The following is a 72,089-nucleotide window of genomic DNA, read 5'->3' as shown; positions in this document are numbered from 1 at the left end:
CATATAATCAGCAAATTTTTAATCTATGCAAAGATTACAGTAATTGTAATAAAACAGGATAAGGCTATGTTCACACAACGTAAGTTCCGCTGTAATCACAGCCGTAGTTACAACGGCCGTGATTTCAACGGTACTTACGTAGTGCTGCAGGCTGAGGGAATCCCGGGTGCAGTGAATACACATGGTATACACTCCGGCCAGGATCCCTAGCGGCGCAGCGAGAAACTGACATGCCAGTTTTCTGCGGCTGCTATTCAATGAATAGTGGCCGCAGAAAGCCCTGTCAGTGCACACCATGGAGCGTGCGGCTCCGGCCACACACTCCATTGTGTGCAGTCGAGATTTCTGATGCTGGCGCACACGGATGCGCCTGCCTCAGAACTTAGTGGCGATAAAGATCATCCGGCCGGTACTGAACATAGCCTAAACGCATTACAGTTATCTTGAGTAGTGAACATATATAGAACAGCACACAGTACATATTGGATACAGCTGAGACACAGAACTCTGGCACTGCAAATAGGACTTCCGTTCACAGGCAACAAAGATGGGCTCCAGAGGCAATCCATTAAGTGGACAGACACTGTGTTGCATATAACAAGCAAAGGCAACAATGTATCGTGAAATAAGAAAAAAGTCCAGCACGCACCCGGTCGGAGTCTTTTTATGCCTTATTGAGACATGATTGCAGGCAGGGATGAAGCTGGAGGTAGTGCAGGTGACCTGGAACAGCTGCTTCGGGATAGCTCCATTCTTCCGACCTTATTTCATGATACATAGTAGATCATTGGGTGTCTGGTAACGCCTCTCTACAGTACAGTGCACTGTTACATGATCTGTACTGCTCTTTACCTGTGCCAGGACGAGCTGCTCCTTTGAGACACCAGGAGCCTACTCTACATGACCCTGAAGAAGCTCCTGTCATCTTAAAAGAAAGGGATTTGAAGCTGCTCTTTCATATATATATATATATATATATATATATATATATATATATACTTGCTTTATCTGTGTTAGTCATCTCTTATGTTTCTTTAACCTTCATTTTATTTTTTTTTATGTTGACATTTTTGGAGCTTCCATACCAATTAATAGTTTTCCATAGAGTTAAATTCTCAAGACAATATTTTCATCCTACAATGGTCATCCTGGAACCAATTAATATTGTAACTTGAGTGATCACTGTATTACTTGTACTCACTGGTGGCTGCTGGGCAATTACACTAGTATCTCACTGGGTGAGGGGCGCAGAATTCATTCCTAGTGCTGGACAGCCAAGTAGTGTCTAATTAGCTCTTAGTTTGTTCATCCGCATGGCCCTTTGGCTTATCATGTGGGCATGAAGGAAGCCCAGTATCTGCTCTGTCTGTGTGATGAAATATAGCCTAGTTTTGAGGTGCTAGGCCTAAGCATGTGTGGTAAAATGCTAAACTGGCATTTTTTTTAAATCAACATGTCAAAAAGTTATATAGATTTGTAATCTATACTGTCCATAGCAGGAATGGTTTTCTTTGGGGATTTACTACTGCTCTGTACAGTTCCTGTCACAAACAGAGGTGGCAGAAGAGAGAACGAATACAACACTTCCTGCAGGACATACAGCAGCTGATAAGTACTGAAAGGCTTGAGATTTTTAAATAGAAGTAAAGTACAAATCTATAAAAATCTCTGACACCAGTTGATTTGAAAGAAAACTATTTTCCACGGAGTACCTCTTTAATCGCCATTGCTATCTAATAAACAGAATATTAAAGAGAACTTAAAAACCAACTCAAGTGAACAGCTTTTTCCCAGTAATTGAAACACATTACAAAGTTATATAACTTTGTAATATGCTTCAATCACCTATCTGCCTCCCTTCCCTATGTTTCCCCCTCAATCTCCCACCAGGAAGTGAGGTAAACTCATTCTTACCTAATGACTGTTGACCCCAGGCTGCTCTGTGGCAGCCATTTTGTGTCAATGACATCATCAAGAGGGAGACGGGTCTAAACCCTGTTAGGCCAGCCTCCCTTTGTCAGATAACTCAGGTTGCTCAGCTCTGATTGGCTGAGCAAGCTGTAAGCCATCTAACAGTTTTACAGAGTCAGTTAGACATCACAGGAGACAAAGTGCATCATGGGAAAGCCCAAACCAGGAAGTGAAGAGAAAATGAAGACACCAACTGGAGCTTCAGTTCAGTTCATTTATTTTTTATCAGTGCCGGAGTTGTCCTTTAACTGTCACACTAAAAATACAATTTGATCATCAGACAGCATGTTATAGAGCAGGGTTTGGGAACCTCAGCTTTCTAGCTGTTGCAAAAGTGTAACTTCCATCATGCCTAGACAGCCAAAGCTAAAGCTTTGGCTGTCCAGGCATGATGGGAGTTGTAGTTTTGCATAAGCTGGAGAGCCAAGGCTCCCTACCCCTGTTATAGGGCATGGAGGGCTCAGTCAATCATATACAGTTTTGGCAATGTTTAAGGGTATCCTGTTATTTATTTATGTAAATCTCTGATAATTCTTGGATAAGTTGTTAAGTGGGTGGTCCTTCTTAGTGATCTCCTAGTGATCTTAGCTATCTATCTGCCAATCACCCACTTGCTATTGTCAGAAACAGTGAGTTCCTTGTTCCTGAGCCGCTCTGTCTTTTTCCTAAATGACGAGTGGGGGTGGTAGTTTTTTGCTATGGTTGGCCTGCTGTCAGTAATGCAGCAGCCCGGCAGCCTTTCTGAGACTATGGAAAACTGCTGAATTCTCTACCCTGATCGACCCTGCACTTAACTGTGAAGAGGCTGTCGCCCAGTTGGGGTCTGTTGCTTAGGGCAATGCATCGAAGTGGGCAAAGACCATGGCCTGGGTTCAGTTTAGGGCTCATTGTTATATGGATGGGACAGCCATTTCGTGATTTTGTTTGATGTGTGCAGGTGCATGAAGATCCTGTTCTGGTAATTGTGCCTAAGTGTGTATATTTTTTTTCTAGATATATGCATTTATGTGAGGTCTGTTGGAAAGTAGCTAGCCATGTAATATGAAAAAATAGAGACATTTATTGACGGTGTAATACAGGAGAGACATTGGTCCAGGTGTACCAATGTGCATTTAAGGGGCCTGGCCTCGGTAAAAGAGGCTGAAGGGGAATTGTGTGGCCCCCTTTGACCCCTTCCCCCCCAAGGTGTGACACAATGTACCAAATATTGTGCCAAAATCTGGCTCAAGAATCTGCCACAATGTAAACAAACTGACACCTGGTCTAAACTTCAGGTCTTCAGTTGAGACAGATTTATCAAATGTCCGTCGAACATGGATAAATATGGCGCATTAGAAAAATGTCTAATGGGCAGTTTACACGGAGCCATAATTCGCCTAATTGATCGTTTAACGATTTTGGAGCAACAATTTTGTTTTGATAATGATTAGCGTTTAGACAAAGAGATAAATCGTTAGAAAAATCGTTATTGCGATTGTTTTTAAGATCGCTTAAGCCTATCTCACACAATGGGTGAATCTTTGAAAGACTGTTTACACAAAGCGATCTGCGAATTTTTAGCGAACGACCAACGATGATTTGAAAGCATGTTGAAATATCACAATAAACGATTTCTCGCTCGTCGCTTGATCGTTCGCTGTGTTTACATGAGCCGATTATCGCTCAAATGCGATCATTATAGTGAAAATTCGAATGAATAATTGTTCCATGTAAACGCACCATAAGTTTTCGAATAGTACATCTTGGCTATTGTACATAGAACACCTTAGTCCAGGGGTGGAGAACCTTTTTTTTATGTCGAGGGCTGGTCGGGCATTAATAAAATCATTCGAGGGCTGCATACTGTGCGCAGCAGTTAGTAGCGGGGGTTGGCAGCACCCAGGGCAAGGCAAAGTATTGTTCCCCTAGTGCCCCTGCTATTGTAGTTAACCCTCTTTGATGCCCCTGATGTGAATCCTTAGTGATGCCCTGTAACCGGAGTTAACCTACAGTGATGCCCCTGGTAGCTGTAGTTAACCCCTTAATGATGTCCCTGGTAGTCTAGTTAACCCCCCTGTGATGCCCCTTGTAGTCTAGCTAACACCCAGTGATGCCCCTTGTAGTCTAGTTAACCCCCAGTGATGCCCCTTGTAGTCTAGATAACCCCCAGTAATGCCCCTTGTAGTCTAGTTAATCCCCAGTGATGCCCCTTGTAGCCTAGTTAACCCCCGTCATGTCCCTGGTAGCCTAATTAACCCCCCAGTCATGTCCCTGGCGGCCTAATTAACCCTCTCAGTCATGTCGCTGGTGGCCTAGTTAACCCCCCCAGTCATGTCCCTGGCAGCCTAGTTAACCCCCCCCAGTCATGTCCCTGGTGGCCTAGTTACCCCCCCCCAGTCATGTCCCTGGTAGCCTAGTTAACCCCCAGTGCCTGCCCCAAATAAAAAAAATAAACATCTCACTTACCTTTCCTCCGCTTCCATGCTGCCCAGGCCCTTTTCTCTCCCCTCTAGCCTGTGCCGGTCTTCTCCTGCAGGCGGCGAGCGATGAAATGCCAGCATCGCGCACGGCCCGCCAGAGAAGGAAGACGTGCTCCGCTCTGAAGGGGAAGGAGCCGACACTAACAGCATCCTTCTGTGTCTGGTATCTGTCACAGACACAGGAGTATGCCCGCTCCTTCCCCTTCAGAGTGGCGCACGTCACAGGGGAGCTGCGGGCCACATCCGGAGGTGTCAGGGGCCCGCGAGCCAGAGGTTCTCCACCGCTGCCTTAGTCAGTCCATTTTTAAAGTAGGCACCTTGGTTCCCTTACACAGCTCTTTAAGCTCTCTTCCATCTTGGACACCGTAGTTTTTGGAATCCCCAGATTAGCTTTTAGTTCTCAGATTTTTGTTGATTGCAGCATACACAGGCTTAACATTTTTAGGTGTTGTTTATCGCTCCATTGACTAGTACAGGGAAATCTTCATTGTTCACGCATGCATATTCCAGTTTACTCTCCAAACTAACCTTAAAGCGACTCTGTACCCACAATCTGCCCCCCCACAGACCACTTGTATCTTTGGATAGCTGCTTTTAATCCAAGATCTGTCCTGGGGTCCGCTCGGCAGGTGATGAAGTTATTGTCCTAACAAACAACTTTTAAACTTGCAGCCCTGTGTCAAATTGGCGTGGCATAGAGAGTCTGTACATTAGACTTGCACCGCCTCTCCATCCCTTCTCCCAGCCCTCTTAACCATTAGGAATGCACCAGGCAGGATTTTTCCTATTCATCACCTGTCTGAGCACTGCACATGTGCTGGATCAGTAAGGTCCCTGTGCAGTCTTCTGATAAGTGATAAATAGAAAAAAACCTGCCATGGGGCATTCCTAATGGTGAAGAGGGTGGCGAGGAAGGACAGAGAGGCGGTGCAATCCTAGGACACAGGTTCTCTAGGCACACCAATTTGACACAGTTTAAGGCTATGTTCACACTACGTATGAGACCGGTCGTTCCGTGACTCCGGCCGGGTCATGGAACGGCCGGTCTCAGCACGGATCATCGCGGCCGGTACTTAAGTACTGGCCGGATGATCTTTCCTCTGTGGAGCTCTGATGCGGGCGCATCAGAGCTTCCCACAGCACAGAGTAAAGCGAGCGGCCAGAGCCGCTCGCTTCACTGTGTGAACTGACAGGTCCTTCTGCGGGCGGAATTCATTGAATTCCGTCTGCAAATAATGGACCTGTCAGTTGTTTGCGGCGCCGTATGGGAACCGGCCGGAGCGTATACGATGTGTGTAATGCTATGTTCCACCCCGCAAATCTACGGCTGTAGTTCTGCGGCGAGAACTACGGCCGTTGATTTACGTATTGTGAACATAGCCTAAAAGTATTTTTTTAGGACAATAACTGCATCACCTGCCGAACGGACCCCAGGACAGATCTTGGATTAAAAGCAGCTATAAAAAGGTACAAGGGGTTAAGAGGGGGCAGATTGTGGGTACAGAGTCGCTCCTAGGTATCCATTTAAATCATTTTCAGGGAAAAATGTTTGTTTCCGTTCACTCCGTAGCTGTGTTGATGGTTAACTGCAGCTCAGATAGCATTTAAGTGAACAGGAGCTGAGCTGCACTTACACATCACCACTGCAGGTGCCGAACAGCTGATCGGTACTGGTGCTTTGAGTCAGCACCCTGACAATAATGACTGAGACTATTATGCCTGCTAACAATAATTCCATTTTTCACTAATAACAAGACATTCCCAAAAAATAAGCCCTAACATGATTTTTCAGGATTTTTATAGTATGATTGAAATATAAGGGGGTCTGGTAAGTAAGATTCTTTTGAGGGTGTCTGCATTTTTTATTGAAAAAAAAAAATAGTTATTCCCTTAGAGCAAAAAGTAATAAAGACCCTGTTTTATTTTCTGGGAAATAAGGTTGTAATAAATTGGTTGTGTGGGGAAGGCTGCACCCCATTCGCACAAACCATGCCCCTCCATGACAAACTCCATCCACCTGGCATGCACAGTGCTCATAGTCCAAAAGTTGCTTAATTATGTGCCAGGCGCAGAGCAGCATGAATTTCCCCATTAGGTCCTGTTTACACTAGGCAATCGGCTCCAAAATTCCATGCGGAAACCCCCCTCCCCCCGCGCATACTCAGCACCGCTTGCGCGCCTCCGCACTCAGCGCCTCTCAGCTCAAAAAATTTACATGTCAGTTCTTTGAGCGGACAGGCGCGGAGAGCAGAGGCGCGAGCTCTTCCATTTAAACTGATAGAAGGCAGGATTCAGTGACAAGTCCGTGTGGGGGGTTTTGCATGGAATTTCGGTGATTCATACATTAGTAGAACTCTTGTACATCCACTATTACAACATACTGTAGCAGATTATCCTATACCTAATTGGCTGTTGTCTTTCCAGAAATGGTTTTGACAAAAGTCCAAAAAATGTAAAGTGAGATTTCATACATTTCTCAATGTCATTTGTAGCCCCCGCATATAAGCTTCTTTGTGTTTAATGTCTGGTGATCCTACAAGTGACAGGTAATAGAATATCATTCTCCTTTCCCACACGTATCAGTTTCCGCACACCCCGTCTACAGTTGTATTATCTTATTGTTTCCATATTTAAATTTCAGCATTTGGAAACATCATTTAAATGTAATTCGGAATGGTTGAACTTTTAATTGTTATGGGAAATAAGTTAGCTTACTCTTTTATCCTGAGGAGAGAGGATATAGCTTATTCTGAAGTCTCCACTACCTAATCGCCATTGAACACCCTTTTAAGCGCAGCTTGTGTATGAACTCAATGCTACGAGACAAATAAATTCTTTGGGAAATGCACATTTTTTATTTGGAAGTAACACCATCTCTTTGTTAGATTTGTGGCAATCCTATCTTCACTCTACTGTTTTTAAGTCGAAAATGAAAAATTGTATAGAAGATGTTTGTGCATCATATTGTGCTGAATGGTATGTAGGTCAGCAGGCTGCACCGTAGCAGATAAGGCGCCGCAAACAAGTGTTCTATGTACTTACAAGCAAATATCTGTCATAATAGAAGTAGACAGATCTACAAGAGCGTTTTGGCTTAGGAAATGTTTCTTGTCATTAGCATTTAAAAAAAGCTCTGAGATTCAGGCCTATCAGCACCGATTCACAGCAAAAGCCTGGCTTGAACAGGTTGTTATCTGTTCAGTACAGAGGTGCAGCTGGTTAGCTAATGGATTTGCAGATTTTTTTTAATTTTTTTTTTTTTTTTGGTAGGGATGAGTAAAAAGGCAAAAGAATCAGGTACTTACATGCCATTCAGAATGTAACAATTTTGTTTGTGTTATAAACCAAACCATTTTATTTGCAAACTGAGTTTTCAGGAACTGAATAAAAAATGACAGATTATATATATAAAAAATGAAATTATGGAGAGAAAAATAGGCGAACAAAAACAAACAAATATAATTCTTTATTCTCAATATTCCCTACAGATTTTATTATGCATGCATTCATTCTGGAATAGGAACTTATTTCTATGCCTGCAAAAGCTATTATTTATTGATAACAATTATTAATATTTTATTATTATTATTTGTTATGCCCCTTCAGCCAAAGTACTTTTCGGGCATAATGTGTACATACTAATACAAAACTATTTTACATTCTAAAAAAAAAAGGAGAAAAACATATTAAATTTAATATCAGGTTGGTTTAAGAAATATTGTAAGTTACCGCAAGGCTCTTCAAGGTGCGTAGGCAACTGACTAAAGTCATTTAGAATTTAATGAGAATTCATAACTTTTTCAAGATTAAGGCTATGTTCACACTACATATGAGTCCGGCCGTAGTTCGTACGCAGCCGTACATGTGCGGCTGAAAGTACGACCGTGGGAAAAATAGACATGCGGGCAGATTGCGAACATGCGGGCGAACCGCGAACATACGCCCGTAGTAGAGTTATGCTTCCCTAGCTTGTTTCGAAGCAATCTGAAACAGGTCATTTACTTGGAAATCTTCGCCCAGCCCAATAAAACACACAGAACCTTTTGGATCTAAAAATCAAGTTCAATTTGGCTGAAATAAGTACTCCGTACGGGACCGCATGGAAATCCACGGCTGTGAGTTGGAACATTTCCGTCCTCAAACAATGGTCTTGTTAATTTTTCACTGCGCTGTATACGATCCGGCTATAAGCTCATACGTAGTGTGCATTGTGCGGGCGTATATATCGTATACTTTCAAGCGAACGCATCAATCTCAAAACTACGTGCGTATATTCGCGGTTGGCACTACGGACGGAAAGATACGTAGTGTGAACATAGCCTAAAAGTGGAATCATGTACAAAAAGTAATGCACTTGTGATAAAGGCGGGCAGTGAAGCCACTATGGGGCTAGAGAGTTGAAGGAGCCAGTGAACTTTGCCTTTCTTAAAGGGGTGCTCCACATTTGTTTGTTAGTGTAATGCTGCCAGACAAGACTCAATGGCAGCGGTGCCATCCTATCTGCTTTTCTGCTGTACTCCATGCTTCTCCTTGGGTTGCTTGTGTCTTCCGGCATCTTCTTCCTCTATCTGCTGCAAGGACACCTCTGGCCACTATGGTGCGGCCAACTACTCTGGATTTATAGAGGCAGCTTGTCTCCATCTACTGTTGCTGTCTGCCAATCTAGAGGCACCTGCACCTATTTTAACTAGCTCCACCCGCCCCTCCCTGCATGAGCATTGTTGCATTGCTACATACCAAGCAAAGGTGCATTTCTGCGATTCTGCTGACTCTCTGCCATTCTGTAATTCTGTTTCCATGTATCCTGACCTGTGCCTGTTCTTTGAATTATCCTTTTTCCCTGACCCTCTGTACTGTGTGCCTTTTGTCAACTCATATTGTCTGACTTGCCTCTGAAGCTGTGTGTCTGAGTACGATACTCATCTCATCGTACTGCGCTGACTCTCCTGCTGATGACCTGATGATCTAGCTTGCTGACCACATATACTCAGCCTGTTCCCAGGTGCTTTTCACTGACTGGTTCTTGGGATCCAGCTGCTCATTACATTGGGATCACACCGGCGCCATCTAGCCGCAGAAGTCCTGCTTCTGCATCCTGAAATGGAATGAAGGGTGAAGAAATAGAGGGCACTTAGACTCTGTTCCCTGGTGTGGCCCGAAGCCAAACCAGTCCACACTTGCTGTCTGTTACAGTGAGCAGATTGCCTCAGACAGTGCAGGGGTGGAATTTAGAAAGTAAGGTCTGATTATCCTTCATAAAAATTTAAAAATCGTTGGTGTGTCGTTGATTGCATTTTTAAGTTGACGATAAAATGATTGTTAATCAGTTTAAGTCAGCCAGTCAGTCAGTGTCTATGTCAGTAATGTGTGTTTGTGTATGTTAGTGGTGTCTCAAGTGATTGTGCATAGTGTATTGATGATAGGTGCATAGTGTATGGATGCAGGGCTGTATTTACCACTAGGCACCCGTGGTCCAGTGGCTAGGGGAGCATCTTGCAGGGGGGGAGGGGTAGCACCAGGGAGCAGGGAAAAGAGAACAACTTTTTATTTTTTTTATTTTTTTGTAGTCTCCCACCTCCTGTTCAGACTTACCAGTAAATCTGGGGTCTTTGGGGGGAGGGGGGGTTAAGGGAGAGTGGGCATAGGCGTGATTACAGGGTAGAGTGAGGGAGACTGGTATGGCAGTGTTATCCAGTCACAGTATGGCAGTGTAATCCAGTCACAGTATGGTGGTATTTGTCAGGTCTGGTGTGGCGGTGTTAAATGTAACCCTGTAGCTAACACCTACCAATCTACCAATCCTGTGGTGGGGCATCTTCGAGTTTAGTGCCTAGAGCAGCAGCAGCTGTTAATACGGCCCTGGATGGATGAGGGGCCGCTGAAGCTCTGTTGCCGAGGGCCCTCAGAAACCTGGAGCTGGCCCTGGGGACAGCTGATGTTCTCAGTTGCAGTGTCTGCACCATTTTGTTCAGGCAGACATTATGGATAATAAATAGCCTTATCGGTCCTGTCCCCAGCTATCACTAAAGCCACCTTCAAATGTCCATGTCAGCTTTTACTGTTAGGAAATCCTGATCAGGAGGCCTCAAGAGGCTTCAAGAGAGATGTAGTTCTGCTGTGCTCTAATGTGTTGCAGAACACTGCTGAGGTTGGGGGGGGGGGCTTTGGTGCTGTCCAGGTGGGGGGCAGGGGTGTCGGCTTGCAGACTGGGCAGCATTTTTTTTTTTTGCAAGGGCAGTTGGGGGCGGGGTTGGGGCGATTATCAGGGGGCACTCTAAACCAATCCGTAATTCTGCTCGCTTTCCTGATATGCCGATAGTTCTATGGGGGCATCTGTGCCAGAATTCCGTATGAAAATAGGTTGGGATCTAAAAAATCCTGACCTTTTTTCTGGAACAGATATTTCCTGAAAGGTGTTCGTCACTAAGGTAACCCTATGGGTCCGGAAATCCATCCAAGTCCGTCCAGTCCAAGAAATCTGGGCGGATTTTGCAGATGCTGGAAGGGGGCCTAAGGTTTCAGGGCTTTTTACAAAATTGCCCATAGGCAGAAAAATTATGGTGACAAAGAAACCCCCCAAAAACTATCCTCCTGTCACTTATAGCCCGATGCTGGCACTATTATGATCAGAAACTGACCTATTGTTTAAAGGGGTTATCCATTGTTAGGAAAATGTGGATACTTTTTTTCAGACACGGCCCGTCTCTTGTCTCCAGGTTAGGTGTGGTTTGCAATTAAGCTTCAGTCACTTCAAAGGAATCAAGTTGCAAAACCTGCACCCAAACTGAGACAAAATTGATGCTTTAAGGCCATGTTTTTCTAAAACAGGATAATCCCTTTAAACTGAGTATATTTTTAAAGAATTTTTGTCATTTTTGTTATTCTCTTTAAATTAAGCTGAATCTTCCTGTTCTGTACAGATCATTTCCCAGCAGAGCACAGATAAATATACATTTTTATTGGGACACTTAGGGAGAGTGAGGTGTGATTATAACAAGCTGTCTTGTGCTGAATGATGCTACCGAAACAGCAGACAGGGACAATTGCTGAATCCTCACTCACCTCACTTGTGCATTAGTCTGCAGTGACATTAGAAATCACTGAATAATTGCTACCAGGCAATAAAAACACCAAGCAAATGACCCAAGAACTGACAGATATAGGGGTATATACTAATTAATCCTTAGCTTTTAACGATAACAAAGATAAAAAAAAACTGTCTTTACAATAACATCTAGAATGAAATACAAGGATGGAGCCAAATGCCCAGTCTTGTTCCACAAACCACCAGGACAAAAGACAAAGAATAAAAAACTTTGACAGTCAATGCAAGCAATATTGTCTCTCACCTATTAGATGTCTTTAATGTATCCTTTCATCCCAGATAACCAAAAAATTGGTCACAAAACTGGCTGGAGAAGAAGAGAAATAGGGGCAGTTTACTCTAGAAATCCCTATTAGGAAGATGTGCGCTACCCCTACTCACACAAGGTATATCAGGGAACCCATCCAAAAAAAGACAACAAAAAACTATCCCTTTGTCTGCCCCTATTAAGCCCCTCAAAAATGTCTCCTAAGTCTTATATGCGTTTCCTCCGGGCTTCTGGAATCGTTAGGGAGATTAGAGAAAAAGTGGAGGGAAGAGGGGAAACGGGGAATATAAAATATGTAATAGATCAGGACACACAAGAAGACTGCAGTGGCTTAGTCACCACTGTGTGGGGGTATGTCATGTAGTAAAGCAGCGTCTATTGATTAAAAGGCTACTCTCTCCATATTTACCGTGAGAGCACTGGAGATCATGCAGTGGCTCCCCTCAGACATCCAGTACTGTGGCGACATAAGCTAGAGTGTAGAGGAACACTGGCTTCCGCATGTGACCTGGATTGCGTACTCTCCACATCACTTCCGGTGCATGCAATGCGATGTGACAGCAGCATCGTCCACTGCCAGGCAGCGCAAATGCACATTGCTGCCTGACAGTAAGTATTAGCACATACAAATAAAAGTCTCAATACTCAGATATGGGCGTATTGTATTTGTTACTTCTCATAAGATGCCGTACAAATAATGCTCTGGGGGTACATGAACTAGCACTTCTACAATGGGCAAGAGAACAAATGTATCGATATACGCTGATCTTGCAAATTGTCATTCTAAAAAGGATCCTTAATGACACTACGGTGATTCCCTATGACAAATGCATGCAGCCCCATGGCAATCAAAATAATGTCACAGGTTCCACATTTTAATGGGACATGGGAAATTGCATGCAGCCGTTTGTATGTGTGAATAGGTATCAATGTGGAAGTGGTTAAAGATCTGCACAAAATCAGGAATGAGGGAGCACGTGGTGTTATAGGAAGCTTGTGAAGTTGAGCTGTTCATTTAAGCCCATAGGTGTTACCATGTATAGGCAGTAGATCCATTCAGTTTTCTTACATAATATCAACTTGTCTCAATCCCTACCATGCTATGTAACCTTTACAGCGATAACGTCCCTGAATTGGCCTGAAGTCTGGGACTCACTTTGTCTATGACACCTGTCTATGACACCTTAGTAAGTCATTCCCTCAGGTTTGCAAGAGAGTCACTACTGTTTTGTCTAACTTGTTGCACAGCTGAAGTACCAAGGGTTAATTGTTTTTGTACCATGGGTTTTATGCTGACCAATCGGAGGTTCTTGTTCTCTTCTAACCTATCTCTTTTCTTCTCTTTCTCACACAAACTCAGCACACTCTCACACACACTCGGCATACTCTCTTTCTCACACACGCTCACAAGAGAGTTTAGTTTTAGCCCTTGTAGAAGTTAGTCTTGGTGGGGGAAGTGAGTTCAGTTCTCAGATAGCATTCAGTGTGAGAGGATGCAAACAAACCTAGTCTCAGCAGAAGTTAAGCCAGGGCCTGGCTTTGGAAATTCCACTCCTCTCTCTCTCTCTACAAAGTACCTTCTACATCTACAAGCACTGGTTAACTCTGTGTCAGCACAAACATTGTGAGTCAAGATTTGCACTACTATTATTGCGTGTACTGTTCTACTTGAATCATACTCTAGTTAAGTATTATATTTTTACTAAATGCAAGGGACTTTGTTCAAATCTGTAAGCACCTGCACCCATACACCACCGTATACTTGGGTTAAATCCTCTTTTCTGTGAGTGGCGGTACCAACAACCCGGGTGGGTCTGCTACCACTCCAGGCTACCGTGAAAAGTGCCCAAGTGACCCGAAACACTCCCGGAGCTTACAAACCATTGGAGCAGCCGAGAACACCAACATCTGGTTCCAAAGGCAGAACAAAGTTGGACACACCGGCTCTCTATATAGTGCAAAAGAGAGCACTCCAACTCCAACCCATCACACCAGTTCTATTCCTCTTTTTGGCTGTGTGATAAGCTTGTCAGAGTACCCTATCTGGGTACCCTGTAACTTGAAACCTCTTTTACAGGTCATCAAACTGATGTCTGAATTTAACCTCGGTGGAGAAATTCCTCCTCATCCTTAGGTACTTAAGTTCATCCTTCGGCCCCAAGTGCTCTGGGGTGGTGACTATGTCAGGATGGCAGAGAGTAAATCACAGTTGCCTTGCAGAAGTCTGTTGTCTCTAGTTCCCCCTCCCCAGTCTTCATAATCATTGTGTCTAAAAAAGTCCAATTTGGATTCATTGACTTCAAAGGTAAATTGTAGTCATATGTCATTGGCATTCAGGTGTCACACAAATTTCAGGAAGTTCCTCTTTGGGCCAATCCCCACAATGAAAATATCATAGATATATGGCACAGTCATAGGCTTACCTGGTCGGTGTATACCATATTTTCATCACTGAACACTAGACACTCCTCCCATCAGCCCAGAAAGAGACTTGTCACTCTCAACTAAATGGTATTGAAACCTCTCCATACTGTTCTTTAGTTGAACTTCTTATGTTCCGTACTCCACTTCTGTAGAGAAGCCTTGTTGTACCTCAATATGTTCTTTCAATTTACTCTCGATACTTGATAGAATAAAACTTTCCTCATCCAACAAGAGTTGCATGAATCTCAATAAGCTCTGAGTTGCTTCCTTTTCCCACTTTTGCATCAATTTGCTCTTGTGCTGAATGATGCTACAGAAACAGCAGACAGGGACCATGGCTGAAACCTTACTCACCTCTATTGTGCATTAGCCTGCAGTGAAATGAAATGTTCTACAACAGCTTTGGGATGGGCTCTGGTAGGAGTGCTGTGGGGATACTGTGGTGAACAGCTGAGGGAGCGAAATGCATTACTGAGCAACTGCTCAACCAGGAAATACAACCACCAAATACAGGACTAAGACCCCAAAATAAATGGAAGGTGTTTGTTGTTTTCATAACCTGGGGTAGACACAGGTTAACAATGATATATGCTTCTGCAACATTTTTATTTTTTTTTAACCTAATGCCAGAGTACCCCTTTAATGCAATTAAATTATTGCAATGTTCCTCCTCGCCTTCTAAGAGCCATAGCGCTTTTATTTTTCCACCTACAGGCTGGTTGGGGAGTAATTTTTTGCACCAGGATCTCTCATTTTTATTGGTATCATATTGATGTAGAAGAAAATTTTGATATTAATTTATGTCTGATATGTAATTTTTTCCCCTTCTTTTCGTCTATGCTGCTCACCGTGCGGGAGCAATATTGTTATATTTTAATAGATCAGACAATTCCGCATGCTACGATACCAAATAGTTTTTTTTTTTTTTTTACATATTTTTATTCGTATAATAGGAAAGGGGATGATTTAAACTTTTATTGGGGAAGGTTTTTTTTGTTTTTTTTTTACACTTTATAAGTCCTCCTAGGGAAGTTATATATGCAATCATTAGATTGCATATACTGATCAAGGCTATGCCATTACATAAAATTGATCAGTATTATTGGCGAACTTCCCATAGAGTTTGCCTGAGGGCAGACTCTATTACAAGATTGCTGATCCGATAGTAAGGAGGTATGTATTTCTCCTCCGCCTGTCAGGAAAGTGGCCAATCACTCAGTGACAGGTACTTATCCTTCCACTGACTCCCTTAAACACTTTGATTGCTATAGATCTTGCTATTTAGGGGTTAATGACAGGCAGCTGCATGATCACAGCTACCTGTCATGATGTATGGCTCCTAGGACACTTATGTGTGGAGTGCTGATCACATTAGAGTTGCCCTGCACACATTAAAAGCACTTCACAGCACAACAGTACATATACGTTCCTATTGCATGGACAGTAGGAACATATCTGTACATTTTGTGGATATGAAGGGGTTAAATATTCTGCAACTTTTTCTGTTGTTGCCCTTTAGGCCTTATTCACACGTTTAGTTATTTTTAAAGTGACACTGTCACCCCCTTTTTGCATTCTGACTCCTCTACAAAGGTGTAATGGGTAAATTTAGCAGATTTTATACCTTATTCTACATCATACGTCATGGTGCTTGTTCAAGTAAAAAGCGTTCTTTTATCATCTGCAGATTGTGCTAAGTGGGCGTCGCTTCACAGCATCTGTGCCACCCAGCCCCGCCCACTGAGCTACTTCCGTCATTGGACCATGGGCCCTGCCCCTCAATGCCCATTGGTATGGGCTGACCTAGAGGGGGTGGGGCCTACACCTTTAGGCCAGCCTGTTCCAATGAGTGCATCTGTATTATAATCCATGGACGTTTTTTTTTTTTTTGCGGATCTGCTAAAATTGTACAGTGTTAGTTATATTAAAATTAAATCACATCACTGACATCACATCTATGTTTTTCACGGATTCACAGATGTAAAATCCATGGGGAATCTGTGCCGCGATCACACTTCACACTAGGACATGTACATTCCTGTAAGGCTGGATTTAACCAGTCTTTGGTCCATTTCCTTTATGTATATTCTGTGCTTTTAAGTGCCACATACTAAACCTTCATGTGTGGGAAATGAATTGGACATAGTCATTAGTTTTCTACATTTGGTCCATTACTGGGGTATTTCCAAGTATAGATCCTGAGAATGAGGATAACATTATGCCCAGAATAAACAGACCACAAAGCACATGCATGACTCATGTAGTATTCTCTATGGAGCCAAACCATTCCGCTTGTTCTAACCTCTCTTGTGAATAGGGAATAACTTTTTCAGATGGGCGTAGCACTTTAAACTTAAATGGCCCAGTGTTGTATGCTGTTATATATTGGCATACAAGGGTGCTGACATATACCTCAAATGCAGTAATGAAATGCTGTGTCAGCCCAATCTAAATTACGCTTTCTATTTATCTTGTTTAAACCCACCGTTCACATATGGGGAACTCTTATCCATCAATTGATGATGTTAGTGGAGATAGAGGTAGGGCATTCTGGAATTTCATTGCCTGGCTCCTTTGTTCTCTGATAGATCAGAGAACATTAATCCAGGGATTATTCTGATTGCCATTGGAGTCGGGAAGGAATTTTCTTCTTGTGATGGGGCAATTGTTTTCTGCCTCATAGGGGTTTTGTCTTCCCCTGGATCAACACAGTAGGGTTTCCCTAGGTTGAACCTGAAGGACTCTTGTCTTCTTCCAACCTTATTAACTATGTAATAAATCAGCCCCAGCCAAAGCAGTTAGATTGCGGCTTACCCCTTCCCATAGAGAACATTTGTGTAACGCCTGGAGTAGTGGATCCACTGGACCGTCACCAGCGATAGCACTGACCTCACCAGGGAGCGGAGTCTAAGGGGCCGCTGGTTTTCACCAGAGCCCGCCGCAAGGCGGGATGGACTTGCTGCGGCAGGCGACCCCCAGGTCGCTACCCCTGGCTTGGTTGCTAGTGACGGCAGGCGAGGCGTGACAGGAGCAGTAGGCAGGAGATAGTGCAGGCGGAGGATAGTATATGCACTAGCAGGTGGCGGACAGGACTCAGGAACAATGGGAAGGCAGCGGGCAAGGACTAGGGACTAGGACTGAGGACCGGAACAAGGGACAAGAACTAAGGTCAGGAACAACAGGGAGCTGGGCCAAACGCTATGGGAAGCATATAGAGGCTCCAACATGAGGGACAGGGCATGCTGGGATTAATAGGGAGTGATTGGGTGCAACTACCAATTAGGGACGGACTGGCCCTTTAAATCTGAGACAGCCGGCGCGCGCGCGCCCTAGGAGGCGGGGACGCGCGCGCCGGCCGGCACAGACGGAGACCGGAGCGGGACGAGGTGAGGCGCCCCCCGGGGCCGAACAGACCGCAGCGCCGGGTCCCTGCACAGGGACTCCGGCAGCTGCGTGGGACAGAGGGAGGTCGCGGCGGCCCGGAGCACGGGACGCCGCTGCGGCCATGACAATTTGACCATGACGAGTTGGGGGGAGGGGCAAATATTGTAGGTGTACGGACACTTTAAAACATGGATGGGCTGAGTTTAGTAGAGCAAAAGCTGCTATTTATTAAGCCTCTATTACACGGGGCGATGTGGAGAACCGCTGACCTGTCAAGTCAGGCTGCTCCTATTACATGGAGCGATGGCAGCAGATCGCTGCCAGACTGATCGTTGCCATTTCAGCCTGTTGAAAAAAAACAATCAGCTGACATTTACACAAAATGATTATTGTCCGTAATAGCCAATATTGTCTGATAATCGCTTCGGCCATTAGTCTGGCTAATGAGGGACGAAGTTTTGTTCATATAGGACATATGGTCAGCAGCTACTGGTATAGTTACATCTGAAAATGTAAAAAAAAACAGTTTTTGTGTTCTGTTTTTTTCTGGCATATATGTGTTAGTAATATGGATTGTACTGATAAGCTTTGTATAGTTACATCTGTAAATTGTAGAGCTCAGAACAGAAATATACCAGTGATAAACTATGTAAGCTGAAGCATACAAAGTATAACTTACAGCTGATGTGTCTCTCACATCCGGGCGCCCAAGTACGTCCTCCTCGCGGTGGCGTCATTCAGCAAAAAACAGCCGATGCCTTATATGTAGAAACCCCCCGCGTCCCGATCCTCTATCTCTTACCTAAAATACACAAGGACTGCAGCAGCCCACCCGGGAGGCCCATTGTTTCGGGCTCCGGGTCGCTGCTGCAGTCCTTGTCTGTATATATGGATTCTTTTTTGCAAAATATTGTGAGAAAATTGGACAGGTGCCTGTTGGATACTGGTCATTTCCTTGATGTGATTGAACAGGTTAACGGTAAAAATGTTACCTATCTCTGCACATTAGATGTGCAAAGTTTATATACGAACATCCCTCAGGATGAAGGTTGGCATGCATTAGAAAACAACTGAATAAGAACAGTAAATTTAGTAACAACATGATTCATTTCCTAATGGGACTGTTAGAGCTTGTCCTAAGTAGAAACTACTTTCGCTTTGATAATGATTTCTTCTTACAGACGCATGGTGTTTCCATGGGGTCGTCAGTAGCCCCAAGTCTGGCTAATATTTTTATGCATGCCTTCGAAGAAAAATCCGTCCTCCCGAGCATCCCCACGTCGTCCACGTGGCTTAGATACGTGGACAACGTGTGCCTGCTCTGGACGTCAGACGAAGAGTCACTGTTGGCATTTGTTGAGACTCTTAACAAGTGTCATGAATCTATCAAATTCACGTTGGAATATAACAGTAAGAATATTCACTTCCTGGACATAGAAATTATGAAACATGAGACTGGGTTTGAAACAACAATGTTTTCTAAAATTACTGATTGGAACAATTTACTACATCGGGAGAGCCAACATGCACCACACGTTTTTAAAAGCCTACCTAAATCACAATTCTTGAGAGCTAGACGAATAGCCAGTACAGAAAACGAGTATAGAAAAAATGCAGATAAGATTAAGACTAAGTTCGAAGAGAGAGGCTATAATAAAAGAGAGGTAGAAAGGACAGAAAAGGAGGTTAGTATGATGAAAAGAGATGATGTAAGGAAAAAACATGTAAAAACAGATAAGAAAGAGAAATTAATATTTTGTACTACCTATGATAGACATGCGAATATAATTAGAAAAAGTGTATTGAAACATTGGAACCTGTTAAAAAGTGACCCTAAGTACAGTAATGTTTTCAGAGAGAATCCTATCTTCTGTTACAGAAAGAATAAGTCATTGGGCAACAAATTGATCAAAGGAGATGTAGCTAAGAAGAAAATTTCCAAACAGACATGTCCCTGTAGATTAGGGTATGTCGGACAGACTAGTCGCCTGATAAAAATTTGCCTGAACGAACATAAAGCAGCCATACGCAAATTTGACACCAAACAGGAGAGTAGAACAAAAGAAGAGCAGAAATCATTTGGTGAGACTACGGTAGCGAGACATTTTGCTGAAAATCGCCATAATGTATGTAATTTACGATGGCAAATAGTGGAGCAGGTTGAGATGTGTGCGGACAGAGAGGAGAACCGTAAAAGGTGAGACGTATTGGATTTCCAAATTAGAAACATTGAGTACTAATGGACTCAATGAAGTGTGTAGTTTAAGTGCATTTTTGTGAGTTTAAGCCCGGTATGTTTATATCTTATATCTCACCCAACATCATGCGTATTATAATGAATGTATAGCATAGTGGTTATTGATATGTATACTGCTAACACAGTGACACATAAATAGTTAAATGCTGATTCTTTATAATCCCGCCCAGTCCCTTACGTCCTCGCGCATGAGGAAGGAGGAGTCTGTATCCTCCGAAACGTCCGCGAGGAGGACGTACTTGGGCGTCTGGATGTGAGAGACACATCAGCTGTGAGCAAGTTATACTTTGTATGCTGCATCTAACTAATAAAAAAGAAACGTGAAGTCAAGTCGACTCTGTGAGTATATTGCTCTCCACATCGTTGGAGTGCGCTGGGTTTCATTACCCGAAGATTGCAGATACCTGGTGAGAAAACCATTTTCCTTCACATTTACTGTGTATACATTGGATTGCTATACCGGACTGGTGGAGTTCGGGAGTGTGGAGGGTGTTTAATAGTAAAGAAGTGCGTAACCCATCTTGTTAAACTATGTAAGCTGAATGCATTAACTTTTGCAAAGTCTGGTGCCTGATATTTGAGTATCCACAGTCCCTGATAGAATCCATGGCCAGAATGGTGTCTTTTGTTGTAGTGTCCAATGCTTTTTTCTACTTTCTAGCAAGAAAGGAGGATACTTTAAAAGCCCAGATATAGTCTCTCTCTCCTCTCTCTTTCTATTCTCTCTCTCAATGTATGTATTAAAAGAAAATGAAAGGTCCCGTATAACATGGCCTTATATGTAATTGCTAGATTGTTAAATATTTTTATGTAGATTTTTCATGCTAATATATGCAGGCTCTTGTCTTGCATCTTAAATCTGTATCTATTGTTAAGGAATCCACAGCTATTTAAAGTAATTCAGTGGACTTGAAGTGTCAAATATTTTCAATTATAATACAGTTTTGGTGTAATTAGGCTTATGTCACTTAAATAATAATGACTTATTAGTATAAAAGGAGCTGGAATATTGATTAATTATAACACACATATGCATATTAGAAATGACAGTACCTTTAGAGTCTCTTAATTTGAAAGACAAATTTAATAAAATGTGCTGAAAGGGGGCAGTCACGTAGTTAATTGAAAATATCAAGTATTTGGTGGTAAACTGCATAGAATCTAAATGTGTGAAGAAGTATCACAGTTCAGTTACAGAACTGACATGTAAAAGGAAGTTACACAAAATATGCAAAACCCAGTTTTTGTGTGTGTTTTTTCTGGCATATATGTGTTAGTTATATGGGTTGTAATGATAAGCTCAATGACTTTATATGTTACCCCGTCACATGATGCGCTCTTAGCCACCGGTCAGTTTTTAAAATTACTGCCTTGATCTGCCCTGGGCAATTGTAATTGGAATCCTTGAAAAATAAAAGTGCCTAAAATCAGCCTTAGTACCAACCAAATGTAATTTGAGGAAAGACAAGTGGTGTAGCAATACAGTTATGGACATCCCAATGCGCATTTATGTGCATGAGGTGTAAAGGCTTGTCAGAGTTTTCATACTGACCCTTGACCAATGCCAAAAGCCTCTACAGTAGACATGTGAGCATCAGAATCTGACCAATGAGCAATGGAAGAAGGTGGCCTAGTCTAATTTATTATGTTCCCTTTTGAATTGTGATGATGGCTGAGCAAATGTATATTGGTTTCCCTTAAAAGAGATGGCACTAAGGAAGAATGGGAAGAAGACAAGCCAATAGATATAGTCTAGGGTTCTTGGTAACCTTGAGTGTGGAAAATCCTGAAAAAAGCACCACCGACATAAACATTGTTGCAAACCAAGTACCCTTCTTTATGATAATGGTATGGTATTCTGTAATAGTAGTTGCCCTTTTTATCACATTATGAGCCCAGCTACACAAGTTTTGTTTAGGAATGCGCTAAAGAAGACGGCAAAGAGGTCAAGTGGCCACAAAATTTATAGGATCTCAATCCCAACCAAAATCTGTGCTGGAGAAACAAGTCTGGTCAATGTGAAACCCAATTTTTGGCTTACAGGATTTTATCTGCTGCTAATGTCTTGGTGCCAGTGTATGCATATCAGACTTGCATACAGCCCTGGTCTAAGCAGCAATTTACTGATAATGATTATAAATAAACTGCTGGAGAGAGGTCTAAGAAACAAAGTAAAATCACTAAAGGGAGGGAAAGGCATTGTGTCACGGCCGCGGCGGCGTCCCGTGTTCCGGGCCACCGCCGCGACCTCCTCCTGCCCCATGCAGCCGCCGGGGTCCTTGTGCAGGGACCCGGCGCTGCTGCTAGTTCGGCCCCTGGGGGCGCCTCACCTCTCCTCCGCTCCTGTCCCCGTCTGTGCCGGCCGGCGCGCGCGTCCCCGCCTCCTAGGGCGCGCGCGCGCCGGCTGTCTCAGATTTAAAGGGCCAGTCCGCCCTTAATTGGTTAATTGCACCTATCACTCCCTATAAATCCTAGCATGCCCTGTCCCTTGTGTTGGAGCCTCTACATGCTTCCCATAGCGTTTGGCCCAGCCCCCTGTTGTTCCTGATTCCTATCCGCTACCTGGTCCCTAGTCCTTGTTCCTGGTTCCTGCTCCCCTGTCACTCCATTGCTCCTGTGTTCATCCTGTCACCTGCGGTTACGTCTACAGACCTCTGCCAGCACCTTCTCCTGCCTACTGCTCCTGCCACGCCTCGCCTGCCGTCACTAGCAACCAAGCCAGGGGTAGCGACCTGGGGGTCGCCTGCCGCAGCAAGTCCATCCCGCCTTGCGGCGGGCTCTGGTGAAAACCAGCGGCCCCTTAGACTCCGCTCCCTGGTGAGGTTAGTGCCATCGCTGGTGACGGTCCAGTGGATCCACTACTCCAGGCGTTACACATTGCATTCAGGAGGCAGCACTGTATACATAGTAACAGTAAAAGAGTTTAAACAAGGGACAGTTGCCAAGAACTTTATAGGTAATCTGAGATGGAGAGGAAAGCCTTGATTAACCTTTCTGGCTTAGTCTGGACTCTCTGGAGCACAGCCTGATTTACCTTTCTGGCTCAGTGTGGATGCCCTGGAACACAACTGAATTTACTTTTCGGGCTCAGTGTGGACCCCCTGGAGCACATCATAGACCTTCTGGCAGTAGGAAGATGGGCTCAGTTTGTAAACACACAGTCCAGGCTTTATTCCCTGCATAACACTAGCTCTGCCATACTTTCACTTCTTGCTTATATCTTGGTTTCTCTACCGCTGGAGGTAGATTTCTCCTAACAACAGGCAGTGAATGGCAGATTGGTGGTCAGTATATTAGATTTTCTAGTCTAAGGGTGCCTTTACACCCTTTAGAGCTTTATCTGACAAAGCCAAAGCCACCAATGGATTTGGAAAGAGGAGAATATCAGTCTTTCCAAGATGACCTGTTCTCTGTTTATAGTCTGTTCCTGGCTTTGCCCTCAAAAATCTGTCAGATAAATTTCTCTGTGTAAAGGCACCCTAAGGTGTCATTTTTTAGTAAGTTAAAAAATGTATTAATATGTTAGAGATCACATGAACTATAAGTTAGAGGGACGTTGCTTGATACGACAGTGGCCATTTAAGTACTCGACTTTTAAGAGGTATGCTGTAGAAAAATATTTTAAAGTTTAAGACACCTTTGAATTTTAGATGAAACTCCCAAAACCTGTCAAGTGATTTCAGAGACATTTTTTTCGTCACAATTTTCTTAATATTTTCCCCAAGGCTTTTTTTTTTCAGTACATCTGCGTTACTGAGTACTTTTCTCAAAGATTTTTTTTCACAGTATGTTGATTTATGAATGTTTATCAATTATGAATGAATGTTTAATTCTGAATAGGGAACCTTCTTCATCAACTTTACTGGTGTATAGTCTAAAATGGCACACTGCAGTGTTTTAGGCCTTCGAAAATATGTCTACATGCTCTTGTTTTACGAGTTTTTAAAATGTTAAGCTCTTTTATTTATTTTCTTTTAAGTTGATACCAAGATTATGTCCACCAGCCACCAATGCATAATACATTAGCTTTTTTATTGTACAACACATTTTACTTCAGAAGACATATCTGCATTGTAGATGATCTCTTGAAGGAAGGTTGGAGAAAATGATGTGACACTACAAGGAGAGGTGTAAAGGATAGGGTCCAGATTTTTAACGGTTCTTTTCATGCTTACAGTGCACAACAAAATAAAATTATTTAGACAAATACAGCAACAATAGCAATATTTTGAATACAACATGAAGTGGCCTGGATTGCCTTGCGTTGATGGTCTGGTGGAAGAATTGACTCTCTGCAATCTCCAAACCGTTCTCATTACACACAGGTGAGAGAGAGAACCGGCACTACCCACTTGTCGCCATGTGTAGTATTCACACTAGGAGAGGTCATTTCTTGTACAGACACACAGGGTGCTACTCTCAAGAAGGTTACAGTGCATACATAATCCAAGAAAGAAGAATGACCAGAGGCACTCACCATCTAGTGTTGTTTATTTATCTTCAGCATAAAAACCATAGTCCATGTAGCTGACCACACAGATGCCAACCACCTCATCGAATATTGTGACAGCTGTTTCGCATGTGTTCACATGCTTCTCCAGGTCTGGAGAAACATGTGAATAGATACAAAACAGCTGTCACACCATTCGGTGAGGTAGTTGGCGTCCTTGTGGTCTGCTACATGGACTATGGTTTTTATGCTGAGGGAGCAACTTCTCACAAACCATACATACCGGATCCGCAGCGGTTTTCTTGCAGCAAATTTGCAGAAAATTCCTCTGCAGATCCCTTCCTGTTGGTTTCTTTGAAAGGATTGGGGCAGTGCACTGATTGGCTAAGCAGGACATCCAGCTGGGAACCCCAGAAGCAAGCCGGAGCATGGAGCAGGTACAGTATACTCTGGCCGACAGGGGGGTTAATGAGGCTGTCAGTTACATACTTGCAGTGGGATGTCCTCTCATAAAGGAAGGGATCCGCAGCAAATTTTGCTGCCAATATGCAGTGAGAAATCAGCTGCAGATCCGGTACATATGTTTGTACCCTCAGTATGATTGCAAATGCTAGGCGTAGTAGTACTTACCAAATGATTCATGCACACCACTAACAGGCATAAATGACATATGCTAGCCAACACAAAAGTAAAAACACTCAAAAAAACTAAGACAAGTACAAGCTAGCAGCAGACCAATGATAAACTGGCAACATCAGACAAAGAGCACAGACACACAGAAACACTAATATCACCACCTGGTTGCATCATATGTCCACGTCAGGTGAGTTTCGTGCACAAGCCCTATTCTGCTTTAATAGGGCTCATGCACAGAACTCACTTGGCAAGCAGACAAACAGCGGAATAAATCGATAGGATACTGGCGGAACCGTAGGAGTCAGGGAGGTAAGTGCACTTTATTTTCAAACGACCTATCCCTGGTCATATATTAAAAAAAGGCTCCCGTCCGGGGACATATAATAGTCCTCTATAGATATTTACTGGGTTCAGAATAACGTGATCCTACATTGTATACTGTATGTCTTATATAATAAACAATATGACATTTTATTTTTTAAGACCTCATAGGATTTATTGTGCTTGATTGGGATAAGGATTTTGGTGTTCTCATAATTCAGCAAAATTATTCTGCAAACGAGAGGGGCTGTACAAGCCAAACAACCCTGTTAAATACAATCATGTAATCCCTATCAGAGCTTTTTACTGGTGAAGAGAATTCTGTGAGAACACTGTGTACTTAGTATACAGCAGATAATATAACCAATCATGATTAGCTTTAACTTAGGGTTGTACGTGACCAAAAATGGTGCAAAACTTTTGGGGCTATGCTTTGTGCTAGATATTTTTACGTAAATGGACTAAATGACAGACTTTCCTGCCAAAGAATTATATGCTAATTCCTATTAGTCCATAATTTTATTTAAATGGCTTATACAGTTTAGAAAATTAGCAAAAATTATATTAAAATAAGAAAACAAACAATACAGTCCTATAAAATCCCCTTCAACTCTGAAGCAGATGTTTTCGTAGTCCTCTGCCAGTGTCTGTATACATTGCAGCAGTCATAAATAGGCAAAGTGGCATGTGGCTGCCACATCGAGTCTAAAACAGCCGAGTGGCTGGTTCACTGACTAATATGGAGAAGAAATAGAGGGTGAAAGGGCACATACTTGTTACATCACAACAATAACTGGGTCTTTTATAAAGGGCCGCTCAGCGATAACTCATATGAGGACAGTTCTAACCGTACAGGAAGTAGTAAGACGAAGGGAAAATCCAAACCATTCACCAGGACTGCTTGCCTTAGACGCTGAAAAGACATTTGATAATCTTAACTGGGAATGGATGGATATGACCCTCTCTCGATATGGCATTACAGGACCTTTTAAAGATCTTATCTCTACCATATACAATAACCCAATAGCTCGCATTCATACACCTGGATTCTTGTCTGACACTTTCCCAATCCTTAAAGGAACCAGACAAGGTTGCCCAATGTCCCCCCTTCTTTTTGATTTAGCATTAGAGCCCTTAATTAGATTTCTTCTCCTCACACCTGAATTTAAAGGCATTCAAGTAGGCAATGAAGAAGTACGTATAGCTTACTTCGCTGATGGACACCTTATTATTCCTAGAAAATCCCACATCACACATCCCTGGTGTTTTAAAAATCTTGAAAAACTTTGGCTCATTTTCTGGTTTTAAAATTAATATTACTAAAAGTCAATTGTTACCCTTAATACCACACTTGGCTCCCCATATTTACCCTGAAGGTATAGGTATAGCAAAACAACACCTTTTATATTTAGGAATTAAAATTCGACATACCCCTTCTTCTCTCTACTCATTAAAGGGGTTGTCCGGCGATAAAAAATTATTCACAGAATAACACACATTACAAAGTTGTATAACTTTGTAATGTATGTTATGTCTGTGAATGGCCCCCTTCCCCGTGTCCCACCACCCCCACCCGTGTACCCGGAAGTGTGGTGCGCTATACATTACCTGTCACGTGCCGACCACGGTCTCCGATCCTCAGCAGTGACGTCTTCTTCGGGAGGCCGGCGGATCTTCCCGAGTGCCAGCCGCCCTCTGCAGCGTCATCCGAAGCTCAGCCGCGATTGGCTGAGCATAACTGTGCTCAGCCAATCGCGGCTGATGACGCGGCCACGTCATCAGCTGCTCAGCCGCGATTGGCTGAGCACAGTTATGCTCAGCCAATCGCGGCTGAGCTTCGGATGACGCTGCAGAGGGTGGCCGGCACTCGGGAAGATCCGCCGGCCTCCCGAAGAAGACGTCACTGCTGAGGATCGGAGACCGTGGACGACACGAGATGCGGTGAGTATAATGCACCACACTTCCGGGTCTAGCGTGGGTGGGGGGAAACACGGGGAAGGGGGCCATTCACAGACATAACATACATTACAAAGTTGTATAACTTTGTAATGTGTGTTATTCTGTGAATAATTTTTTATCGCCGGACAACCCCTTTAAATTATATCCCAATCTTCCAAAAAATAGAACAAGAACTTGATAGGTGGAAAAATTTACCCCTTTCAATCTTAGGCCGTATTCATCTTATTAAGATGATGTAATTTGCTAAATTATTGTATCCCTTACAAATGATCCCATTACTACTAAAACATAAGGATATTTCTCGACTCAGATCAGCCTTGACCAAATAGCATCCGATATGTTACTGCAGCCACTCCCAGTGTGAAATTGAGGGAAATCCACTTCCGGCTACTCCATAAGGCAATTTACGCTTTTAACTTTTCTTACTCCACCATCCAAGATGATTTCTTGACATATTGTCCAAAATGTAAAGAACCTAGCGCAGATTTATTACATTGTGTTTGGTCTTGTTCTCAAATTCAGACATACTGGCAATTAGTACAAACTTTTATTCAGAATACATGGAATGAATTCATACCTCTAACTCTACTCAGTTATGTTTTTCATGTTGTGGTGGCCGGGGATGGAGATCCCTCTGAAAAACCTATAGCCTCAAAATGTATTCATCTTACTCTGTTATTAGCCTTAAAAGGCTTACTAAACCACTGGATCTCTGACACACTTCCCACTATTTCTGAGCTAACAACCAACAAAGAAACTCTTCATTGGGAAATGCTTGATGCAATCCGCAACAAAGATGTTTCCACAAAAAATTTCATGAAAAAATGGAATTTTTTTCTCATAAAGGTTATGTCGCAGGAGGAGAGGGAAGCTGTTATGAAACACTTTTGTAATACTGTTTGGTATCAGACGGCGGAGGCAAGGGGCACCCTAGGAGTACACAGAGTTCCTTAATTATATTAAAGATAGAGATTCTTTATTTACATTTCTTTCGATCCTGTAGAGCATTAATTTTTGTTCTTTAGATTCTATTGTTTTTTTTATAGCAAAATAGTTTTCAAACTTACCATATTGTATCCTATTTATGTCTTCCTTTGATATGTAACTGTATTGTTATAGATAAAATTTGAAAAATGTAATAAAAATATTTGGGAAAAAAAATAAATAAAATAACTGGGTCTTAACTTCCAAGCATTCAACATGAATTACAGTCCAATTCTTCTCCAGTGGGGAAGCACAGTTTTTAACCCCTTAACAACCCACAATATATATTTTCCCAGTGAGACTATTAAGGCTGGGTTCACACTACGTATATTTCAGTCAGTATTGTGGTCCTCATATTGCTACCAAAACCAGGAGTGGATTAAAAACACAGAAAGGCTCTGTTCACACAATGTTGAAATTGAGTGGATGGCTGCCAAATATAACAGTAAATAACTGCCATTATTTTACTATAACTGACTGAAATATACGTAGTGTGAACCCAGCCCCAGGGTGTATGGAGCAGTCTCGGGAGCTGTCAGTAGTCAGCACATAATCAATGTACAATGCGGAATTTTAAATTGTTTATCTGCCGCTATCAAACCTGACACTCACAATGTAAATAGGTATAGGCCAAGGTTGTTGGTGGTTCTGGGGCCGAGCAGCTGATTTGCTAGGCCTCTGCCCTTGCCATTATCAATCTTCTATTACAACCTGCCATGAGCAATGCAATACATATTTTTTACCCATACACTAAAAGATAAAAAATCCACCATTAATAAAAATCCAATCACACCCATTTTTCATATAAAAAGTGTAAACACACGCACACACACCCACACACAAACTGTAAAAAATAAAAAACTGCAAAAAATAAAATAGTTATAGTGATCATAACGTAGTAATTTAAAATTTCAAGTTTTACATTTTTAGGCTATGTTCCCACACAGTATTTTTGGTCAGTATTTTTTAATCAAATCCAGGAGTAGATTGAAAACACAGAAAGGCTATTTTCACACACTGTTGAAATTTAGTGGATGGTCGTTATTTAATGGCAAATAAATGCTGTTATTTTAAAACAATGGCCGTTGTTTTGAAATTACAGTCGTTATTTGCCATTAAAGGAGAAGTCCAGTAAAAATGTTTATGAAAGTATTGTATTGCCCCCCAAAAGTTATACAAATTGCCAATATACACTTATTACGGGATGTGCACATAAAGTGCTTTTTTCCCTGCACTTACTACTGCATCAAGGCTTTACTTCCTGAATAAAATGGTGATGTCACGACCCGACTCCCAGAGCTGTAGAGGCTGTGGCTGCTGGAGAGGATGATGGCAGAGGCATGCTCAGTGTCCCTCCAGTGCCCTGTGTCCTTCAGTGTCCCCCTGCCATCATCCTCTCCAGCAGCCACAGCCTACACAGCTCTGGGAGTCGGGTCGTGACATCACCATTTTATCCAGGAAGTGAAGCCTTGATGCAGTAGTAAGTGCAGGAAAAAAAGCACTTTATAAGCATTTCCCGTAATAAGTGTATATTGGGGATTTGTATAACTTTTGGGGGCCAATACAATACTTTAATGAAAATTCTCTCCAGACTTCTCCTTTAAATGGCGGCCTTCCACTCAATTTCAACAGTGTGGGAAAATAGCCTTTCTGTGTTTGCAATTCACTCCTGGTTTAATTGAAAAATACTGATCAATATTCTGAGCAAAAATACTGTGTAGGAGGTGTGGCCTCCTCTTGCACCTGATTACCATGATTTACTCAGGAGCAGGTACATTTCTGCAGTCACTGTACAGCAGGCGCAGGTCAGGACAGTTTCACTAAGAGTCAATCAAGCAGGGCAATTGGGGATGGGGTTTAATTTAGGACTGGCATACGAGTACGCTGGTCTTCGTGAATGTCCTCCATAGTGTTTCACTTTTCGAAAGTAATGGCCATTGAGGATTGAGGTAGTATAGTCTAACTACTACATACAGACACAGGTCAAGAATAAAACAGAAATGGTAAGAGGAGCAACTTGTCAGTCCCCTTACAAAGCACCAGCTTCAATGTTCATGTGCATACTGGCATGACCACTGTGGTCAATGATTGGCTGTAGCCATTAAGGCAAGTACGACAGTACTAACAAACAGATATGGGCAAGGTAGTACAGAAGCATCCTTATAATCGGATAGCACTGGATGTTTAAAAAAAAATAATCAGCAGGGAACAGCAGGGAAAGTCCTTCAGCGGCACTGCCACACCTTTAACCCCTCCCAGGGGGAGTTACCACTCAACATGGCACAGAGCATGCCCACAACACTCCCATAGTTTTCTAAATAAGTTTTGCAATAAGCTTTTCACATGCTAAATTACTGTTCTTGTTATTATGTAACAGAAAGAATACAGATGAGAGATAAATAATATGTTTAAGTGTGCAGTTTTACTAAGAAAAATATAAAGAAGTGGAACGTTCCCTTTAAATAGGGAAATAGCCTGATGACTGGAACATTTATTCTGCTGAATTTCTCAAGGTCATTTCAATGTATGTGGCATTGCATTATCCTGGCCATGCACATAAGTGGCATGTTAATAAGGAAAAATGACCATGAATTGTGCACAGTCATGAAAATGAATTATTGTGAGAAATGTATAGTTTGCCTCCAGTTTTAATTGACAGCAATGGAAAACAGCCAAATACCTTGAGGAGAGATAGTGTTAATACATTACAAATATATTAGCAGTGCCAGATTTATGTCAAAAGAGATGCATACTTTACTTAGAAAGTTTGATATTTGTGACTCTGCACATATGAAATATTTATGAGATCACTTTTGCAATACATTTAAATAAGTTTTCAAGAGAAGTCTCTTCAGACAACTCTCGTCTTCGGGATTGAAAACTAATGACTTTTTGTTGTTTAAGAAAAATAGAGAAAAAGTTTAAGTTACTAGAGAATAGTGTTTAAGGGTAACTCTGTGGTGGGTATGCACAACCTCCTACTGTACATGATAAACATATTATTGCCATAAGTTGAAGCAGCCTACAGTATGTGGTTTGGGCATCCATTGACACTGTCTCCACAACATTTACTTATTTGGTCCTGGAGCCATTGGCAGTTTTACCTACAGTATTTCATGACAGTTTTTTAATTTTGTTTTTGTGTGCCAAATGAGTGATATAAGGGGCAATTTACTAAGATCGGCATATCTAAGGGTAGTTTTAAAGTGTTACTGTCATTTGTCACCCCCCTCTGACTGTATTTCACAGGGGCTCTCAGGAGTAAGGCCTGATGTGATCATTAATTTTTGACATGTTTGAGGACATGTGGCGCAGATGTTAGCATGGGCTCCGAGACTATACTCTGGCTGTATAGTCCCCATATGTAGTCAAGGTTAAAGGGGTTCTCCAGCCCCAGCAAAAATGATACATTTCACTCAGGATGACATAAAAATACTAAAAAAAACCCTCAATCCTAGCTCAATCCCCTGCAGCTGCCATTCTAATGTCCCTAGTCCCTGCTGCTCACTGCTGCCTTCTGGATCTTGTGATGCATTGCTCCCATAGGAAGTGCCTGCTTAGCCAATCACTGGTTGCAGCTATGAACTGTCTAAGGGTATGTGCACACTATGGAACCCGGGCAAATCACCCTCCGCGGATTCTGCATCTCCGCCTGTACCATAGACTCCATTCTATTGTGAGGCAGATTCCTCCGTCCGCTCGAAGAATGAACTGGTTAATTCTTAGAGCGGATGGCCGAATCTGCCTGTGCATAGAATGTAGTCTATGGCACTGGTGGAGATGCACGCGGTTGCAAGCGGGGGTGAGCTGTGGAAACCGTGGCGGGTGATCTGCCCAGGTTCCCTAGTGTGCACAAACCCTCAGTCAGTGATTGGCTGTGGGGGCATTTCCTGTGGGGTCCACACGTCACAAGAATCAATAAGCTGTAAGCAATAAAGATGAAAAGCATCAGAACTGCAGCTGCAGGAATCTGGGTAGGTGAGTATGACTTTCTTTTTTATTTTTATATCTCATTAAACCAATAGTGACATTTTTGTTTGACCCCTTTAACTTTTTCAGCAATTTGTACATCAGTGACATTTCTGTAGCCAAACAGGCTAAACTTCCCTCCATGTATGAATAAAGCTGAAGCATCCATGACTGGTAAATGACTGAGATCCTGACATTTACCCATTTTCTAGCTTCCAACAACAATTCCAAGACATGACTATTCATTTCATATATCCAACCTCTGGCAGGTGCCAATGTCGCGACTGAATATTGTTCACTTCACCAGTCAATGGTTTAAATGTTACGGCTTATGATTTATATACATTACGTCTTATTGCTCTTTCATATCTCTTATTAAAAACAACAGATGAATAGCTCTGTATATTATGACTTCCTGCTATGGTTCTAGGAATCTGTGACGTCCACAGTTCATGTCTAGGGACTAATGCCAGCATGGCAAACAAGACAAGTAGGTTTCCCTGCACTCTATTAAAGCCATAGTAAGATATACAAATAGAAAAAGAAAAGCTAATTGTTTCAAGTGCCTTCTCCTCATATATATAGAATGTTAAACTCAAAAGTATTTTTGCACTTGAGGCCAAATGTCTAAATGAACTGACACTGTAAAATGTAAGCTTTGCTTGACTGAAGCTGTGAATAGTCCGTAGTTAATCCATTTTTTGTCGGATTAGCTCTTCAAGACCCACTTGTGAATGCTCTGCAGTTAACAGGCATAAGGAGAGTTTATGAAAAATGCTTCATGAGAAATACTGTTATAAATACAAACCTGACACCTTTCCTCCTGTTCCATATCATATTTATTAACATTGCAATGAAGACCAGATAGGCACAGATGGACTGTAACCTAAAATGTAGGAGCAACTGTATTTTTAAAACAGATTTCAATAATGCTTTGGTCGAAAAAAGTAATTCATAGCGGCAGCCAGGTCCAAGATATTTACAGCATGTTAGCTTTTTATGAGAGCACTACATTATTTTTGGTTAATTCATTTGACACAAATGAATAGCCAACTTTGTAATTTGCAGCAGTTCGGATGAGCCAGAGGAAGTGTGTATGTATAGAACAGTTTTTACTATAGTTTTAATGAAGGACAAAAAAAAAAAAAAAAAAAGATGAAGTACAGTAGGGACAAATGTTGTGCTGTGGCTTCCCTGTGTAAGGATGTTTTCATTTGTTTAAAAATAAAAATCCAGTTCCAAAGCAGATTGGCACATTCCTGTAACTGCAATGCTGCTTTGGCTCTACCCGAACCTATTCCTGGCAGTGTAGAACACAGAACCCTTTGTCCTCTCACTGCTGGTTCCAGTGGAGGAGCCAACCATTGTGGCTACTTATGAGGCAAGCTTGGCAGATGAGCTACCCAGATGCCAGGCTCTGGATTGTGCTTCTGTTCCATCTATGGCTGGTCTGATCTTTGGCATCTGCCCTGGCTTTGAAGCAGGCTGTCTAACCGTCTGCAAAGCAGGGTGCAGGTTCAGACTTCTGGTGGATTTTCAGGTCCTGAGGTCAGTTCTTTTTAATTTTTTTTTCATCTTTTACATTTCACACTGTGCTGGAGATTAAAGTGATTACAATAAAACCAGGATTAATATTTAGCTGATTTCAGACAAAAACAAATACTATATATACAAATATAATATACGGTATCTTTTAAATTATTAATGTTCCATATTTATAACTCATTTAGTCATTTCTAGGTAATATCCAACTACCTATAATCTTGACTCATCAGAGCCATCTAAACAAGAGGTAATCTTCTATTAGCAGTTCTGTCAGTTTGAACAGCAAGTATAGTGCAGAATTACATGATGGCTGTTGGTAAATGGCCATCTAATACAAGGCTGGTCCAAGGCTGCCTAGGTGGGACTACTTGAGACTTAAAGGGGTTATCCAGGTTCAGAAAAACAGAGCAGGTTTCATCCAAAACAGCACCACCCCTGTCTTTTGGTTAGAATGGAACCAAGTTGTAATACAACACACAACCTGAAGACAGTGGTGGTGCTGTTTCTATTCCTTGATAACCCCTTTAATGGCTCTCTGGTCTGAACGCCCTGGGCATGTAACAACCTTCTATGGTGTTACTATGCCCTAAGTGTATGGATAATATTTTCTTTAGTGGCACAAACTCAATATTGAAGATACATAAGTGATATATCTTCCTATTTATGGCATCTTACATTTAATCTTACTTATAGTAGTCAGTAGAGACTGTTTTCTGCTTGCAGTTTCATGAATATACCCAGACACTGTGAAGGGGATAGAAGTAATAAATAATTTTGATGCTTTTTTTAAAACCTTTTTTCAACAGTGAAATAAGTATTTTGGTAAATTATATCTCCCTGTGATGGGGCAATTGTATTCTGCCTCATAAGGGTTTTTGACTTCCTCTTGATCAACACAGTAGGGTTCCTCTAGGTTGAACCTTCTTTCAACCTTGTTAACTATGTTAGTTTACTACCTTCTTAAATGCTTCCCTAGTTTGTTACTAATGCGAACTGTCTGCCCAACTCCATGTCTACCATGCTAGACTTCCTGGTTATATTGTACACTCTAGCTGGGAATTTAGCCAGCTCTTATCTCCCTTCCACCACACCTTTTGACTATAACCCTGCCCATTACACCTATACACCTACATGAGCTTCCCATATGGTGGGAGGAAGATAGATGGAGATAGAAGAAGCTAGTACAGCAGAAATATGAAGTCCATTACATGATGTACACTAAATAGCAAGTGAAGTAATGAAGACAGCAGAGCAGACAGTTTGCATCAAAAGCAAATCATGAAAGACTACAGAAAGCTGGTAAAATAACTTTATATATCAATTTGTGTTAATTTATTAGACAGTTGAAAATAAATGTTATCGTTGTCAAAAAGTCCATTCAAGGTTAATGTCAAAGTTAATATATTTCCAAGATTTTCTTTTACTGATCAGAGATAGCTACTGCAACTTTTAGTGACATGCTTTATAGCAAGACTCATGGACATAGACGACAATAGACAGGACCTGCCCTATTCAGATGAATGTGAATCATTACTGAGCAAAACTTTTCCCACTTTTTGTGCATGAATTACTTTATTTGATTGTGCACCTCAGTGGCTTATGAGATTCGTCAAGTTGACCAGTCTGAACCGCATACATCCTAGTGCCAGCCCAGTGCTCTCTACAGCTGTTATTACTGAACATAATCTGTGACCCATGAAGAATTCATTCCATATTGTCCTATACTGGTGCTATCTATGTACTAGTGTCACTTTTCACTGTATTGCTGTGCATCTTTTTACAGCATCCTCCTCTTATCACCACCGACAGAACAGGAAGTCTCAGATTAGTTTTAGGCCTAGTGGTGAGAATAAAAACTGCAAGATTTCAGGATTATTCTATAATATAGATAGTAAAATGGATAATTATTTAGAAAAAAATATTTAGAAAAATTACCTTTTTTTTTTAAAATATGTTTAACATAAAAACGTGATTAAAACAATAGGTCATTGACTGATGACACATTCTATTTAAGGTTGGGTGCCACAATCAGCTGGCTGAGGGGGAGAAGAAACCTTAATTTCAATCTAAAACAGGGATGGGGAGCCTTTGGCCCTCCAGCTGTTACAAAACTACAATTCCCATCATGCCTGGACAGCCAAAGCTAAAGCTTTGGCTGTCCAGGCACGATGGGAATTGTAGTTTTGCAACAGCTGGATGGCCGAAAGTTTCCCGTCCCCGATCTAAAACATAGAAGCAGCGTTTTACAAAGAAGGATGTAGCTTTTTCTTGACCCTGTTGTAGAACCCCATGCACATATTTACATGTACACAACTTCTATATACCAATGTATAGGCATGCTCTAAGGAATGCAAGAAGCTTACACATTCATTTTTATTCAGATAGTTGATGCAGGGGTTTTTGTCTTTAATGATGTATAGTCTGGCTGAGAAATCCCAGGCATAGAAGCTTGGTATTTTATTTCAATAATAATCATTTTGATACATGTACATATCTGTGGCTGTTATAGTTTTATGCAGCTGGTTTCTTTCAGCTTCAGTATTAGCTTTGGAAATCAAATATGTAAAACTAAATGTATTTAAAGCAGTTTTGATTGCTTATTTTACTAATAATTAAAAGGTATTACCGCCTTGAATTCATCTTAGCACGTTCCCAGTACTAGGCATTATTCACAATGTTGAGCATCACATCATGTATTCTAATCTTTGCCAAATGTAGAGATTCCGCCGCCGCCGCTGCGTGTGCCGGTTGGAGTGTGCATGTAGTGCAGTTTGGGAGAATTATCTTTAAAATGTTAACTATGAAGGTAAAGTATGCTTTTGATATGCAAAGGCACTTGCTCTTGAAGGTGTAGAGATGAAAGGTTCTTATGAGGCATCTGTTTTATCCTGGGAGTTACACATCATTGAAAGGTCTTTATTCCATTACTGCCCTCTCAATATGGACTTTATTACTTAAATCATCAACGTTTTGCAAATGTGATTGATTTCGCTCATGCTGAGTGCAGAGGGCAATGCCTGCGAAATGCAGAAATGCCTTCAACTGAAAGATATACATTTTTGTACAAAGACGAAAGAAATTGTTTTTTGTAAGCTTTTTTTTAATGGAAACTCCCATATAATGAAAAAATCATATCTAATCTCCTATGTTGATATTTTCGTAGATTTTCATTGCTACTAAACCATGTAATCTTAGTGCGGTTTAGTATCACAGAGACCCCAGCATTTACAACCAACCTCATAAATCTCCTTCGTTTTTCTAATAAGACACGAAAGTCCTTAATTGGCCTTAATGAAATGCACTTAAAGGGCAATAAACGTGTTTAAGACCCGCTTTCAGGGTGAGCTACGGTACTCTCACTCTGCACTGTGTTAGCCTTTGTGGTAATTAATCACTTATTCATATGAGGCACATCAGTAACAAGATCAAGCTACTGCTGCACTACTGCATGATAATAAGCTTATTCCTAAATAGGAGGTAAAGCGCAGCTAGTTTTTTCAGATACACTGTAAAAAAAATCCCAAAATGAATTGAGAATTAGAGAGAAAATAGTTTAACTTTGATTTATGTTTTACACAAGACGAAACAATAAAGAAGAACAAATCAGTTACTAGCTCTACTATAGAATTTATGTTGGAAATATTTCATTGCTTCAGTGGGAATTTGGCCAAAAATTTTTAGGTCAGTGAAACTGGTGCTGAAAACAGTGCTCTAGTTCTACCATCTGCTGAGATGTGATTTAGACATGTTTAAGGGTGCGTTTACACGTACAGGATCTGCAGCAGATCGGCAGCAGAATTGATGGCCCAGATTTGAAGCTGCAACAAATCTGCGCTATCAAATCTGCTGCTGATCTGCTTTGGATCCTGTACGTGTGAACGCATCCTTAGGCCGGGTTCACACGCTGTAAGACACAGGCCGTTCTGTGACCCCGCTGTGTCAGAGAACGGCCAATTTCAGTGAAGATCATCCTTTCATTTGTGCTGAATTGGGATGCGGACGCATCCGCGTGAGCCCGCATCCCAATTTACCATAGCACACAATGGAGAGTGCGGCCAGAGCTGCACTTTCCATTGTGTGAACTGACAGTTCTGTGCTACCGCTATTCAATGAATAGTCTCCGCACAAAGCTGACATGTCAGTTTCTCCTGCAGCCACTAGGGATCCTGACCGGAGTGTATACTATGTGTATACACTCTGGCCGGGATTCCATTGACTGCAGTGCAACATACATTTTCTATTAATCACGTCCGATGTTGCAAATCGTTAACAACGGCCGTGATTGATAGAAAATTTAGGTTGTTTGAACATAGCCTTAAAGTGGCATTTCTTTTGGGTAAATAGTTTTAAGTTTTTTTTGTTTTTTTTTTAACAATATTTGGATATTTTACTATTCATTTTAACTTACTATGGGGTATTAGAATGAGGAGTTGGGGATTTAACATGTCAGACAGTGGCGTAGCTACCATAGAGGCAGGGAAGGCGGTTGCTATGGGGCCCGTGGAGGGAGGGGGCCCAGGGAAGATAAGAGCCTCCTGTGTCCTTTTGCTTAACCCCTTATTTACTGCAGTGTGTAAGTGACCCAGTGTTCTCTAACATGCTGCAAAACAAAAAAAAAAACCCTGGGTTAATACAGAAGACAATTAGCTCTCTGCCTGACTACTCTGATAACCTCTGACCTCTGTTCTCTGAGTTCCTGCAGAGGGCAGGGGTTATCAGTGCAGGAGTAGCCAAGGAGAGAGCTAATTGTCTTCTGTATTAACCCTTTTTTGTGTTGCAGCATGTAAGAAAACACTGGGTCACTTACACACTGCAGTACATAAGGGGTTAAGCAAAAAGTAGTCTGCTCCTGCACCTATGTATATAAACATAGGATCCTGCCTCTGGCCACAAGAGAATTTTTTTTTGGGCCACATCACCGTATATATATATATATATATATATATATATATATATATACATATTGTAGGGATCTTCCCGGGGATGGTGTGTTTGGACACAGTTCACATCAGGCTTGGACTTATAAAAAATCAACTTGACGTTTATTTGCAGCATAAACAGTCCAGTAAACAGAAATACAGCAACACCGTGCTTTTAAGAACAAAACAAACAACAAGGTCTTGCCCGTCTAGGCACTTACTAACAGGTTTCTTCACCTATCTAACACTTGAAACAGGACGTCTTTCACCTGAATACCGCAAGGTGTGTATTAGCTCCAGCAGAGGCTATGTTCACAGGTTGCTCCCAAACAGACACCCAGGCTGTTCACTCCTGGCTGAGAGCAACCATCTGCACACTGTGTGAGCTTTTACCTTCTCAGGCTGATTAGGGTCAGAGCTCACCTGATCCCAACACCTGAACTGGATCGAGGGGAGGGAATGGCAAGTCCCACTACCAAAACCTACCTGCCATTCCATGTAAATCCAGGCCCGGCAACAGTAAATAATAGCTCAGCAGCATAACACTGCTGAGCAACAGATCCCTCCTGGACTCACCATCTCACACTAAGCAGTAACCTAGGTGAGATGTACACTCCCTCGAACACTTCTCCCGTGACATGTCCACAATATATATATATATATATATATATATATATATATATATATATATATATATACTACCGTTCAAAAGTTTGGGGTCACATTGAAATGTCTTTATTTTTGAAACTAGTGCTAACTTTAAAGAAATACACTCTATACATTGCTAACATTGCTAATGTGGTAAATGACTATTCTAGCTGCAAATGTCTGTTTTTTGATGCAAACAGATGTATAGAGGCCCATTTCCAGCAACTATCACTCCAGTGTTCTAATGGTACAATGTGTTTGCTCATTGGCTCAGAAGGCTAATTGATGATTAGAAAACCCTTGTGCAATCATGTTCACACATCTGAAAACAGTCTAGCTGGTTACAGAAGCTACAAAACTGACCTTCCGTTGAGCAGATTGAGTTTCTGGAGCATCACATTTGTGGGGTCAATTAAAAAAAGGGGACCTTTATCTGAAACTCAACAGTCTATTCTTGTTCTTAGAAATGAAGGCTATTCCATGCAAGAAATTGAAGATTTCCTACAATGGTGTGTACTACTCCCTTCAGAGGACAGCACAAACAGGCTCTAACCAGAGTAGAAAAAGAAGTGGGAGGCCTTGTTGCACAACTAAGCAAGAAGATAAGCACATTAGAGTCTCTAGTTTGAGAAACAGACGCCTCACAGGTCCCCAACTGGCATCTTCATTAAATAGTACCCGCAAAACACCAGTGTCAACATCTACAGTGAAGAGGCGGCTGCTGGATTTTGGGCTTCAGGGCAGAGTGGCAAAGAAAAAGCCATATGTGAGACTGGCCAATAAAAGAAAAAGATTAAGATGGGCAAAAGAACACAGACATTGGACAGAGGAAGAATGGAAAAAAGTGTTGTGAACGGATATAATCCAAGTTTGAGGTGTTTGGATCACAAAGAAGAACGTTTGTGAGACGCAGAACAAATGAAAAGATGCTGGAAGAATGCCTGATGCCATCTGTTAAGCATGGTGGAGGTAATGTGATGGTCTGGGGTTGCTTTGGTGCTGGTAAGGTGGGAGATTTGTACAGGGTAAAAGGGATTCTGAATAAGAAAGGCTATCACTCAATTTTACCCAGACACCATGCCATACCCAGTCGACAGCGCTTGATTGGAGCCAATTTCATCCTACAACAGGACAATGACCCTAAACACACCTCCAAATTGTGCAAGAACTATTTACAGCAGAAGCAGGCAGCTGGTATTCTATCGGTAATGGAGTGGCCAGCGCAGTCACCAGATCTGAACCCCATTGAGCTGTTGTGGGAGCAGCTTGACCGTATGGTACGCCAGAAGTGCCCATCCAACCAATCCAACTTGTGGGAGCTGCTTCTAGAAGCGTGGGGTGCAATTTCTCCAGCTTACCTCAACAGATTAATAGCTAGAATGCCAAAGGTGTGCAATGCTGGAATTGCTGCAAAAGGAGGATTCTTTGACGAAAGCAAAGTTTGATGTAAAAACAATGTTATTTCAAATACAAATCATTATTTCTAACCTTGTCAATGTCTTGACTCTATTTTCTATTCATTTCACAACGTATGGTGGGGAAGAAGTGTGACTTTTCATGGAAAACACAAAATTGTTTGGGTGACCCCAAACTTTTGAACGGTAGTGTATGTATGTGTATGTATATATATATATATATATATACATATATTAGTGTGTAGGAGAGGGGGGCCCCATACAGTTTTTTTCCATGGGGCCCCATGAATCCTAGCTACGCCCCTGATGTTAGATCTCCGGGTTGTGGTTCTGGGAATGGTCACTAAATAGCAGCAAGATATGCAAGATAAGGTGGCAGCTGTGGGTCAGAAATGGGAGGTCAACAACAAATCCAAAGGGCACAAAAGAGGTAGGGACAAGTTGAAAGGACACAATGAAAGATGAAAGAGACAAAATCCATAGAAGCATTACAGGGTCAAAGACAAACAGGCATAAGTGTAGAGTCAGAGGCTAGAAGCAGTATCCAAAGAGATGACCGATACTTAGGCACCAGTCAAAAAGTCCTTGCCTGATTTAATTGGATGTATGAGGATGGTGAAAGGTTGTCCTTTGGCACTTTAGCATGATATACTAAGATTAGGCAAAGAGGGACAATTGATCTCCTTACCTGTGAAGGGTGTTTGAGTAGCTACCAGAGTAAGGCTTGCAGTGCTTTCATACCCATTCTATTATCCCTTTTAATGCCATGGGAGGAAATGATATACTCAATAAAGGGATATGTAAATCACATAGCAAGGAGGGGTGGGCCCAGTGCTGGAAACCAAATCTGTACATCAGTAAGGCAGAGTAGGGAAGTATGCTGGGGGAAGGCATGCACACTGCAGCTCAGCACTAAATCTTTGACACTTGAGATTAGAAGGAAAGCTTGATTTTTATATCTTTGCAAACAGCTAAAAGAGAATTATTATTAGTTTTATCTCTCTATGTCAGCTATGTGCCTTCATCTGCAGCGCAGGCTCTTGCCCTCTAAACAGAAAGACAATTACAGATTGGGCATGAGTCTTCTCACACTTAGTTTACACTCTTTCCATCACCATGTCCATCTCAGATAAACTAAATGCGGAAATTCATCCATAAATCCCTTCATAAAGAAGAAGGAATAGTCTACTACATAGACCATACATACATGTCTAAAAAAACAAATAAGCATTGTTATTAGAGAAGAGTGAATTTACAATGATAATGAAGTGAAGCACTTCGTTAGCCCGGCAGTCTGTTTATAAGCCTGCTGCCTTTAAAAATCCATGCTGCTCCGCGTCACTCTGCTTCGGGTGTCAGGAAAAGCTGGATCTAGTCCTGGGAAGCTGGTAGGTTTCCCAAGACTGGATCCAGCTTTTCCAGGCACCTGGGAAGCAGCACGGAGGGGCATGGACTTAATAATTAAAATACAAAGAGTAAGGGACCTGCACAAAGAGCTTACAGACTAGGAGGACTGGGGGTGACACAAGAGGCAGTAAGTGCTTTATTTACAAATGGGCCAGCCACTGTACATAGAATCGGAAAATGCCTATGAGGGCCCGGGTAAGCCAGTCACCTGCCAATCTCTGAGTACAGGTACGAAGTGTCAGAGATATAGAGTATAAGCAGAAGGGGAGATAAATTTAGGGAATGGTATAAGTGTGCCTGAGGAGATGAGTTTTTAGGGTACAACTGTGAGTGTTGGGATTGAGTCTAATGTCTTTGGGTAAAGTGTTCCAGAGAGCTGGTGCAGCAAAAGCAAAGTCTTGGAGATGGGAGTGAGAGGTTCTGATTATAGAAGATGTTAGTGTAAGATCATTAGCAGAACATAGAGCATAAGTAGGATGGTAGAAGGGAGGAGTTGTATGAGTTGAGTTTGTCAGTATCTCTGTGCTTCAGGGAGAGAGACAAGGGACTAGGGGCAGCACCGGTTACAGTAAATACTAGAGAAAATACTACTATGGCCTCCAGCATCTCATTACTCTGAACACTATACACTGTAACTCCCCAGCTGCCCCTTAAATTTTGGCATCATGAACAACATCATATTTGTGTGCCCTCAAGAATTTATTTTGTAATGCCCCAAGTGGTGTGGACGCATTGTTTTACTTTACTAGTTGGACTTAGAGCATTTTAGTTATTGATGTACTATATGTAATAAGTAAAAGACACAGGGTGAAAAACCCCTTTAAGAGATGGGATGGCATAAGATATAATTTTTTTTCTATGCATACCATATTAACAGGGTTCTGGTTTGGATAAATCTTTTTTAGTTGCAGGTCCACCCTCCAAAATTTATTCTTAGGGGGAGGTCGAATTTCTTTAAAGTGATATTATCACTCCCCTTACTCTATACGGGGTTCTATAGGTTGTCGTGACTCTAGTGTCGGTTGGGCACACAGGTGTGGGAGCACACCTGCTTTTATTTTAGGAAGGCTGGCTATACCCTTTCCCCTATGGTCGGGGACCTGCCAGGCTGTGAGGGGGTCCCTTGGGTAGTTATCACAGTGGTCCGGAGTGGAGAGTGGAGATGCCACCCACAGAAAAGGGAGATGACCAAAGGATGGTGTAATGACTGTGTAGGTGCCGGAACAATAATCACTGAGTCCTGTTACTATAAATAAAATCTTCTTTACTTCAAGAATACTTAGTACAGTAGCAGATAATAGACTTCTGACTTGACTAGACTCAATCTGCGCTAAGAGCTTTTGGAGAAGGAGAGCTGCGCTGAATTGGTTGCGTGCTGAGAAGTAGAATGAGTTTAGAGCAGTAGAGAGGCGCTTGTGCGGAGAGTTCAGAGTAGTAGAGAGGAGTTTGTCTGAAAGTTCAGAGTAGTAGAAGGGAGTTTGTGCTGAGGTTTCAAAGTAGTAGAGAGGAGTTTGTCTTGAGAATCCCAACCCAGGGTAGAAGTGTTCTCTGCTGGAACTTTAGAAGAAGAAGAAGTAGTAGAAGACTACTTGTGCCTGTGTTTCGGCCTTTGTTGTCGCTGTACCACCTGTTGCCCTACAGTGTCAGGTGACCTGTCCTCTTAGGGTGACACAAGCCTCATACCTTGTTACCAAAATTACCTAGTTTCACCTGCACTGCGTAATAGAATACGTAGGCGTATAGCAACTTTGTTCTATTGGGATCAGTTCCTCTTGTTTCAGGATACTGTCTTGCTCTGTTAAGAGACATTCAATGGCGTGGGTTGGGTAATCTCTTACTTGTCCTCTCCTGAGTGGTTTAGCACTGCATAATAAGAATAAGTGCAGCTTTGAAAAAGAAAAGAGTCTCTGTGTTTCCCATACGTCTATCCACTACAACACTCCCGACTGGACTGGTGGGGGGACCTGGCAGAGCCAGGACCCAGCTGAACTACAGCAAGGACCGTCATGTTTTGTGTCTTCTCTCTACCAAGACTTGGATAAGACTCCCTAAGTGTGGACGTGTACTTCCTCTCCCCATGTGACATTTTTTTTCCTTTTTTTTAAAGTTACCTCCCTCAACTGTCTGTGCTAGGCCCCTCAGGGTCAAAGAGTGTCCGAGTGATACAGCTGCCACCTCCCAGTGTCTGTGCTAGGCCCCTCAGGGTTGAAGAGCATCAGAGTGCTGCCGCTGTCATTTCCTGGTGTCTGTCCTAGGCCCCTCCATATCGAAGAGAGTCAGAGTGCTGCCCCTTCCACCTCCCAGTGTCTGTCCTAGGCCCCTCAGGGTTAATGAGCATTAGAGCGCTGAAGCTGCCACATCCAGGTGTCTGTGCTAGAACTACTAGGACTAGTACTTTGCCCCTGAAGGGGGTGGCACTTTAGAATGTCTACTGCTGTACTGGGAAAAAGTGTCATTCTATGCCACTGATCCACCAGTGTTCAATGGTGTCTATGGAGAAAAGGTAAGTATACACTGCGGATTCACCATCGTCCATTGTTGTCCTAGGAGAAAACTTGATGATGCTGTCCTGGTCATTTTATGATGCTCATTTACCAATATCCACTGCTGTCTTGGGAGAAAATTGATACTACACTGCTGATCCTGACAGGCAGCTTAATAAAATGAGTACACCTTTATGTTCACACTACGTAAGTCCCTTTAAGAGCAACCTGGGTCCCTTTAAGAGTGACCTGGGTCCCTTTAAGAGCAATCTGGGTCCCTTGTGTATAATGGAAAGTATACGATGTACGGCTGCACAGTTCACACTACGTACGAAGTTACGCCAGGATTGTACGTGGCGCCGTAAAAAATGAACCAGACCATTGTTTGAGGACGAAAATGCCGTAACTTACGCCCGTAGCATAACATGCGGTCCCGTACGTAGTGGTGATTTCTTCATTTTTCCACTTTTCTTTGCCGATCCAAAAGGTTCTGTGGGGTGTCCGGGGCTAGGCGAAGATTTCCAAGTAAAAGACCCCTGTCAGATCGCTACGTAGGGCACTCGGGAAGCGTAAGTACACTGCGGGCGTAAGTTCGCGGTCCGTACGTAGCCGGCCGCAACTTACTTAAATCCCCGGCCGGAGTTTAACACGTATATGTCCGGCCGCGAAAATATGCGGCCGGACATATACGTAGTGTGAACATAGCCTTAAAAATGCAGCCTCTACTACATATAGGCACTAGTAAGTTTCTGCCACAACATTAACAAGCTTGAGCCATTTGTAATTTATCCCAATCCAAGAATAAAGTGCATACCCGCATCACCTCCAATTGTTTTACTCTAAGCAGTTATACATACTTGTCATAATGCCTATATTTTCCTTCTGACTTTTATTATCACGTTTACATGGAATGGGCCTTGTATCATGTGCCTAATATAATAGCTTTTTATTATGTAATATGCCATAATCTGCTTTTTATTACATATTCATTAATTATAGCATACATTACACCCTCACCTATGCAGCACCACAGCAAGTTCCCATCCGAGCAAATTCTTCAAACATGTATGGTATGTAAACGAAACATTTTTATAGCAATAAAATAAACAATATTGCTGAGTTCTGACCTAGTTTGAACAGTTGCAGAGCTTTTTTTCGCTACTTGCTGTTCATTTACCCTGGGCAGCTGGACAATAGAATTTTGCCAGGGCCACAAACAATGAAATAAAACAGCAAGATGCACTATATTTTACGGAAACATTCTGTAAAGAGCACCAAGGGACTAGTCAATGCCCAGTATTCCGAGACAGTCATTTTTTTATCACTATTTTTTTGTAAACCAAATGTTTTTGAGAATAAATACTAGATGGAAGCAAAGCTGCTTCTCATTTGCTATATTTAATTTAAAGGTACACACAAAGCATCTCACTAGGATAACATGGATATGATGCACATAGATTTCCATGGCTAGGTTATTATTAGTCTTATTTATTCCACAATAATAACGGCTTCACATTTACCAGTTCCTTGTGTCCTTTTTGGTTTTACTACTAATAAAATGTAATAGGTATAATAACTCAGGGAGTGTTTGCATATAAATGCAGTTTTGCTCTGGTATGTTGTTTACTCTCAGAAGGAGACATTCCAAAATATAAAACATAAGGAACATTTATGCAAATTGCAGGAGCAGCCTTTTTCCTTAGCGAGAGAAGGAGATATTTGCATATTTGAATAGGAATGACAAACCCTACATGTCGTTGGTACATACAGCATGTAATCTGTCTATCATTTTTATGATCCTAAAAAAACATGATCATAAAAGCTATCGAGGTGTATCATTAGCTTATTATTATTTTCATTAATGGGGGTGTTTACGTAGAAGGATCCTGTATCCGTAACCAGCTATGTATATTTGGCTAATGCAAGCAGCACAGGTGAAAATTATTTGCCTCTGTGCTTTTTCCTTATATATAAATATATGTATCTATATATATAATTTTTTTTTTACATTTTTAGGTTTTCTATGGAAAGATCTTATTTTTATATAATTCAAATGCAAATTGTATTTTTTAAAATAAACCAGGGAGAAGGATGACTATGGAAAAAAAGAGGGGCAATGAGGGGAGGGTAGAGGGAGTATACATGAATAATAAAAATTCCCAGCTTGGTACAAATCTTAGGAAACGCATGGTACGCATGATCAGTTACAAAGTATGAGCATACAATATTGTACCAAGTGAGTAAAGCAGTAAAAAAAATTGTCAAGGGAACTTTTTTTTGACAATGAAAGGTCGGTCAGTTCCTAACTACAAAGTCCTTCACACGTAGCAATGTCCATAATGATGTCTCGTTAGGCGTTGAAACAGGGACCAAACAGAACAGTTACAGAACTAAATAAAACATAAAGAGCAGGCTCTCACTTCCCATAGAGGGCTGAGAGGGATTCCTCCTAAAAGGAGGATGTAAAAGGGGGGGGGGGGGTTCTTGATCACGTCTGCATATACTGGGTATTACAGACCTAGAATTGCATAAACCCTTTGGACAAAACCGTCAGTCTACCTGCTATCATAGGTAGTAAACGGGCTGGATTATTATCCACAAGAACCCCTGTGGTAGAGTGGATGAGTGTTTTCACCTCTTTCCAGAAATCCCCACCAGATATGGACCATCGTAGCCCTTGCCTCCCTATTAGAGATGAGTGAATACGATTCGATCGAGTAGGTATTCGATCGAATATTGCAGTATTCAAAAGATTCGAATTCAATCGAGTAGTGAGGCGAATACGCGGGAAACATTCGAAAGCCCTCCCATTGCAGTTGGAGCTTTTTTTAATCCAATGACCATGCAGGGAGGCTGTGAGGAACCCCGGGAGTACGCACGCAGCGTGAAAACGGCGTCTACCCTCATTGGATAGCTGAACCACATGACCTTGAATCTTAAATACTTGGCTCCCGCCTCTCGACCGCAGATTAGCTTTCAACCTAGTCAGGGAAAGATCTTGCAGCAGGGAGAGAGAGGTTTTAGTAGCGTTTTGGTTAGGCAGGCTTACTACAGAACCCAAAAGTCCCTTTCAGGACTAAGATCAAGTGAAAAAGTCATCTCTGAATCAAAAGCACTTCTCAGTGCTAAGAAATAGATAATATAACAGCAGCATCAGCATCAGCAGCAGGTGTATTCATTCCAGTACCCTGTGTGTTCAAGTGACTTATAGTGTCCCTGTTTAACACCACTAAGGGCATGTTATACATACTGTTCCAGTAGCGCACTAAGGGCACCTGATATATACCGTTTCAGTAGCCCAGTAAAAGGCATGTGATACATATTGTTCCAGTAGCCCAGAAAAAGGCACGTCATACATACTGTCCCAGTAACATTCGTACAGCATTACGCGTGATACGCGCGAATAACATGACGCTCTATGGACGCACATTGGAATCATGTATGTAACACTGCGCAAGAAATACAAACGAAATGTGTAAACATTGCCATAAATGTTCGTAAAGCGTTCGCAAATATTTTTCCTTCGCAACTGCGGAGAGTGGCATTATACTGCGATTTTGGGTTGTTAGGTGCTTCCAGGCATGCTCACCTCTAATGTCCTAGTGTCATTCCGAAGGTGTTTGCATCATTAAGGGAGGTTTTATGAGGGACTTGGTAACCTCCAAGTGGTCGAATATTGATTTCCAAGTGCCGCAAATTTTTTCCCCATAGACTATAATGGATCGAATACTCATTTGAATAGTCGATTATCGGTGCCTATTCGATTCGAATTCTCAAAAGTCAAATATTTCACTACTCGCTTATCTCTACTACCTATACTTACAGCATAAGTGTGGCATGGAAGGGTATAGTTTCTGCAAAAGATAAGTTTGCTTCCTGTGTATGGCTGGAGGTTGAGAATTTATGATATAGTACAAAGTACAAAATATTACAGTTCTGATGTCAGAGTAGCAACTCTTCTGCTGTCGCTGTGATATCAGAGTATTTATTCTAGTTCCTGAGGGACCTGCAGCAGAAGTAGATGTGGCATTGCTTTGTCACTGTGGTGCTCTGGGATCTTTGAGAAACACGGCCCATCCGGAGAGATCTGGGGTAGGCAAGTTGAACATTTTGAAAAAGTCTGCAAGGTCATCTGGGCATCTCAGGGTTGCTGCCTTGGTTCTATCCCTGGCAATAAGTGTGAAAGGAAAATGCCACCTGCAGGGTATGTTTCTCACTTGTAATAGTGAGAGCAAGGGTTTAAGTCTCACCTATGCTTACATTACCACTGAAGAAGTCCAGGTGTATGACAGAATGCATGGGGCTCCTGTAGATGGCACCCCAGCCTATCCCTTTCCTACTCCTAACCTGGTGATACTTGTCAGCCTTGGTTTATGCTCACTACATGCTGGGTTATATTTTTTTGCACAATTTGCTATGTATGCAATGTTTGCACTACTACTTATATATTTGGTGACCATTTGTTGCACTACATATTTATTTAGTTGGTTATTGCACAGCTTATACATTGCTTGCTGAATTACATAGGGATAACTAGTTACAACTTCTTACAAATATTTTGGGATGCAGTCCTGAATGACATCACATCCTTTGCCTCCTAGAGTTTGGTATATTTAATTGATTAGTGTGTTCTGTACCTGCATAATAAAGTTCTTTTATTATACATACTCTTGGTGTTGCCTATATAGAATATTCTCTTGTCTTTTGTGAGTTATATGTTCCATATATATGCTGGTACTGTGCACCCACTTTTCACTGATCAGTATTGTAAGGTAGTGCATGTGTATACCCCAGAGTTTGTAAGCAAGGGTTTAAGGGCAGCTCTTTGTCATTGGGTTCTTCGGAAAGAGCTGAAGCCTTTAGCCATCAAAATCTGTTGTCGACTTCAATCTCGCCTTTCACATTATTTCCTCTTTTGCTGCGAAATAGTGGGTCTGGCAGATTACATCTCGCAAAGACTTAGGATCATGCTCTGTGTGCTCTGTCTATTTCCAGTGGACTTTCAGGTTGGTTTAACAGAGTATTGAATTTGCCCATAAGCGTTGGCAGCCGATTGTGTGGGCGGCGAGCCTTCATCAGGCCTCTTGGTTTTATATTGTTGCAATGATTTTCTAGGTCGTCAAGGTGTTGTTAGAAGATGTTGAGAAGCAGTATGAGACAAGAAAGGCATCTTGGAGCCCTTGACTGCATGTCATGACTGATGATTTAAGTGATTACAATTTTTCCACTCTGGTTTTCAGTAAGTTTAAGTCGAAGTGGACAGTAGTAAAACCTTTATGCCATGTACGTTTCTGATTAGCAGCCAGAGAGTCCATGTCTGTCTTTGTAGGTAGTAAAGCAAGGTGTCAATACCTGTGGTTATTACGCTTGCTGATCAGCCAGAGCTGGAGTGGAGGTCGATGCGGCCAGTGCCAAGTGTTCCAGTGCTGTAACTGGGTCCTGCTGCTGGGACTGATGCTGGATCTTGACACAGCTGGAAAAATACTGAGATGACCTGCACATCTTCCAGAGGGTCCACTATAGCATGTGAGGGCTTTCTGGCTTTTATCCTCATGGAAAAAGGTAATTACCCCCTTTAAGCAGGGATTGTGCTGGAGCACTAGAACTTACCGTCCTCCTGCCAGCATGCCAGGCCATGCACCAATGGAAAGAATTATTGTTTAATAAATACAAATTAAAGGGGTTATCCATCAGGCTAATTTGATTTTTCAAGGGGGAGGATTGGGTGAAAAAATAAAATAACCATTGCTCACCTTCCATATCCATTCCTGCTGCTGTTCCCATATCCACTGTTTTGTCGGTTAACTGTTTTTGGGGGATGAGTAGAGAGTATAGCTCTATAAATTATCTACGCTGCTACAATAATAAGCATCAGTGACTCTCTGGCTGCAGCCTACCTCTCCCCAATGAGAACACTGGAACAGTCGGCCATCTCAAATGTTCCTCTGTATGGGAAAAATGGGCAAAGACAGAAGAGGAAACTAATGATCGCTTAGCTGTCAGTAATTAAGGGTATATGGCCACCAAAACAAACCAACAGGCAGATAAAACCTATTACCCAACAAGGGAATAGTTTAGCTCAGCCAATACATGTGCTTGGCTTACTATTTAAAGCAGTGTGCCTCAAATAGCAGTGTGATGAGAGCCCAGAGCTGAAGCCGGGGAGGTAAGTGGATGTCATTGTCTTCATCCACCCCTCCCCCAGAAATACTGAAAAAATGTCTTCCACCCAGAGTACTTTTTTAAGTTTTCTGTCTAAATCAATGTTATACATATGGCTACTAGGTGTCTTCTTTCTGCACCATACATGCTCTCTCCGTGGTGATATTTGGTCTTTTCTTTGTTCAAAAAAAGAGACCAAACACAGAAAGTCCCATGGCTTGATATTGATGTGGGACAAGTCTTCCCTGCGCATGTGTATACCTGCTGTGCATTCACATTCAGTAGCAGAGAATCTTGGGGGTGCTTGTATGGTCAGCTCTCCTGTCACACAACACCAAAACCTCTGTAACCACACAGTGACATTATACTAACTGAATTGTTGCATAACAAAGAGCATTGTCTCCTGGTAACAATGCATAGTTGATAATATAATTAGCATATGTTATTAATATAATTAGCCTAAGTTAATTGCCCTCAGTTAATATACAACCTGCAAGATGAACACATGTCTTTTGTTGCATTAGCACACAAAAGACTGGGACATTTTAACATAAAAAAAACCCCAGTATTGTCAGAGAGTGTGCATGGACCTCAGATTTTTTAATTTTTTTTTAATGTATATGACAGGTTAAATGAATCTAAAATGCTGATAGCTCCCTAGGGTAGGGGGCGCTGATGATATAAGGTTTGGTGCTTGGAGGGGCGGTATCCCCGCCCCCAGTGCTCCAATGGCCTTACCGAGCAGAGGACTTCACATCTAACAGCACAGGAATACGCCACCCTGAAGCATGATAAAGGGTGAAGACCTTCATTTGTTCACACATTGTTTTATTTTCAACTTTATTGTAATTGGTCTGCTTCACCAGCAGAACTAGGGCTTGCATCATGGCTGCTGGCCTATGCTCTGCTGTTCTGTGCTGGGCTCAGCTGTTCTGTACTTGGCTCCACCACACCAGCTGCTGGGAGCTGTCAGTGTGATGGATTATTGCAGAGATAAGGTGGATGACAGGGGAGCTTGTACACTGATGATGCTCCTGAGAGCCGACTAGGTAGTCATCAGCTTGGCCACCACTGAAAACACAGAGAGGTGGTCGGGAACCCAGGAAATGAGCTGTCAACACATGAAAAACCCTAAAAGGGAGATACGGCTACAAAGGTACTAAGAACCTATTGCAAACTTTAAAAAAAATGTAATGTTTTAGATATAGTTATGGAGAATACCCCTGTAATTAATGCTTCTATATCTGCATGTAAACATCCACACTGTAAACTATGCTGGGATTTTGCAGCCCTGTTGAATACCCTGTAGGCTTTAGATTTCAATTTGCGAACTCCTGAAGCTATCTCAGCATCGGAGTGGCTTACTAAAATAAGACTTATATCTTCTGATTCAGGGTAAGAATCCCTATTACGCACTGCTTTTGCTTTGGTAAGAAAAAAGCTGCTAACAGGTCTACACACATACCTACCATTGCTGTTGGTTCGTCTGCTGGTGTATAGTAGCTCTCCTGACCGACAGATGATGTTGGCGTAGATAGGGTTTCGGCATGATGGAATTCTTTGTTCTGGGAGAGATAAGTTGCAGCCAGAGCTCTTGGGCTGCGGCTTAACCTTCCCCTTTCCATAGAGGACACAGGAATGATTAGCTTTGCTGAATGAACTTGTGTATGGGGAGAGCGGGAGCCGGACAGGAGAGATATCTAAAGGCTGTCAGCAATCATCAGCTAGTTATTGAAGGTGTGTGGCGCCTTAACATCTAGAGTTAAGAGAGAAAGAGAGAGAGAGAGAATTACAGGAATGTTTTCTATGAATATTTTTTTTAAGTAAGGCACAGTCAGGCTGGTAGCAGAAGGCTGCATTAGCAGTAAAAAAGCATTTACTGATAATAAAAACATGATTGAGAATTAATCAACTCAACTATTCTCTATTGAGAGTGTATGGAAATATGTATCAAGCACCAAGGAATTATCTCGTAAGGATACTAAGTATGTAAAATTAGTTATTAGTGAAATTAAGTTGATTGATAGGATCAAATGTTTTGTAGGAAAATGAGTGTAAAGGTGCCATAAAGTTTAACACTATTTAGCAAATGTCAATTGAAATGTTGCTGTGATTTTAAAATTGTAATGCTCCATCTTGATGTATTCAAATGACAGGTATAACATGCATCTTAATATTTCCCATAATCACCATCCCGGCATCACATTGTTCTTCTGACCATAATCAACTTTAATGGTAATTATACACTAAAATGATACAATAAAACAAACCCAACATATTTAAAGGGGTTGTATAGTATTAGTAAAACATGATAGCTTTCTTTCCCAAAAAGCAGTTCCATTGCAGTGCATTGTGATGAACTGCAAATGTACCTGTGGACACGTGTGGGGGAGTTTTTGCAGAGTTTTTGTAATTGTGTACAGCCCCTTTAAGAGATTTTCTTATAAAACATTTATCTACAATATATGAGGAAAACTGAATTTTAAATTCCAATGTCTATAAGTCCTTGGACCTTTGAACATGTAGTATCTGGTTAGAGTAACCCTTAAAGGGTTGTCCCATAAGAAATGCCTTTTCTATATACTGTGTTAGGGGATATAAACATCACAGTAGGTTTATTTAACCTTTTATTGACTATGTTTGACACATATTTATGTCATGTGGGCATTAAGGAAATAAGGAGAATGCTCAGGAGACATTACCCCAATCCCGGATGTTCGAAAACCTATTTATCATTGTCAATAGCAACTGCAGCATTTAGTTGGCTACTGGGTGTTAGTTATGTTATGCATAGGATTGCATTTTCTTCCTATGTGTAACATCAGTTAACATGGCAACCAGGGGTCTCAGGTAGGGTGAAATACGAAAACAGCTACAGTATACTACAAGGCTATGTTCACACTACGTAAAACTACGGCCGTAGTTCTCGCCGCAGAACTACGGCCATAGTTTTCAGGGGTGGAACATAGCCTTATTTTGAATGAGATCCCAGCCGGAGCGTACACACATCGTATGTGCTCCGGCCGGGATCCTGTGCGGCGCTGGAGAAAACTGACATGTCAGTTTTCTGCAGCCGGAATTCAGTGAATTCTGGCCGCAGAAAGACCTGTCAGTTAACACAGTAAAGCAAGCGGCTCTGGCCGCTTGCTTCACTGTGCTCTATGGGAAGCTCTGATGCGGGCGGGCGCTGATGCACCCACATTAGGGCTCTGCGGCCGGACGGATCATCCAGCCAGTACTTAAGTACCAGCCGCGATGATCCAGGCACAGACCGGCCGTTCCGTGACCCAGCTGGGGTCACAGAATGGCTGGTCTGATACGTAGTGTGAACATAGCCCATTACTAAAAACATATTAAAACTGATTTTTTTTCCCTAAATGTAAAACGGTGTCCTCAAACAATCCCTTTTACCATTTCAAAAATAATAAAAAAAAATAATAAATAAATAAAAATAACAAACATAATTATTATCAATGGTAAAATGTGGAAGTCTGTTAATTTTGCATATACACCATAAATAATATTGCATTTAATTCCACCATTGTAGATTTTGGCTACCTGGCATCCCCCAAAAATGCATTTAAAAGGTTTGGTCACTTTATAGTAAAATTGTTCAGTGTACAGTATTAGAAAGTGTACTCACTGCACATCAGCTCTCTGGGTACCACATAGAGCTAAAATCAGACTCCCCTCCCCGCTATGTCCTATCCTGTGGTGATTCTGACCCTAAGACGTCTAAAATGGAGGAGCATGTGACCATGCCCCCCCAGTGTCCTTCACTGAGCCTGTGTATGCCTATGGAGCACACAGCGGGCAAGGCATGGCCCCATGCTCCTTCATATCAGACATAGTATAGACCAGTGCTTCTCAATTCCAGTCCTCAGGCCTCACCAACAGGTCATGGTTTAAGGATATCCCATACAAAGACACCTGTGATAAGACCTGATGCACTGAGTTCAATTACATCACCTGGGAAATCCTAAGGAATCCCCAAAACCTGACCTGTTGGTGAGGCCTGAGGACTGGAATTGAGAAGCACTGGTATAGACAAAATCACCACAGAAGAGAAAAGCACCCCTAAAGGAGTCTGATTTTAGCATTGAGTTAGTTTTTTTTAAATTGGAATTTAATGGTCTGTCAGCTGTGTATCATGCTTAGAGCAGCAGACATGGGCAGATAACTGACAGGGAGATAAAACAAATGATACCTGTTCCTTAGCTGACTGATTCCCTTTAAAAAAAAACACCCAACCAGTCCTGTTCCTGCATAAATAGTGGAAAAATAAAGAAATTATTTTAAAATTTTGCTTTCTCTTCTACAGATTGTACAGTTTGTAGTGAGCTCAGCTTTATTTCTTTACTAGTGCAAAGCCCATGAGGTTCTCCACTGAAAACTGCCTTTTGTGTCTTCTTCTTGTGTCATTTTCTCTCTATAGTTTGTGTGAGCTGTCATCCAAGAATTATCTCCACCCTGTTTACAATCCGAGCTGGTGTGTAACACCTATCTCTTACACTAAGAGAGCAGAAAGCACATCTTATAGATTTATCCTATCCATCTCTGCATAGCAGCCAAATGGTGCCACTTTTTTTGAAGGTCTGTTTAGTAATTAGCTCAATTTTTTGTGTCTCTTTAAGGGGTTAAATAGGCAATCCACTGTCTGCTGAGGGGGAAGAAACATGTTGATATAAAGATTCTAAACTAACATGACATTTGCTTTTTGACTATTAACACAGGTTTAAATAGGAAACATCATAAATATATTGCAAAATATATTGACAAGTCTATGGGACATATGGAAACAGCTGAGTGGGCTCATTGATTCAGTGGCTACTGTCCAAGTGACGAGAAGCCGGGTATGTCTAGCTAAATGGGATCATTTGAATAGTTTCATGAAATGAAATTAATCCATTCATCCAACTTGTGATACACAGGACATCTTCTTCTAAACTGTCTCGTAAGAACTCATAGAGTAGCAGATTTAGCTGATCAACATATATTACTACAACACGGCTTGAGCTTTAAGATGTCCCTAGTTAATGTCCAACACTCTTGTAGGTTTTTTTCCCCGTATTTAGTAGAAGTACTTTAAAAGTTAGAGAAAACAATGCGAACTGGAAGAAATGTCTTGACACTGACACAAATGACAATGGGCACATTTCAGACATGATTTACACTGGTGCTGATTCAGAGATATATTTGTGCCAAAATACTACAGTCAACACAAAATATTCTTACGGCCTGGGGTTGTTTCCCCATGTTAATGAGGCCATAATGAGATGCAGACGATGTCTGCAGAGAATCCTGTCTGCACAATTCCCTTCAGAAATTCCCCTGTGGGGATGTAGTTGTTGTGAGTGACACCAATAAAAGGGGCCAGCTCAATTTTTGACACATCAAAGTTAATATTATTTGCAGTCTAGTGACCATTTACAACTTGGTAGGTATCACAGTGAAGAAAATAGATACAGAATGAAACTGAGCAGAATAAGGTATGGAAAGCCATGAAGCCACCAAAAAATTGCTGACTATTATGATATTGAATTCTAGGAAAAGTCTTATTAGAGTAGACAATAGGTAGTATTAAAAATTATTTTGTGATGAAAACTTTTTCAATGAAATAAAAGCCAAAACATTCAATATAAAAGTATGTTAAAAAAACAATATGTATCTCATAACTAGAACAAGTTAACTAGTGATGAGCAAATTGCCCGTTTAACCCCTTAAGGACAGAGCCTGAAATGGCCTTAATGACAGAGACAAATTTTATGAATATGACCAGTGTCACTTTAGTCATTAATAACTTTAATGCTTTTACCTATCCGGCTGATTCTGAGATTGTTTTCTCGTGACATATTGTACTTTACATTTCTGGTAAATTGGAGTCGATACTCATAACAAATCTTTATGAAAAAAACCCAAATAAGGTGAAAAAATGTGAAAAAATGCATTTTTCCAACTTTGAAACTTCTTTGCGTATACAGAAAGTGGTTATACCACATAAATTATATATTAAATAGCATTAGCAACATGTCTACTTTATGTTGGCGGCATTTATTAAACTATCTTTCATTTTTTTTAGACGATAGGAAGCTTAAAACATTAGCAGCAAATTTCCAAATTTTCAGTAAAATTTCAAAATCAGATATTTTTAGGGACCTGTTCAGGTTTAAAGTGTATTTGAGGGGCCTGTATGTTAGAAAGCCCCACAAAGCACCCCATTTCAGAAACTGCACCCCCCAAACTCTGCAAAAGCATATCCAGAAAGTGTTTAAACCCTTTAGGGGAGTCACAGAAATAAAAGCCAAGTGTGTAAGGAATTTGAAAATTTTAATTTTCTGTGCAGAGATTTTATTGTAATCCAATATTTTTCATAATTATAAACCAATTACCAGAGAAATGCACCCCAATAATTATTGCCCCGTTTCTGCAGTTTATAGAAATACCCCATATGTGGCCCTATTGCGCTATTTGACGCAACCACAAGCCTCAGATATAAGGGAGCGCCTAGTGAATTTCAACGCCTCCGTTATATTTGGTCATTTTTGACTGTACCACTTCAGGTTGGCAGAGGCTCTGGGGTGTCAAAACCTAAAAAACACCCCTAAAGGGACACCATTTAGAAAACTACACCCCTCAAGGAATGTAACAAGGGGTGCGGTGAGCATCTGGACCCCACAGGTGCTTCACAGATTTTCCGAACAATATGGCGTGAAAAAAGAAAAATTTATTTTTTACACTAAAACGTTGTTCTAGCCTTCAATTTTTCATTTTCTTAAAGGGATAAGAGGCAAAAAAAGACAAAAAATGTGTAGCGCAGTTTCTCCCGAGTACAGAAATACCCCACATGTGGCGATAGAGTGCCAAGGGGGCGCAGGACGAGCCTCCAAAGGGAAGGAGCGCCAATTGGCTTTTGGAAGCTGAATTTCACTGAAAAGGATTTCAAGGGCCATGTCGCATTTACAGAGCCCTCGTGCTGCCAAAACACTGGAAACCCCCCACAAGTGATTCCATTCTGGAAACTACACCCCTCAAGGAATCTAACAAGGGGTGCAGTGAGCATATGGACCCCACTGGTGACGGGCACAAATGTGGAACAATGTGACGTGAAAGGGAAAAATTTCATTTTTTCACTTTCATGGCACAAATGTGCCCGTCATCAAGGGGTCCATATCCTCACTGCACCCCTTGTTAGATTCCTTGAGGGGTGCAGTTTCCAGAATGGGGTCACTTGTGGGGGGTTTCCAGTGTTTTGGCAGCAGGAGGGCTCTGTAAATGTGACATGGCGTTCATCATCCATTCTAGCCAAATCCAACCTCCAAAATCCAAATGGCGCTCCTTCCCTTCGGAGGCTTGCTCTGCGCCCACATGGCGCTTTATGTCCACATGTGGGGTATTTACGGACTCGGGGGAAATTGCTCTACACATATTGTGTGTTTTTTTCTCTTTTAACCCCTTGTGAAAATGATAAATTCAAGGCTAAACCAACATTATAGTGTAAAAAATGTAATATTTCATTTTCACGCCACATTGTTCCACATTTGTGCCCGTCACCAGTGGGGTCAATATGCTCACTACACCCCTTGTTACATTCCCTGAGGGGTGTAGTTTCCATAATGGGGTCACTTGTGGGGGGTTTCAACTGTCTTGGCAACACAGAGGCCTTTTGAATGCAACATGGCCCCTCGAAATCCATTCCATCCAAATCCAGCCTTCAAAAACCAAATGGCGCTTCTTCCCTTCGGAGGCTTACCCTGCACCCGCATGGCGCTTTATGTCCACATGTGGGGTATTTCCAAACTCAGGGGAAATTGCTCTACACATTAAATGTTTTTTTTATCTTTTAACCCCTTGTGAAAATGAAAAAACATGACAAGATTAATGATTTAGAGTAAAAATTTTACAAAAATTACACTAAATGTTGGTCTAGCCTTGATTTTTTTCCATTTCCACAAGGGGTTAAAAAAGAAAATGAACACAAAACGTGTAGGGTAATTTCCCCTGAGTACGAAAATACCCCACATGTGGACATAATGTGCCATATGGGCACAGGGCAAGTCACCAAAGGGACAGAGCGCCATTTAGAGGCTGGAATGGAGGATGGAGGCCATGTCGCAATTACAAAGCTCCTGTGCTGCCAGGACAGTAGAAACCCCCGACAAGTGACCCCATTCTGGAAACTACACCCCATAAGGAATCCAACAAGGGGTGCAGTGAGCATATGGACCCCACTGGTGACGGGCACTTACGTAGAACATGTGCCGAGAAAATAAAAAATACAATTTTTTTCATTTTCACGTCCCAAATGTGGCCGTCACCAGGGGGCCATATCCCCGCTGCCCCCCTTCTTAGATTCCTTATGGGGTGTAGTTTCCAGAATGGGGTCACTTGTGGGGGGTTTCTACTGTCCTGGCCGCACAGAGGCTTTGTAATTGCATCATGGCATCCTCTAATGGGAATGGCGGCCATACCTACTTAGCTGGGGAAAAGGGACAATTCTAATTTATTTGGGGGTATTAGGCCAATTATTAGTTTATAAGGTTGAAAATGACAGGTGTCCATCAAATTCAACCTGTGTTGATCCAGAGGAAGGCAAAAAAAAACCCTCGTAAGACAGACGACAGTAGCCTCATCACAGGGGAAAAATTCCTTCCCGACTCCATAATGGCGATCAGAATAATCCCTGGATCAACGTGACCCCTGAAATAGGAATAAGGGACAGAATTTAGATAATGTAGAACCCCAGTGACGTGTGGTGCACCTTGGAGCGATCCAGTATGCAGAGGCCGGGGGGATCAGGACAGGTGTCACACTGGAAAATGTTGTCCTTCCTGATCCCCCTGTTACACCACACTCTGCACTTCTTCTGGGGTCTCCCTTTCTCCAGTGTGGGGGACGTCACCTGGAAAATGTTGCCCTGGTGCGATACGGGGTCCTTCATATCCAGAAGTGCTGGGTCCGCTCCATGGCTGCTAAATATTAGGGCGCTATTACTACTTCTGATATGTTCGGATCGTGCCGCAAGCTACAGGGCAGCGAGAGACCAGAGGAGGGGGCGCTGGTATAAAAGTTATCCCCGTACAGATGGTGACCTTTATCCAGCAGTGGGAAGATCAGTTCCCGGACGATCTTCCCACTAACTCCGAGGATGGGGGGGGAGGGGGCATCTGGGGGCTGGATTCGGGTGTCCCTTCCTACATACACTCTAAGGGTATGTGCACACTGCGGAATCGCGACAGATAACCCTTCGTGCATTCCACAGCTGGCACCCACCGGCGGACTGATGCAGGCGCGCGTCTCCACACGTGTCATAGACTCCATTCTATGCACGGGCGGATTCCGCTCTCCGTCCAACGTGTTCATTCTTTGGATGGACGATGGAATCCGCCCGTGCATAGAATGGATTCTATGACACGGGTGGAGACACATGCCTGCATCAGTCCGCCGGCGGGTGCCAGCTGTGGAATGCACGAAGGGTTATCCTTCGCCATTCCGCAGTGTGCACGTACCCGAAATCTGTAAGTGTACCCTAAGGTACGCTCACAGAGTTTGTAGAATTTCACTCCATACCGTCATCTCTTATTGGGACGGTACTGGCGGAAAAGATGTGTCTGGGGGGCAGCGTACGCTACACTACCCCCAGACACGTCACTGGAGGATGAGGATGATGAGGATGAATGGAGGAACGAAGGACCCCCCATTCATCCTCACTGGCTGTTTCGGTGTCGGAGGTAATAATAACGTATCCCTCTGACGCCGAAAACACCCTGGGGGCCATCTTTATACGGGGATTAGTATATGGGGTATGTAGTGGTGTAGTGTCAAACTTTATTCAATGTAGTGTGGTGTAATGTAGTGTTTTTTACGTGTTTTTTTACAGTAAGTATAAAAAAAAAACCTACGCCAACAAAGGAGTTGCTGATAAATGCCGCAGTTATGTGCGGCACTTATAAGCAGACCGTGGCAGTAGAATATAGAAAAAAAACACCCTACGCCAAAAAGGAGGAGTTGCTGATTAGCAGCGCACTTTCGTGCGATGCTGATCAACACTCAGCGGCGATTGGGTGCGGAAAATAGAAAAAAAAAAATTTGAAAAAAAAAAAAAAAATAAATTCTGAACATCCCTGTAGCTGCTGATAAGTGTATTACACATATCAGCCGCTAGAGGGCAGCAGAGCGCAAAATACGGAAAGAGCCGACGCTGGAGCCGAAAATAGCCGAGAGAAGCCGAACGTGACGTCACGGAAGAAGCCGAAGACCCGAACGAAGACGAGGATGCCGCGAACCCGGAAGACGCCGATCAGGAGCCCGGGACAGGTGAGTAATGTACAAATACCTGCTCTGGACCCCTCGGCTGCCTAGCTGAGGGGTCCAGGGCAGGTATTTACTATATTGTGGGACTCTGATCGCCGTGCCACCGGCCCGATCGCCGTGAATGGCCGGCCGGTACCGGCCGGCCGTTCACGGCGATCGGGCCGGTGGCACGGCGATCACCATTACTTTTTACAGTAATGGCGGTCGGTGCCGTCCTCGGACAGCACCGACCGCCATTTTTTTCCGGGTCATCGGGTCGCCGATGACCCGGAAAGGTTCCGATCGCCGCTATTGGCTGATCTGAATTGATCAGCCTATAGCGGCGATCGTAAGCACGGGGGGTGTTAACCACCCCCCGTGCCGTGAAGCTAAGATGGCCTGCTATGATTTATAGCAGGCCATCTTCCCCGACCGCTGTGTGTGAACACGCAGCGATCGGGGAAACATCGGGCGTAAATTTACGCCCTGATGCGCCAAGTACCAGGGCGCGAGGGCGTAAGTTTACGCCCGATGTCGTTAAGGGGTTAAAGAAGCAAAACGCTTTGTTTGATTGGCAAGCAGCTTATCAGCTGGCTGCCCTTCAACTGGCTGCTCCACTCCCTGCTGCTTCACGCCAGGTGTTGCGAAAATCTGATTCCAGTCCTGGGAAACTTCTCGCAGTTTCCCAGGGCTGGATCCAGCTATTCCCGAAACCTGGGGTGGAGCGCTAGGGAGTGGAGCAGAGTTGAAAGACAGGTGGTTGATAAGCCGCTTGCCAATCAAACAAAGCGTTTCGCTTCATTTAGATGGGCGATTTGCTCATCTCCAGTTATAACAAATAATGTATAAACACATTTACTGATATCAAACAGTTATACAAATTTGTAATTTACTTCTATTAAAAAATACCATGTCTTCCCATACTTATTAGCTGCTGTAAGTCATGCATTAAGTCCTGTTTTATTTTCAGTCAGACACGCTCTGCTGACATCTCTGGCCTAGACAGGTCTCGGTTTTCTATGAATCCCCATAGAAAACCTCTCCTGCTCTGGACAGTTCCTGTCTCGGCCAGAGATGTCAGCAGAGAGCACTGTGTCTGACTGAAAATAAAACAAAACTTCCTGCATGACATACAGCAGCCGATAAGTATGGGAGGACTTGAGATTTTTTTTTATAGAAGTAAATTACAAATCTGTATAACTTTCTGATACCAGTTAATATGAAAGAAAAAGATTTACACTGGACAACCCATTTAAGTATGTAAGTCCCTCCAGTTGGCAGAAATGTAATTTTCCCCATTAACCAGGTTTCCCATGTAGTTTCCCCAGTTCTGTAGTAGCTAAATCTCCTCTCACCAAAATAATTTTTTTTTTTCATAAATTCCACCATACTCACCTAATCTCCCAGCTATCGCAAAGCACTCCAGTGTCTTCTATTCCTTTCCTGCTTTGATTAAAAGCACAAAGGTGATGTTATCGTCTGCAGCTCTGTGTAAGTGAAGAGGAGACTTCCCTGGCTTCTTGTGGCCGCAGGCATAAAGCGGTCTAAAAAAGAAAAAGTCGTGGAACGGCTCCGGATAGCTTATTAACACACAATACAAAGTTGTATAACTTTGTGATGTGTGTTAATTAAGGGAGGAACGCTGGAGTTGTCCTTTAACATTTCTTCTGGCAGGGCCCATCTGCCTACTCACCTGATGGCATGTGTACCCCTGCTATACCCCCTGCATTAGGTTGATGCCCTGGTCTTATTTTCCTCTCTCTATGAAAAAAAGCTTACATGCAGTTTATGAATTACTTTGTTTTCTGGTTATATACTTACTGTAGGTACTGTAAATATACTTCAGCTTACCAGCAGATGACTGGCTATTGCCCTTAGAAATATTCTGTTACACTGTAGTATTCATTGTTCCTTCAGGTAGGGGTAATGGGGGAGATTTATCAAACATGGTGTAAAGTGAAACTGGCTCAGTTGCCCCTAGCAACCAATCAGATTCCACCTTTCATTTTTTAAAGAATCCTGTGAGGAATGAAAGGTGGAATCTGATTGGTTGCTAGGGGCAACTGAGCCAGTTTCACTTTACACCATGTTTGATAAATCTCCCCCAATATTTTTATTTTGGTTCTGTCAGGAACTTACCCAACCGGGATTCAGCGCCACTCTTAGCCTCTGGGCCTTGGCGCCGTCTTCCTGGCCTGGGCCACATGACATCACAGAGACCTGATGCCGTCCCTGGTTACCAGGGGTGCCCTGGGCTCCAGTCACGTGCGGCCGCTCAGCTGAGCAAAGTAGTGCTCAGCTAAGCAGAGTTTTGCTCAGGCTGAGTGGCAGGTGCTCCAATGTGTCCAATGTGGTTGGGATCAGGACTCAGGAGTCCGGACCAATCACGTTCTGGTCCGGGCTCATGGTCCTGTATTTAGAGAGCCAGCGGTCAGTTCCTGATTGCTGGCTATTAGGTTAAATCCCCGGATCCCAGCTCCCCTGTCTATTTCTGTGATTCCTGTTCCTAATCCCTCTCCCTTGCTTGACTTTGTTATCTGACCTCCCACCTGACCTTTCGACTATCCGATTGTTTAATGACTTTGTACTGCGTTGCCCATGTGGTTCTGACTTGGCTTGTTCACTATCCGATATTGTGTTTGTCCGTCTGTCTTGTTCTGTGTCTCACATACTCAGTATAGGGAACGTTTTTGTGGTTGTCCGCGGCTGCCTAGGGCTGATTGAGGCAAGTAGGTAGGGACAGTGGGTGGGTTCAGACCTAGAGCCAACTGTCTTGTCTTGTACGTACCTCCCAGTCCTGACAGGTTCAGTTGATGTTACTCTTTCCTATTTGTAAAAATAGTATATTCTAATAGCAGATTTATTCAACAACTATGAATGAAATGCATGATCCTTATAAAATTTAACTCTTAAAAATAATAAAATAACAACAACTATTTATTGCGGCTGCAACACAGATAGAATAATCCTGATATGGCAGGCTGCACAGTTTCCCGTTTTCTGAAATGGTCCTCAAGGATCCCTGCAATCTACCAGCAATCTTTAAGCAAATTAGGAGTTAATGCTGTTACTTTTTTCTTGTTTGTGGATACATTCCCACGTTACTGCCAATAATTGGAGTATACCTATTTTACAAACTTGCAAAACATGAAACCCTTAGAGTGGTGACAAGGTGATTATAGTTCTCTCACCGTTTTTATTCAGTTCCTGTGAGTCCACTTTATGATGCGTAGTGGCTACTTCCTTTCCCTTACTTCTCTGGCCAGGCACAACACAGAACCTACTCCTCTTTGCTATGCCAATATCATAGTTCTGAAGAAATTAAACTGGAGTGAACAGTCTGGCACTGTGCTTGGGGTGACTCAGATGACATGTGAGGGGAAAAGGGGCATTTGTAATGCACTAGCTTTTCAAGGTGCTATATAAGTAAAAAGGGAAACAGCAACAGCAGCACAGCAGAAAGCGGCTACATCACAAAAGCAGTCCTGGCCTAAGTTTTGAAGTTCTGCTGCTGTTGCTGATAATGTCCACAAGGGACAATTGGCCAAAACTTTATGGGTGGGTAAAATAATAGAAAAGCCTTAATTTACTTTTTAAATGCAGAGTGGGACCTCTGGAGTATAGCATAGGCCCTCTAGAGGGGTAATACACGCTCAGATTGCCGGAGCCGCACTTTCCATTGTGTGAGCTGTCAGTATTGTGCGGCCGCTTTTCAATGAATAGCGGCCGTACAAAACATGTCAGTTTTTCCTGCGGCCGCTAAGGATCCCAGCTGGAGTGTATACTATGTGTATACGCTCCAGCCAGGATTCCATTGTCTGCAGTGCAATGTAAATTTTCTATTAATCACGGCTGTTGTTGGCAATGGCCCTGATTAATGGAAAATTTACGTTGTGTGAACGTGGCCTAATTAAGTGTTTGCATCTGTAAAACCTGCATGTAATGTCCTTAATTTATGTGTAGACCCTATAAGGTGTCCAGATTAGAAAAATACTTTAATCTGCTGTTATGGTCTTACAGGGCAGGGGACGCTAGTAATAGCTTTATTAATTTGATGTGCTCGGCGATTTTTGTAAAATCCTTATTGCAATGATAATGATAGTGTTTGGTGCACTGTGTACTTTACCCCTCAGTGCATGATCTGCCTGCCCACCCACCCACTGCGGCACTCTGCAGTGATGAGTGGCCTGGAGTTATGGCACTGCACAGTGACACAAGAAAGCCCACTGGAGAACTATGAAATACAATATGATTTTGGTCTATTGAAATCAAAACCAAGATTTTTAGCCTCAGTACTAAGTGTCCTGCCTGAAGGAAACAAAACACTGCTCATCACCTGCTCAATACCATCCCTACAGGGATTCATGGTGGCAGCTACCTACTGTGGGAGTGTTTTTCAGTGGTCTGTTAAGGAAAGCTGAATGAAGCAAAATACAGAGATATTTGGCATTGCTGTAATTATAGAGACCCTCCCTCTGTCTGTCTGTGCTGATAACGTCCACAGATGAGAGGGGCATGTTCCAATCAATGACCAATAGCTGCCAAATGTTACCATTATTGCTGTGAAACTGAGTAGCTATTAAGCGTTGTATGCAGGTTTGGTTTCAACCTCATTTAATGCCAAAAGACAGCCGCAAATCATGATCATGGTCAATATGAAAAGACGACCGTCCATAAAAACGGCCTGTATTTCGGTGTGTAAACACAGCCTTTTATCTGTTTTCCATCCACTCCTGGTTTCAGTTACTGTAAGAATACTGACCAAAATACCATGCGTGGACATAACCTTAAGACAAAACTCATATCATGATCCATCACATGGCAAACTACAGAGCTTTTCAACCCAAGTAGCATTCCTTCTAGTCATTATAACAGCACTTTTCTTTAAAAAATAATGCATCCCTAAAAATAGAGTAATTGAGAAATTACTGGTTTGCATTCATCTCCCTTTTTATATGTATGCATGCAAGTTAATAGAGAGCCACATTTTCCTGTTCGCTTCAGTAGTGCTCGTTTTATACAGTTTAACTTCACAATTCAAGAGTCATTGATGTCAGGTCCTAAGGGCATGCTTTGGCTAGTATGACTGCCTAAATGAAGTATGGCACCCTTATTAACTTGTCAGGGGAGGATGCAGCTGCATCATTTGCTCACCCATTTGCTTAACTTAAATAAAGGTTGGTGGTGAGGCTTCTGTGGCATTGTGCTCTCTAGCTAATTATCAGCGTATTTGTTTTACAGACAATTAGCCACCTGGTTCTTTCTCCTACTAAACTCAGGTCATCATCATGAGTTACATCTGCTTCTTCAGGCCCTAGACTTAAAAAAAAATCAAGATAATGCTGGCTTTGATTAGCAAAATCACATCGAGACCTTGAGAAGGTGGGCACAAGCACATTGAATTCTCACAAAGAATTTGACAGCCATTCACCTTCCAGAATTCTGTAAGGAAATGTATGAATTTAGACGTATTTTAGTACAACCTGAGTTATAGTTATCATTACATCCTGCTCATATTATTTCAGGATCATGTAATTGTTGTTATAATAAATTATACCATAAAATATCATTTTTTTTCCCTATAGGAAATATTTGTTTATGTGTGTTTAATAAATTCTGTATTTATTTCAACTATTCCTTTTAATCATAAGAAAATAATAATACAGTATATAGTCGAAAGGGTTAAGGGAGATCAGAAAAAAAGTATTTTCCAGAAACTGCATCGCTTTTATACTTGGGTATTCTCTGGTATTGCCGCTTAGCACAATTCACTGTAATACCAGACAAAGTCCATACAACGGAGTGGTGCTGTTTCTATGAAGTTAACAAAAAGAGATGGGTAGGCACTAGAGGCATTTTATTATTGGTGGCTGAAGAAGGGCTTTAAAAAAAAAGATTCACTCATCTCTAGTAGGTACCACAATAAATCTTTAGGGCGCTAAGCTATTGTATTTATAAAACACATTATCCAGTTAAACGGGAATGCACATGAAAATAAACTGGCTACACATCAAAACAATGTAACAAACAGTATTTAATAATACGGAATTACATGATTAGGCTCAAAAACACAAGTCTTCCTATACAAAGGGTACAGTGACTGAGGTCGTTGAATGCCATAGAAAATCTACAGAAACAAAATGCCAGGGGATCAATAAGGTGAGTTTCTTTATTTTAACCCCTTAAGGTCCAAGCCAATTTTCGTTTTTGCGCTTTTGCTTTTTCCATTTTATGTTTAAAAGTCCATAGCGCTTGCATTTTTTCACCTAGAGACTTATATGAGCGCTTATTTTTTGCGAAACCAATTGTACTTTGCAATTATAGGCATAATTTTTCCATAAAATATGTTGTGAAACCGGAAAAAAATCATTTGCGCTGTCAAATTGAAAAAAAAACGAATTTGTTTTGATTTCGGGGAGTTTTGCATTTACGCCGTTCGCCCTATGGTAAAACTGACTTGTTATGCATGTTCCTCAAGTCGTTACGATTACTATGATATATAACATGTATAACTTATATTGTATCGGATGGCCTGTAAAAAATTCAAACCAATGTTAACAAATATATGTCACTTAAAAATCGCTCCATTCCCAGGCTTATAGCGCTTTTATCCTTTGGTCTATGGGGCTGTGTGAGGTGTCAGTTTTTGCGCCATGATGCGTTCTTTCTACCGGTACCTTGATTGCGCATATACGACTTTTTGATCGCTTTTTATTACATTTTTTCTGGATTTGATGCGACCAAAAATGCGCAATTTTGCACTTTGGGATTTTTTTGCGCTTACGCCGTTTACCGTGCGAGATCAGGAATGTGATTAATTAATAGTTCGGGCGATTACGCGCGCGGCGATACTAAATATGTTTATTTATTTATTAATTTATATTTATAAAATGGGAAAAGGGGGGTGATTTGGACTTTTATTAGGGGAGGGGATTTTTTATTAATAAAAACACTTTTTTACTTTTTTTTTTACATGGACTAGAAGCCCCCCTCGGGGGCTTGTATATACATAGCACTGATCTCTCATAGAGATCAATGCTGTATATACACAGCAAAGATCCATGAGATCGGTCATAGATTGCTATGGCCTGCTGCAGGCCATAGCAATCTACTGCCGAGCCGGGATCAGCGTCATTCCGACGCTGAGGCCTGGCACGGCCAGAAGTACGGATCTCCCCCCCGCGATCGCATCGCGGGGGGGAGATCCGACCCACTAGACACCAGGGATGTTGTGCATAAAGCACTTCAATGCAGCTGTCAGGTTTGACAGCTGCATTGAAGTGCTTAATTAGCCGGCGCGGCAACGGGACCCGTGCCGGCTAACAGAGGCACTGCCCGGCTGCACGTGTCAGCCGGGATCAGCGCCGTTCAGAGCGGGGTCCCGGCGGGACCCCGCTCTGAACACCCCCCGCGGCGCCATGACGTATCAGATACGTCATGGGTCGCTAAGGGGTTAAACAATTAGACCACAGATAATGGGTAATTCCAATTATCCTCTGTTTTTGCCTTCCCCTGGATAAACACAGTAGGGTTTCCCTATTTTGAACCTGAAGGACTCTTGTCTTCTTTCAACCTTATTAACTATGTTACTATGTTTATATGGTTCTGAAACTGGAGCCATGGTACTTCCTGGTGGATATAATACACACTTGTTGGTTTTGTGTAGTTTTAGAGCAATTTTTCCTGAATGTGGCTTAAATTACATCCGTACTTCTGCGGAACAAGAGGTTCATCCAACAGTTTTTTTTAAAGAGGATGTATCACCAGGTACATCCTTATTAACCTGAACCCACTGATCGAGCACGTTTTTCAGACCGAGGCCCAGTTGCTGTGCACGGCACCGTTCTATGCACCGGAACCGGCCGGTGCTCAAGCACTGGAGGTAGGCTGGCCTGCCCCCAGTGGGAGGGAATTCCCTCCCCTGTATGGCGCGGCTCCATTAGAATGAATGGTTGAGCAATGGCCAGTTCCGGTGCATAGAAGGGCGCTGGGCCTCGGTCCAAAAAATCACAAAAGTAAGGGTTATCTGTTTGGCTGCTGTCTAGCGATTTTTGCCATATACCGCAGCTCTGGTGTCCAGATATTTCCCCTGTCTTCCTGTTCCCCTATTTGGGATTCATTCTCATTGGGGAAGGGGGGGTGGGTGGACGTGTACTCGTCAAATGACGTAGACTGTCAGCGGAAGCTTAACAGGTTACATCTCTTACATGCCCATACACATGTCAAGGGCCAATAAGCTGCATCCCAGCCTGTGTTGCCGCCCCCTCTGTGTGCAGATGCTTTTTCAGTGCAAAAAGGATAACAATAAGGCATGGGATTAAATAATAATGGTAACCCCCCCCTGCTGTGAATAAGCCCTTCCCCTGCCGGTAACCCCGCCACTGGCGGTACATCTCATCGATTGCCCACCCCCTGCCCCCAAACTCCATTGTACAAGTTTCCTCCCCCCACACACACACAAACACACTGACCTGTTTCTTCTGATCGGTGAAAGTGCTTCTTCTCCAGCACCTGGGAGACAGATGCAAGCTGGGCAGGGCTGTCAATCAAGCGACTGCCTTGCTGGAGTGAGCGCATAGGGCCGGTACTTCCTGTGTTTCAACTCTTTTTTGTAATGGAGAAAGAGTCGAGAATTTGGCCAGTATACCAGCGAATAATAAATAGTGCAAACAGTTAAATATACAAAAATATATTACAATACTGTCAGTAAGCCCAGGATCTGTTGTTTAAAGAAAAAAAATCATAACAACAGGTACTCTTAACCCATTTAGATGCTGCTGTCAAAACTACATAGCAAAGAGAAACTACATGGTAAACAGCGTAAAGATAGTTTTGCACCATATTGTATGAAAAAATCCGGCATGTCATTGGTATTTCAAACAAAGACCTGTAGCTAGAAACATTAAAGCGGTATGACCACTAAAAGGGGAACTAGGGTGTGGGTCGTATCAATGCTTGGGGGTGCTATCCACACCCACAGTGCTCCTAACTGCTTCCTGGGCAGAGGATTTCAGAATAAACAGCATGGGAATGGCACAAAGAATGGAGGTAAGAGACATACATTCATCCTCAGTGCCCTGTGCCCTCTAGGGAGTACGAGGAGGAAAAAACTGAGGTGTGAAAATTTTAATTTGTTCATTTCTTAAGAGGTTAACAAGCTTAACCACTTTCATGCAGTCTGAAGCATGAGTCATCTTGGTGGTCCCTTGTTGCTTCTCCCTGCCCCACCAGCCTGGATTGATAGATCCCTTTTAGTGATGAGCGAGTACTAAAATGCTCGGGTGCTCGTTACTCGAGACGAGTATTTCCCGATGCTCGGGTGCTCGTTTTGAGTAACGAATCCCATTGAAGTCAATGGGAAACTCGAGCATTTTTGCAGGGGACCTAAGTTCAGCAGAGGGAAGGTCGTGTGAAAACCTGTCAACCACAGAAAATGATGGAAACACCACAGAAATGGACAGGAAACAGCAGTAATACAGGGATCGGCATTACCAGGGTTAGCGATCCTCTGCAATAATGCCGATCCCTGAATTGGTTAATATAATCAATTAATAAAACAAAGTTTTGTTCTAAAAAAGTTACTTTCGTTGTTCAATAATTTAATTAGGCTATGTTCACACATGGTATGAGACCGGCCGTTCCGTGATACCGGCCGGGCGACCATTCCGGCCGTGGAGCTCTGATGCGGGCGCATCAGCGTGCGCCCGCATCAGAGCTTCCCATAGCCCACAGTGATGCAAACGGCCGGAGCCGCTTGCTTCACTGTGTGAACTGACAGGTCTTTCTGTGGCCGGAATTCACTGAATGACCTGTCATTTTTTTCCGGCGCCGCACAGATCCCGGCGGGAGCATATACGATGTGTGTACGCTCCGGCCGGGATCCAATTGCACAAAAGGCTATGTTCAACTCCGCAAAATTACGGGCGTAGTTCTACGTAGTGTGAACATAGCCTTAAAACGAATCCATACTTGTGCAATTAAATATACTGTTAAAATAAATATATATAAATGTATATTTATATATATATATATATATATAGATATAGAAATCGCCCACAGCACACCGGTCGTATCAAAGAAAAGTGAATTTATTTCATTGTGAAACAGCACAGCAAACAGTTACATAGCGACGTTTCGACGACCTCCGTCGTCTTTTTCAAGCATGGGTGACCGCAGTTTCGCGGCGTGTGCCGCTTTGACGAACCCTTCGTCAAAGCGGCACACGCCGCGAAACTGCGGTCACCCATTCCTGTCTCCCCCGCTACCCCTGCATACCAAAATAAATTGGATGGTCTGAATAGCAACAAACGGTGAGTGCCCTGCGTTTTCTTCTTTATATACTTGTTACACGTGTGAATTCTGGCAGGAGCACCGCCGACATATGGTCCAGGCTACCCCAAGTGTGATCAGCGCAAGTGAAGCCCAGGTAGTGCCATCTAGCTTTGTTTCTCCACTATAGTTTACTGTAATAATTAATACTTTAATGAAAACATCAAATGTTTCATTTGGCTGAGCGCACATATAAAGAGCCGGTCCGCAGCACAGTGGCTTCATTGTGCCGCGGACGGCGAAGAGAGAAGATGGAAGATAGAAGAGAGAAGATCAAGACATCGGAGGATGAGTAAGTATAAAGCTCTCCCCACCCCCTCCCCTGCACTACACCCATCCCAGCAAGGAAGGGGGGTCACTAAACCCCTTCCTTGCTGGTATGGGTGTGGTCTGGAATCAGTCTGGCCCCCAAGGGGTTAGGTGGGGACCCTTAATTCACCCCCTGGAGGCCAGATTGTTCTGTATGGCACCCAAAGGGTTAAGGGGGATGCAATGCATCCTCCCTTAGCCCCTTGGATGCCAGACTGTAAGCAGCGATCTGTAAAGATGCTGCATACTGTAAAGTTCACAACACCGCTCACAATGATGGGTGTTGTGCTCCTGTTTGTGTGTTTTTTCTGTGTTTCTCCCTTTTTGTTTTTCAGATATCGGTATCCTGTGGATTACTTCGGATTCGCTGGACTACGTAGATGACCAGCGTTTTT

The 72,089-nt window shown here is 42.4% G+C and overlaps 1 long non-coding RNA gene across 1 annotated transcript; it reads right to left on the bottom strand.

The window, feature by feature from the left end:
• Window positions 1-33,141: 33,141 nt before the first annotated feature.
• LOC138784750 (uncharacterized) lies at window positions 33,142-62,966 on the bottom strand. Its single transcript, XR_011361931.1, has 3 exons — window positions 62,878-62,966; window positions 52,236-52,522; window positions 33,142-33,782 (listed from the first exon to the last, which is right to left on the bottom strand). It is a non-coding gene; the product is annotated as an uncharacterized lncRNA (long non-coding RNA).
• Between the last annotated feature and the right edge of the window lie 9,123 nt (window positions 62,967-72,089).

This window comes from Dendropsophus ebraccatus, chromosome 2 (assembly GCF_027789765.1).
Source record: "Dendropsophus ebraccatus isolate aDenEbr1 chromosome 2, aDenEbr1.pat, whole genome shotgun sequence".
NCBI lineage: Eukaryota > Metazoa > Chordata > Amphibia > Anura > Hylidae > Dendropsophus > Dendropsophus ebraccatus.
The sequence above is the reverse complement of the archived record's forward strand: the minus strand, read 5'-3'. Positions and strand labels throughout refer to the sequence as shown.